The sequence below is a fragment of the Oryza brachyantha genome, chromosome 6 (genome assembly GCF_000231095.2).
Source record: "Oryza brachyantha chromosome 6, ObraRS2, whole genome shotgun sequence".
Classification (NCBI taxonomy): domain Eukaryota; kingdom Viridiplantae; phylum Streptophyta; class Magnoliopsida; order Poales; family Poaceae; genus Oryza; species Oryza brachyantha.
Window position 1 is genome coordinate 6,785,554 of NC_023168.2, and position 72,089 is coordinate 6,857,642.

Genomic DNA, 72,089 nt, shown 5'->3' on the forward strand with positions numbered 1-72,089 from the left:
ATAACATATATATTTGATACGCAGGGGTGGTTCCGATGGTCCCACGACCACCCAAAAAATTTGAGGTGAATCCTATATACATACATGGGAACGTATCAGGTGGAAACTAGGGAGCCTGTGCAACCATGGAAACTCTGTATCAAATCCATAGGATGAGCATCCGATGGCTAGGGACAGAGGTGGGCTAATTTTGCAAAAAACAGCCTGCTATTAGCCATACTAATCTTGCTTTTTTGCAAATCACCCCTCCCCCTAATCCCTAGCATGCACGCTGCCGGTTTGTTTCTCCCGTGCAGTCCCAAAGTCACGCCTCTTCGTTTCTCTCGTCCCGTTCGCGAGTCGTTGCCGCCGCCGTCCGTGAGTGGATGCTGTCGTCGTACACGAGGCGCCGCCGACCTGGCCCTCAAGTCCGCACGCCAGCGAGCCGGCATGGAGTCCTCTTCCGCGACGCCATGGACTCCTACACAAGGAAAGGACGTACTGCCCCACAAGGGTGACATGGATGATTTGATCAACTCCGGTAAGACTTTCATGTCGTCGTAATTTTCTCTTGTAAGACTTGCATCTTGACTTCGATAGAAATTAATCTGATCATTGCCGTGGACGGTAAACCTGTAGTCGCCGTTGATTCTGCCTACGGTGAGGCCGCCGCCATGGATCATGCCGTCATCACCGTTGATGCCATCGACGCCGGAGTTGTAGCCCACCTTGAACAACCAAGTACACCACAGCCAACATCTTCTCCGAGTATAGCAGAAAGTTGCAAAGAACATTTGAAGCCTATGGTTGGAATGATATTTGATACACTTACAGATGTGGAGAAATTTTACAAATCGTATGCACATGAAGCTGGTTTCTCTGTTCGTGTTGGTCAGCACAAGAAGCAAAATGAGGAAATATTATTCAAGCGGTATTACTGTTCAAGGGAAGGGTACAGAAAGGAGAGCATGAAAGATGTTACTGATGAATCTGGAAAAACAAAAAGAAAGACACCAAATGTGATGGAAACCAGATGTGGCTGTGAAGCACATATTGTTGTCAGGCTTGGCAGTGACAAGAAGTATCGAATATCTTCAATTGTTGAGGAGCACAGCCATGGTTTTGTGTCGCCAGATAAGAGGCACTTGCTAAGATCCAACCGTGCTGTTAGTGAGAGGGCAAAGAGTACTTTGTTCAGTTGTCATAAGGCTAGCATTGGCACGTCCCAGGCATTTCGACTTCTCCAAGTCAGTGACGGTGGATTTCATAATGTTGGGTGCACACTGAGGGATTTGCAGAACTATTACCGTGACCTGAGGGGCAAAATAAAGGATGCTGATGCACAAATGTTTGTAGGACAACTTGAGCGAAAGAAGGAAGTAAATCCTGCCTTCTTTTATGAGTTTATGGTGGATAAACAAGGACGACTTGTTCGTGTCTTTTGGGCAGATGCCATATGCAGGAAAAACTGTAGTGTTTTTGGTGATGTGATTTCGGTAGATTCAACATATACCACTAACCAATATAATATGAAGTTTATGCCATTTACTGGAGTCAATCATCACTTGCAAAGTGTTTTCCTTGGGGCAGCATTCTTGGCTGATGAAAAGATTGAGTCATTTGTATGGTTGTTTCAAACCTTTCTTAAGGCTACGGGGGGAGTAGTACCTCGTCTAATCATAACAGATGAAGATGCAAGCATGAAGGCTGCTATTGCTCAGATTCTACCAAATACAATTCATAGACTTTGCATGTGGCATATCATGGAAAAGGTACCTGAGAAGGTTGGGCCCTCCATAAGACAGGATGGTGAGTTCTGGGATAGATTACACAAGTGTGTTTGGGGCTCCGAGGATTCAGATGATTTTGAGTCTCAATGGAATTTTATCATGGCAAAATATGGGCTCATTGGAAATGAATGGTTTTCCACAAAGTTTGATATTCGGCAATCATGGATTCCGGCATACTTTATGGACATACCTCTAGCGGGAATCCTTAGGACTACATCACGATCGGAAAGTGAAAATTCTTTTTTTAACCATTTCATTCATCGAAAATTGACATTTGTTGAGTTTTGGCTAAGGTTTGACATAGCTTTGGAGTGCCAACGCCAAGAGGAGTTGAAAGCCGACAATACAAGTCTTCACACCAATCCAAAATTGATGACACCATGGGCCATGGAGAAGCAATGTAGTGATATATATACACATGAAGTTTTTAGTAAGTTTCAGGAACAACTCATAGTTGCAAGAGACCATTGCATTATTCAAGGAATTTCAGAGTTTGAAGATATGAAAACTGTCACCATCAGCAGCTTATCTGGAAAAGAACGAGTGGTTCAGATGAACAAGTCAAACATGTTTGGTACGTGTTCGTGTAAATTATATGAGTCCTATGGCATCCCGTGCCGTCATGTCATTCAAGTGCTTAGAGGCGAGAAGCAAAATGAGATACCATCGATTTATATTATGAAGAGATGGGAGAAAATATGTAAAAGGTGAGTTTGTATGACTATTTTGTTTTCTATGTGCAATAGTGTTGATCGGATCTTTAATTTCACAGAGAACTATTTTTTGACGACGAAGGTAACCTTCTGGATGAAAAGGCTAAAGATCCTATGGAGGTAGAAACGCGGAAAAAAATTTCAGATTCACGCAACAAGTTTGAAGATCTTATCCAAATGGCCAAGAACTCTGAACAAGGGATAGAGTTTTTATATTCTAGTTTATCCAACCTTGAAGAACCTCTCCAAAAGATTATTCCTGCTGCTACAGTTAATAAACAGGATGAGTTTGAATCATTCCTTGGCAGCAAAATTCTAGATGAAGTCAAGATACATCCACCAAATGATATCAAGTCCAAAGGGCGATGCAAAAGAATTAAGAAGAGCAAGGAGAAGACGGCACAAAAAAACGCAAGTGTGGAAAATGCAAGCAAGTAGTGGATCATGATGCACGGAATTGCCCAAACAATGTTGTTGGCTGATTGTAAACATTTTTTTATACCAGTGCTAATTTTCATGGTGTCAGTGAGTTATATAGCATGGATTTTTCAATGTTTCAGTGCTTGAAAAAATCAACATGAATGTTTCAGTGTTTTAGTGATTGTAAACACCTTGTAAAAATTCAGCATGAATTTGCAATGATATGACTATTCTGGTATGTTTCACTGTTTCAATCTCACACACAAGTTCATTACATATGAGGCACCATTGCTGAATCAGTAAAAAATCAGTATGAATTTTTAATGATATGAGCTTTCTGATATAAGCAACTGAGGTACAATTTTTCAATGAATTTCAGACACTGCTCCACACACAAGTTCATTACATAGGAGGCATAATTGCCATTGCAGAGCCTTTTGTTCATGCATTACAGTCCCAGACGAGGATGCCTTTTGTTCAGGACTTTCCTTGGGTGCCTGCTGCACATGTGTGACAAAATAGCATCCTGCTGCACATCGAGCCTGACCTGTAGGAACCTATCACGTTGCCTCTCACTGCTCATGAGTCCTAGTAATCGCTGGGAGTGAAGCCCCTTCTCATTTTTTGCCGGCGATGCGCAGCTGCCGGTGAAGCACTGCTGCTAATGATGCTCCATGCTGCTGCCCGTGGCTCCACCACCGCCGAGGACATCTCCCTGTCAACCGCCAGCAAGACCACCTCCGAACACCACCGCGTGGCTGGCGAAGCCCAATGTGAGGCTCATGAGGCGGCACGGCTAGATTGGAGACGGTGGCTGGATCTGAGGCAGCGCGGCGGATGGGAGGCGACGACTGGATTGCGAGTCGTGGTGAGATGATACAGGCACGGGGTACTTGGGCGCAAAAGTGATGGGAGGCGGATGGCACAGGGGGTGTTTTGCAAAACAGACAAAGGGGCTGGCGGGCTGTTTTTTGCAAAATTAGCCCACCTCTGTCCCTAGCCATCGGATGCTCATCCTATGGATGTGATACAGAGTTTCCAAGGTTGCACAGGCTCCCTAGTTTTCACCTGATACGTTCCCTACATATATATAATAAAAAATAGAAAAATACACTTTTAATTAACTTTATATTTTATTATATATATTTCTTATGATATATTTGTAATAATTAAAGAGTTATGGAAGTTAAACCACTCGTAATAAAAATCTTACGTACACCATTGAATGACTTGAGTAGTTGACACCCGTTGTTACCAAAATCCTTTACGGTGAGACCGACATTCCTACACACTTATAGACACCTAGGTTAATTTTATAGTTAGGCTGTAAAAAAATATCCACTTCTATAACAATATCGAGGGGGTCATATAACCCAAAAACCATCTACAAAAGCTTATCTTCATCAATGGTCACCCAAAGAGGACAACCTATGAAAACATGGTTACTTTCACAACCAACTTTCATCGGTGACTTTTTGTAAAAGTCATTTTATTTTAGTTAGTCACCCTAGGAGGGTCATTTCAAAAAAGGAAAAAATACATTATCTACCACCGACTTTAGACCAATTCCAAGATTTACCACTAACTTTGTTCATTTATATTTTTCAGCTATTTCCTCTTCCATTCATTTTGTACAAAGAAAGCAACTGCTTCTCCAACTAATCAGTTCATGGTCCGATATGGCCGTGTGCTACTTCAGGTTGCTAAAGAATGTGTTTTTTTTAAAAAAATCTATATAAAAGTTGCTTATAAAAATTATATGAATCCATTCTTCACGTTTTTTAAGCTAATAATTAATAATCATATGATGATTCACTGCTACGTTTTATAGGCCACCCAACAAAAAAAAGACCTCAGATTAACAAGCAGCCAAAATTGTTTATGGCATATCTAGCGGTAAATGGTAAACAACAGGAAGGAGAAGTAATATTAGAAAGACAGGCTGGAAAGATAAGTAAAATACTATTTGACAGTGCACTAAACACTCGTATCACTACCCACACTAATTGACACCTGTGAATAGCTATGCTGCTTCAGCACAAATAACAGCAAGTATTCATTCGTTTACGTCGGAGAAGGAAATGATTGTAATTTTCTTTAAATTGGTTGTCTGTGTTAAAGATAATGGATGATTATTTATCTCTTTACATTGCATATTTGTAGTACCTAATTCTAAACAAGTACATCAGTATTTCACACCCACTATTTTCTATGTCCATGAACAATAATAAATTGGGAAATTTTATTATCTTTGAGAAAATATCTTTAGATAAAAAATTTATATTAAAAATTTTATATATAAATATTGTTACTCTTGGTAATTTCTCGAGGATGGTCGGTTGGTTGCGGGCTTGCGGCTGCGGGTAAAAATGGGAAATAGACCCGCGAGGAGGCCAGAGGCTAAAGCTTTGTGCTCTGCCTGCCTGGCCGGCCAACCCACCATGACCAATGCAGCGGCATCACACGAGCCAGAGACGCAGAGCAGAGCTGCGGGTGTGGGAGCCCATCTACAGAGCAAGAGGGTTGAGGACACAGCGTGTGGAGCAGCATCTGCCTCTCTTGGTTCCATGGGAAATAGAAGCAGGAAGCAAGAGATTGATGGATGCATCGGGTGATTGGGCACGAGATTAAGGCCGCGATTGTTTCAAGGCTGGTAAGTTAACTTACTCTGGCGCGGAAAACGTAGCAATAGATTAGTACATGATTAATTATTAAAATAATATAAAATAGATTAATATGATTTTTTAAAAACAATTTTACTATAGAAAATTTTTGCAAAATATACACCGTTTAGCAGTTCGGGAAGCGTGCCCATGAAAAACGAGTGGATAAGTTAACTTATAGGGGTGGCCGAACGCAGCCTAAGAGGAGATTATATGTTTTCTTCTCCGTGCCAAAACTTTCCCGCCTTGCCAAAATTAAAATCCTATGACATCTAGAGGGACATTTTACTTGAGAAGAGTCACATCTTTATGTTTATCGTGATAAATTTATCCTTTTGCCATTTTATGAGGGTGAGTAATTGCAAAATTGTTGTCTAAACTAGCTCACTAAGCTAAGTCTTACTGGAGTCGACAGTGTTTTCCATGCTAGACGCGTCTAGAACGTTTTAGGCAGGCGTGGTATACAAACGCGAAAACGTCATGCTGCTGCCTCGACGTCAGCTGCTCCATCGCGGTGGGTAGTGGTCTGCCCAGCACCAATTATTTGCACTGCAGTGGAGCCATACCAACCTGACCATACCACCTCCAATAAGCCCATAGCCCGAGCTGATGCAAAGTCCTTTTCGACAACATCTATGGATACAATCACCATATAGAATAGGTCTCTCGTGTCTCACGGTGATGTGTTCTCCGATGCCTCCTAACCCTGGCCATACTATTTGTGCTAGTAGAGAGATTAACATCGAAGTGAGATGTCATCATCTCAGGGCTACTTCAGCAAAAAAAAAAAAGATGGCACACATTATACATGCCCCAATGTATATATACCTCTATGTGACTAATTATCATGTGAACTATTGCATGGTATGTTAGTTATTAACTAGGGCGTGGCAAAGATAAACACATATATATATATGCATATGTATCACCTCTTCAAACTGGCCTTGATCAAGTTTTGCTGGCCTTCTCAAATGAGCAAATGATATTCATCTTTGCTTCCTATTTATAAGGAGAGAAGTGGACAGTATATATAAAGATAAATTTTACGGTTCATGAGAAAGGCTACTATGTATTAAATTTCAGAGTAAACTTCATGAAACCCTACGTTTTGAGACATGTGTGAAACAAAAGCCCACGTATACTGATTTGTGTTAAAAAAATGTCATTTTTTTGGACTAAATATTTCAAGGAACCCAACCTTTAAGCTTATATTATCTACTTGGCTAATATATTTGTACAAAATAGTTTTAAAAAATAGTATGTGATATTTTTTAAGTATATATGCACATTAGCAACATTTTCAACATGTATTAGCTATCAATAGTATAATTTTTTTATATGAATTGGTAAATCTATCATAAGTATTAGTAGTGAGGATTGTGATAAGTTTTTAAAATCCTACATTGCGAGAATAAGGAAGAAGATAAATTAGGTGGGAAGGATGTGCATTTTAGGCCTAGTTATATGTGAATATATATTAAACATAACATATGTCATAATAGAAATAAGTATTTTGCCTAAACATGGGGTTCCTTGAAACATTTTTCCTTAAAATATGGGCTTTCTTTAAACAAATTACAGTAACAGGGTTCTACGTTACATATGCCCAAAAAACTAGGGTTCTGAAATTTACTAATAAGTTTTACACTAATTTTTTATTACCATTAGGCACACAATACCTATATAAATACAAAATTTTGCACTTGGAAAATTGATAACTCCCATTAAAATCTCAAGGATTATAAAAATACCCGATATATATATATATATATATATATATATATATATATATATATGCTTTGATGAGAACATGATTGGCTTTGATATGACTAAACTTACATTATTATACACATTGACAAATAGAAGTTGCATGATTTTTATATTAAATTTACATTTTATATATTTGAATACAGAATGATGCACCGCAAGTTATATGTATTATCTTTTGTAGAACTGTTGGAATGTGCAAAACGAACAAGAGAGAGCATATGCAATGGGTGGTTCATCGATCAAGTTCAGTTCACTGGAGACAAACCTGTGAACTTATTCAAGTGTGCTAACAAGATTTTGGTCCGTATAGACCAAGAAATAAAGATCAACACATTTTTTATTCTGGTTTAGGTCTCCTGGCGACATCAACTTCAAATAGACTTTGCTGCTGATCGATCGAGAAGGCAATAAGACTTGACCTTGGAACGTGGTTACTCAGATAAATTGCTGCTGCCCCACATTTACCGCAGGGATCATGGATGGAGCTATAGACCCAAAAAATTTCAGCCGAAGCCTATATACATATATATAATAAAAAATAGAAGAATATATCGTTAACCAACATGTGCAAAATGCACTTTCAATCAATTTTACTTTTTATTATATATATTTCTTATGTTATATTTGTAATAATAAAAAAGTATAAGTTAGATCACCCGTAATAAAAATCTTGTATACACCACTGAATAATTCGAGTAGTCAACTCCCGTTGTTACCAAAATCCTTTATACCCACACTGCTTTGTGGGACCAAGTCATAAGAAATATCCATTTCTCATAATAATGAGGGGTCGTATAATCCAAAAATCGTTTCTAAAAGCTTATCTTCACCGATGGTCACCCAAAGAGAACAACCTATAAAAACATAGTCATTATCTTCGCTAGCTGTCCTTGGTGACCTTTTGTGAAAATCATTATATTTTGGCCGGTCAGCCTACGAGAGCCATATGAAAGGTTAATTTGATCAATGTCATTCGCTGGCTGTCCTGCGTCTTGTCTCACCGGTCTTGCATACCGAGCTGTGTGGGAGAGTGACGGTTTCGGAGGTAGCAGTGGAGCGCGAGAACGCGAAAGGCACGGGGTCGACGTGCTGCTTCGGTCCGACCGCCGCATGCGTCTTGGCATGGCTGACCGCGTTGTGGAGATGGGCGGGCCGGTTCGGGAGGACGGCCAGACCGCTCAGTGGGAGGATTGAGGTTTTGCTTCACCGTGGATGGTTTGTGCATGTGGATGAATTGGAGCCCTTCGTCCTCACCGCCTCACTGTTCGTCTTGGCTGTGGAGGCGTCGTTCTCCCGGTCATCTCGATGCTGAAGGCGCAGGACATGGGTGAGAGGAAGAAGATAAATATGACAGGTGAGTCCCACGTGCAGACGGGGAAGAAGATGAAAAATATGATGGCGATGGCATGGTTCTAATTTCGTAAAATTTGAGTGGCATGATTATAAATAGACGAATTGTAATGACATTTGTCTGAATATACATATTTGCGATGGCACAGATCAAGTTAACCCATGAAAAAAATAGAAATATTTTCAAACAATCTTTCCTAGGCAGCCCATCCATTTCCATAACCTCGACTCTGCACTTCTCCCGACAGCTTTGCCTCAACTTGCCCTTCTCCAAACACCGACAATGCTACCTGTCGCCCACGCCTACGTTTTCCCCTCGCTAGAATGGTGCTGATCCTGATCGGGCACTACCTCCTCTGGATAATTATAGGGGCCGGTTTATACGAATGGACACGTATAAACAGGGGTGATAATGAGCCAAAACCTTTGGATTATTTTATAATCCTACTAAACCCTTAAATATTTTTTTAGTATAAAAGCCTATAAAGTTTTAATTACCCTATTTTAGTCCCATAACCCATAAATCTTGTATAGAAAAATTTGGGTCAATTATCATCCCTACATATGAGTCGCCACTTATTAGGAGTTTTATTTTAGTGACTTTTCCTCTTGTTATCGTTAAAAATTTATCACATATTTGATCATTCGTCTTATTAAATAAATTGTGCAAATATGTAATTAGTTAAGTTATAATTAAATTACATTTGATAATATCTTCAATTAAAAAAAACTAATTACATTATTTTTTTAATAAGCCAAATGATCAAATATGTGTGAAAAATTAATATTACCATCTATTAAAATAAAATACAGAGTTAGTAGTTGATTGTGGGTGGAGGACGAACTGTTGGTCGCCCGGCAAATGCAGAGGTTGCTAGAGACAGACTGACAGAGTATTTGCCGAGAAGGAAAAACTGTCATAATACAGAGTTTATGCGATGCTCAACTGCTGCGGCTTTTCAGGGTTTTCCTCTTCCATTCATTTAGCACAAAAAAAAAAACTGCTCCTCCAAAATTTTATAAGCCAAAATTTGAAAATTTTAACCTGAAATTTGGAATTTTTTTTGTGTTTTTTTACCGAAGTTTACTTTTCAGTATTGTCTTTTACATCGCTAAGATTATATATATAAAATTTTTATTCATAAAATATTTTTATTTGTGAATATACCGTTTGACATTTTTAATAAAAAAAATCAACTAATCACAACCCTCGACCTGAAAATCCGCTCACGGTCAGTAACAACTCTCAATGTGCACAACTATGATCGAAGCATAACCAAAACATTGTTCTATGAACAAAAACCAAATAACCACAACACTCGAACCCGAGAATCCGTGCATGTCCACTCTAAATTTGCACAACTATGACCGAAGTATAACCAAAACTTTATTCAATGAAAAAAAACACCAAAAAATGAATCAAAACACTAATACCGGCTTCCCATGCATGACAATACCAACACCGAATTTACTCTTACGTATGTGAGCGTTCAGTGATGAAATTTTTACTCACATGTCGTATGTGTTTGTGATAAATTTTTCACTTTATAGTGTGAAAATAATAGACCACAAGAAATAATATTTATTATGGCAAAAATGGCATGTTGTTTTTTTGCAACAATATGTCATTCTTAACTACAGTATATGTGGCAAAGGTAGTATGTATATCTGACGTCACATTTTCACAAATTAACTGATGCATTGGTGATGAAAATAGTGTATCACTGTGAGGGAGTCTTTTATCAGTACAAAATAAATTTCCGGATGTAAGAAGTATATATTAGTCTAAATTGTTGCCACAAACAATATATCTTTTATGCACCAATCGAACATTCTTTTGGTGGTACTCGTCACAATGAACGTGGTTTGTCAAGGATAAATCATCACAACATTCAGCATGTGAACAACGCTATATATATTGGAAAAGAATAATTATATTATATTATAGCAGTAGCTAGTTCAAATATTTAAAACTAGGGTCCTCTTTATTGATGAAAGATTAGAATATGCTCATAATTGAGCATTTAAAACCACCTAAACTGATAGTGACTCCTCACACTGATGAGAACCCTTTATTAATGAATAATGACAAAGTGCTCATTAAAATAGCATCTATAATAAGTTCATTATGTAATTAATAACTAAACACCTAAGGAACAAATGAAACTTGGACGCAGACTCCAGGATGCACGCGTAGATTGGACAGAACATTTCAGCAGCTCCACATTCCATTCCTTCAAATTGGAACATCCTACATAATTTTAAAAGATTAGTTGAATAACAGCGAGATTGAATTAGTAAGCATGTGTGACATAAGAAAAATCCTACCTAGTAGTTTGGGTTACTTGAGGATGAACCACCACCAGCAGAACCCATGGGACCACCTCAAGTTTCTGGTCCAATAAACGCTCCATGTGACCACCTTGTTCCTCAACGGTTCTTTTTTGAGGACCTGATGCTCGAGTAAACCATTTCACAAGTTATATGATTAATGGATGGAGATTCAACGCTGAGGAGCAGAGACATACTGATCCAATCACAAAACAGTGGAGTTTTTGTTAAAGGTGATCAAGTCAGTGGAGGTAAAGATTATTTTGGTGTCTTAATGGACATTATTAAGCTAACATATATATGGTACTTTTAGTGTCATATTGTTTAAATGTAAATGGTGGGATGTACACACTAAAGGAAGGGTAGTAAAAGAGGACAAGCATAGATTTACCTTAAGTGAGCTTATCACAACTGCATCGAATAGCATTACAGATCATGATGGTGATGACCATATAATTCTAAGCAAAAATGGAGCTGAATGTGAATCTGCCGAAGCAAAAATAGCAACTCGTTCTGAAGATGATATTTTTGAAGACGAAGAAGAGGAACAATCTGAAAGTGATGGTGCTGAGTATATCGACACAGACAATGAAACTGACATACAAAGTGATGAAGATGACAGTTAATTTATAAAGGTTACTGTAAATTTATGTTTTTACAATTCTTAATTTATAGTAAAGTAGGTGATGATGACAATTAATTTACGTCTGTTGGTCTCAAATATAATTCTTCGATATTGAGGATGTTAATTGCTTGGTGTTTAATACTATCTACTAAATAAAATATTTTCTTGAAAATTATGAAATGTAAATCTTAAACACTAGTACATACTAACCTGTGCTACCGAGTAATGCCGCTGTTGCAGCTGTAAGTCACACTGAGATCTATAATTCCTGCTCGTGGAGCAACTGCACTATGCTAGATCGTATATACTTTTAGAGACAGAGGTGACATATTGATCTGAGCATCTGAACATTGACGAACACTCTAATTCATCACTGTGCACTTGTCACTGTTGATATCAATAGTGATTAAAAGGTTGTTTATCACTAATCGTTAACAAAATAGTGACTATATCTAAATTTGTCATACATGAGCCTTCTCATTGTTGCCCTCATTATTTGCGTGTTCTGTGATTAAACAATATTTTGTCACTAGTAATACGATAAATAGTGATAAAAGAAAATTTATTCAGTAGATATGTATGCAATACTGACAACTAGATTAATTGTCACTATAGAACTGCTTACTAGTGAGGACTATGGGTTTCATCACTAAAGTTCATCACTAAAAGGCTAATTCCTGGTAATGACGGCAGACGGCAGCGTTTCTTCAGGCAGCCGTGCACCAACGTGACCAACATGTCATGCCGCCGCCGGCCGCGGCGTCACGTGCACCATGCCCTGCCCGCGTTGCCGCCGCTACAGCTGAGCCTTCAGGACGAGAGCATGCCATCTCCATTAAGCCCATAACCAGGGCTGATGTAAAGGTCCTTTCGACAGCATCCATGGACGCTATCGTCGTGCAGAAGAGGCCCCTCATGCCTCATGCCCCCGTGTTCTCCGGTGCCTCCTAACCCAGTCATTTTTAGGGCTTTCATTTTTACCCATGTTTTTTTAATTGAATCAACAGTCTGCCACTCTTTTGGATGGATAGACCTAACGGTGTTAACTTAGAGGTTAAAAATTCTCTTTTACGCTTTCTCAGTAATTTTATTTTTAGCCATGTTTTTTGTCATTTGCTTTTTTGCCCTGCTGTTGTATATATGTTGCTATGATTCACAACGGAGTGGCAAAAAGCAAGCGACAAGGCCAAAAATGAAATTTCCGAGAAAGGGTAAAGGAGTATTTTTAACCCCAAGTTAACACCGTTAGGTCTCTACATTCGAAAGAGAGACATACTCTTGGTTCAGTTTTAAAAAATAGAGGTAAAAATGAAAACCTTAAAAACAACGGGTAAATCAATATTAGAATCTGAAACAGAGGTAAGAACAAAATTACCCCTTATAAATTACTCCCTCTGTTTCGTAATGTAAGATGTTTGACTGTTTTGCTTATGACTTTCTTTATTTTGCTTGTGACTTCCTTTATTAAGAATAGAACTTTAAGCACAACTTATCATTTTTTATATTTATACTAAATTTTTAAATAAAATAAATGATCAAACGTTAAAAAAAATCAAACATCTCCTATTATGAAACATTATGAAACGGGGTAGTACAAGCCAATAGGCAACCGTGACTGACAGCAATGAAACATATTTTAATATGTAGAGCACATAGGGAAAAAAGTACTTATTAGGTACAACAGTGATGATGAATTCATGACTATAAGTAGAGATACGAATCACTCGTATACATCGAGATCTCAGATCAGTATAAAATGACTTAATTATTTGGTATATAGTTAATGGCCCGTCCAACCCAAAAAATCATACAGCATAATTCCAGGCTAAAGAGTATTTAATCTCGATCCAAGATCAACCTACATATACAATTGACAAATCAATTATAATCATCTAATATAAATAAATAAAACAATTATCTTACAAGCATCCTTGATGGTAGCGACACGCCTATTGCTAACAATGACCACCATCTGACTGTACTCCTATGGGCAGAAGGGAATATCACACGACTAAGTACTACCACGTTACTCAACGATTCCTACCAATTATATAATTAATTAGGACTACAAAGGGAAGAATATGTCATTTTGCACGAAACAACATTTATAAATATTTTGCTAGCAAACTGCTCATACAAAAATTTAGTAAAAATTCCTGAGTAGATTTGGTTAAGGAAATACGCAATCAGCCGATAGAAAACTTATCCAGAAGAGTCCGAATTTTTGAAGGAACCGTGAAATCATGGTATGTTAATTTAATTTTATCTATTAATTAGGCCCGAGTTTAGAAATTTTATTTTCTCTATAAAAGTCTCGTGTCTGATTAGGACTTTGTTTCCTTTTAAGTTTAGGATTAGAGATAGAGACCAAATAATACTTGCTATTTCATTTTGTCTATTAGAAAACATGTATCGTATCTAATAGGGATTAGAGTTAGAGTCCAATCAGGACTAGTTACGTCCTTTTATCTATTAGTGTTAGAGTTAGAGCCCAATCGGGACTAGATGTATCCAAAATGGATTAGTATCAACCCATCCGTATAAATTTGTACACCCAAGATCATTATAAATCATCTACATTTACATAATATAGATCAATTACTCCTGGCGCATCGTCACCATCCTCACCGATATTTCATCACCGGCGGAACTTGGCACCTGACTTAGGGCCGCATCGTTTCGATCTCTGGCGGAGGGGTAAGTACTACATTTTGCCGGCCCCACGATCATATTCGCTACATCACAACTGTCTTGGTTCAGTCCGATCTTCTGATCTGCTTGTACAGTTGCTAGTTATTGTATCAGATTCAGCTTAGCATACTTATGTATCTTGGGTTGATCTGATCACCCACTTTAGGTAATTTACATTAATTTGATATTTGGTATTTGCCATCTTCATTTTGATATTGTCTCGGTTCAGTCTGATCTATTAGCTAGATTGGGTTTATCAAATAATTTATATCATGTCGATGTATTTTACTCATTGTTTTATCAGAGTACCAGTCGATAAGTTATCAATCAACGGCTCATCAGCTTGATAGTGATCTAGATCTGTTTAGTACGTAATTTGACATTGCTCGACATAAACTCGAACTGTCTCGGTTTGGTTCGATCTTCTAAGATTTTTTCCAGTAAGTTAGGCTAGATATTTTATAAATCTTATTAAACCATGGGTTGGTTATAGCCGATGATCTTTGCCAATCGATATACTTCTTATATTTATATCAATAGAGTAGCCGATTTCTTACTGTATTGTTTCTACACCAATTGACTATTTATTTAGATCAGTTTTTATTTTGTGTTGCATCGGTTGGTTATAGCCGTTGGATCTTTTCACTTTTTGAAATGCAAACACTGGAAAAGACCTCTAAAAATTAACATATGTAATAAAATTAGCTAAGGATAAAAATGAATTAGGGAGGGAAGACAATTTGAGTTGAAATTAAAAAAGCAGTTCAGATAGTAGTAGACTGTTAAAATGTACCAGTCCACTATCACTTCTTTCAACATGGCAATGCGTTGATGCTTATATTTTTCAAGCCAAAATTTAAATTTAGAGTTAATTTTTTTCATTGTAGTTTATTTTACAACCTGTTTTCTAATCACTAAGAACACGTATATATGAGTTTTACGTAAAAATTATCTTTTAATCGTTATTAAGCCGTTTTGCTTATGTTTATAGGAAGAAAAAAATGAGGCATGCATGTCTAGCGTAGGCAACGTCACAAAGTCACTGTTCTACATATTACGACGACCTCGCCCAAATCCTCTAATGCTGTGTGCATGCCATTCGCCTCACCACCGTGTAGCCTGCCTTGCAGCTGGGCCATGACTTGAAGCTGAGCTCACCGTGGCGAGGGATGCCATGCTGTCGACAGCATTTTCCACTTTGTTTAATTTATGTTCGACTTTAGTTTAATTAAGTAAATTATATTTCAACTTAGAGTAAAATCTAGTTTATTTTATTTTGTTGAACTAGAACACAGATGATAAGTTACTCTCGAACGGACGTGCGCCTATCCCTATCTATTTATGTGACTGGTGGTCGATGGATCACATTACACCAGAGCAATCCTTGTTGTTTAACATGCCATAACAGTAATTGGTTGATGACAGTGTGCAGCTTGAATGACTTGCCCTAGCTGGAGGGGACATATTGGAAGATGCCGCGGCAAATAATGTGTTGCCAGCTTCTCCGAGTCCTCATAGTCCTAACATATGGTATACTACGTACGTATTTCGCGTTAGACGAAGTTATGCAATGCCTGTGAGAAGGTGGTCTGCACCATTCCATACCTATAACACATCAATCATTATGTGGCGCAGCATATCATTGACACATGTGTATTATATCTCTCAACTCCTACAAGAGGTCAATTAATTAAACTTCACTTCGCCCAGAATCTAGAGGCAGAGACATCGCATATATTGCTCCTCACCTCCTTCCCATCTATAATTATATTATAATTATATTAGTGCAAAAATGGTGTGGAGAAAGATTTGTAGATATATACCAGTAATCTACTTACACACTGTTATCGTTGTATTTTACGTCTCCGTTAGTACGTGTAAATTCTAAAAGTAAGATCAAACATATATATTGGCCTTATGAACAACCATCACAACACATGTAGTTATTAAAAATATATCCTTCAGATTAATTTGCTTTTACTATCTCCCCTGGCATAAGTATTAGGATATCACACCTACCCAGATCATGCCAATCACCACACCCTGCCACTAATTAAGTACGACATAATTTTACAATCTTACAAGACCAAGGTGGGGGCTGAATCCTATAACCAAGCGGCATTAGTAGAAGATACTCAGAAGTTCCTTGCAGCAATTGCGAAGAAATCTGAAGAAACTTTCATGCGTGGCAGAACATTCTTTTCTCTGGTGCCTCATACTCCTAGGTGGCCCCTGGTTGCCTATTTGGTGCTACTGCACAAAATTTTTGTCAATTTGACATATACCAACTATATACTGGATGGTGTCACTTGAGTGGTATTATATATGTTAGCATATGGTAGCTAGCTCCTCTTTGAGGCAGGTATATGGCCAATACGAGGCACACAGTGGTTTTTATTACTGCACTGGTGATGATCGACAGAATCATGTATAAGAAACCACACAGGAAAGATGTAAAAAACGAGAGCACACGCTATCTCAAATTTATGTGCCCACTGTTTTGCTAATATACATATGCAATTCAGACACTCACAAGTGTAAATATCAGCTTCCAATAGACATTTATCAATGACATTCACTACGCCAAAAAGGAGTTTTACATGTGGATGGGACCGGTTTTGTTAGGTGGGCATCCCAGCTGCATGCGATCAATCGCTTGCAAAAATCAATGGTTTTCGTAGGTGGTGACCCAACGGCCTGTAGAAATGATAGTGTGCCATCTACCATGATAAAGAGCACCACATGTAATAATAATTTTCTGTGACAAAAAGATCCAAAAAATCCCACAAATTCAAAAATAATCATGCTTCTCCACCTCCGTCAGATCCGGTCGCCGTTGTATTCCTAGCATCTGCTAGACCCTGTGTCGTTCGCCATCGTCATCGTCTCCACCTTCATTGGATTCGGTCTCCCCGTGGTCGTCCTGCGGCCGAATCCAGTAGCCATCACCGTTGCCGCCTCCGTTGGACCTCATGCTTCTTGTCGTTGTCATTAGCTCCACTGGATCTAACCTCCCTAGAGTCGCCGCAGTCGAATCTGACCACCGTCATCATGGCTGCCTCCATGGGTGCGCCGAGTTGTCGCATGCCGCTCATCGAGCGTCTACTGAATCCTTGTGCCACCGTCGCTATGCTAGACATGGGTGCGCCGAGTTGTTGCATGCCACACATTGCAGCATCTACCGAATCTATCCTTGTGCCACCGTCGTCGTGCTAGCTAGCCAGATCCTTGTGCCACGGTTGTCAAGCCGTCAGCACTACCCGTCACTGTCGTTGCATGTCCCCTAGCCATTATGCGACGCTGACAAGAGTAAGAGTGTGTGTGGAGGAGAGGTGAGAGGAGTATGTGGACAGGTGTGTAGGAGAGTGGACAGGATGGGGATGAAGAGATGAAAGACCATCTTATCTCTTGCTCACAAGTGGTAGATGTGCCGCTTTATACCCTGCATATAAAAATTATTTTTGCAAGCAGCTTATAAGAAGGCCCGACTACAAAAATTATTTTTGCAGGTGACCCATAAGAAGGCCAGCCTGCGAAATCAAATTTCTTTGTAGGAGGACCTCATCATAGGCCACTTGTGAAAATTATTTTGCTGGTGACACATAATCTAACACTCCCTTGGATGTTTTTTTGTAGGCGATCGATGATTCACTCGTCTGTAATTTTCATATCAAGTCTTCAGCAAAAATCATTTTTCTTGTACTGATTATGGCCTAAACATTCAAACAACGAGGGATGGAGCTATTGTACATTATCCCAACACCCCCCACCCCCCCCCCCCCCCCCCCCCCCCCCCAAAATGCTCGCTTACCATGCAGCTACATTCAGCAGAATTTGACGCGGGGTCATCACTCTCGGTTTTTTTATGACAAATCGAAATGGTATATATGCAAACGAATAATATTATATAAATAAAAATTTTACATATGTTGTTTTAGTTATCTAAAATCAAAGGATGAAACATAAAATACAATCAAAATAGCTCCAAATAATCATAAAAGCCAAATAATGAGACTCGCTCTTTTTTTTTTTTTGTCTTTTTTGTTGTGTGGCAAGGCTTGTCGGTGCTGAAGCTGTCCGGAATGGTTTCAGCTAGCCAACCCTGAAGACACGGTTTAGTCCAAACTTTTACATGTTCTTTCTTTGGGACTGTTTTGGAAAACTTTAGATTCTAATAAGCAGTTGTTTGGTAGCCAGCCTCTGAAAATCTAAAAAAGCTCTAAAAACCCAGCTTCTGGCTTCTTAGGCCCTGTTTCTTTTAGCTTGGGATTATTATAATCTAAAACATTAGGAGTAAGCTGAAAGAAACAAACAACTTATTAAAATAGCTCATTATAATTTGGAGCCCTATTTATTATAATCTGATAAGCTCGTTTAGGTGAGCTTTTTCTAGATTATAGGATGAAAAATTAGCTACCTCCCTCTTTAGACTTGCAAACCCAATAACCTAGAAAAGAAACAACTCACAGCTTATTCTAGCACAGACTATAACAAGCTAGCTTATAGTAATCCGATTCAATAATCTAGATTATAATAATCTTAAGTTGAAAGAAATAGGGTCTTAGTTTATTTTCCAGAATCTCTAATTAACTACAGATTCTCAGAAGTTATGGACCGTTTTAGGCAGCTTCTGGTAGAAGTAGTTTTTGAGATAAATTGCAGCTGGGAGAAGCTTCCCAAACAAAATGTTAATGTGCCGGTTTTTTTCTCCATCACACCACACCACACCACGGCATTAATCACCGATCTTCCATCTGAGCCAGACCGGCCTTTGCCAAGCTCCTCCGCTCCACCAGCAACGAGCACCCCACTCTTTGCGCTGCTAGGTATGCTTATAAGCTAAAATTTAATTTTTCAATTGTAAGTTTAAAGGTGATTTTGGTGTTTCTTTCACCGAACATTATTTTCTAGGCTCCAGCTAGATTGCTAAAAATACGCATAACAAATTTTATTTATAAATTATTTTTTATTTATAAATATATTATTCGACAACGACCACAAGTATACATGCTACTCTGCCCATTATTACATTTGGACAGAACCCTTGCCGTAGCTCACGCATCGGCTTGCATCAAACCACAAACTTAACCGGAAGGGCAGCATCAAGGCCCACTGGCATGACATTCAAGGGCTTCTGTTTGCACAATGCAAGAGACTCTGAGGAAAGTTTTGTCAGCATCACGCTCTTGTGTTTCTCCGATGTCTCCTATTTCTACTGTTTACACTGACAAGTGGTATATGATCGATGGTGCAGGTGAGGTGTCTAAGTGCCATTGCAAAAGATACTTATTTTCTCACTAGCTAGCTAGCATGTAAAATTTGGATGGTGTGGCATTATCAATAGCATGTTTTCTCTCTCCTGTCCAAGCTGCCCAGATGCTCTGAATTTATATGGGAGTGCCAGATGAGCTGTACTCTTTGATTAACAGAGTAATTCATGAGCATCAAACACAAGGATGATGAACAGAAGATACATGCTAATTTAATATGGAAATTTTGATTACTATAAACAAGAGGAGAGTAACAAATGCATATATTTTACATTGGTTCGATAATGTCACGCCGTGGACAAAACGTTTATATTAAACCGCGAATAAACAAATTGATGTTACAATTGGAAGCTGGTTGGTAGTACGATGGATTAGCATCTAAAGCAATGGCTTAAAAGTTTAATCTTGGACTGGAGCCATCCAAAACCTTTTAAATTAATGGGTGATGGGTCTCTTCATCCCAAGCGATGGTTATATATAGGGAACCTGTTTTGGGCACTCTTCGACATGATCAAAGTGTGACACGGTTGTGAGCCCAGCCCAATAAGGTTCAAAACCCAAAATTAATGCTGTCGTTCACAAATTTTAGGAGTATATATACGTGCTTTAGGTGTTTAATATCTCGCGCAATATACAAGAAGAGAATGTGCGTGCGCGCATGCACCTGTATGCATCTAATTTAATTTTTGTTGGTGCGGGCGTTCAAAATATCTCTATAAAAATAAATTAAAAATTGAAGGCATTACTACTCTGTCCTAAAATAAGTTGCTATTATTCCAATAATAATTATATGAACATAATTTAATTTTTGTTGGTGCGGACGTTCAAAATGTTTCTACAAAAAGAAATTAAAAGTTGAAGGTCTGACTTACTTTGTCCTAAAATAAGTTGCTATTAATCCAATAATAATTATATGAACATTTTTACCATTCTCAAAGAAAGTACCGGGATGTACTATATTTTCTAGTACAATTTTAATTAGTTTCTATAGTGGCCGTGTATCTTGAGATACCAAAATTTTTGAGTGTAAATTTCGATATCTCGAGGTAGTTTTCCAAGTATGGTAAAATTGCCCTGTTCATATTCATAGCAGCTAGACGTGTCACATCTATTACTTGGTTACTGTATTTTGAAATTGAGGGAGTATAATTTAGTAAAATATTTCTCGGAATTTCCATATTCAAATGAGGATTACTATGTGAAAAAGATAATTTTAAATCTACAAAGTCAAAAGTCTCTACATCTTGAATAGGAATTTTAAATTTTGTTTCCAAATCCCTATAGTTCAAATTTTAAAATTTGTTTCTAAAATCACAGTTGTGCGTGTGGCGTCAAGAAGAGAAGCTAGCTCTCAACCAGGCCACCTCGATTCTTAAGTGAAATCTTGTATACCAGTACATGCTCTCCTCAAAACTGGTCTTATGCCTGGAACGGTCATCCTTCTTTTATATATATATTACAAAAGAGGCAAGATGCCTCCTTCTATTGAAAATAGGAAACAGATAACACATGCTACATATAGAGTTAACAATTCTCTAACTGGATCAACACCCAATCTTGACATAACTATATATATTCAGATTGAAAGTTACTTATACTCTTGACCATGATGCGTCTGATCTTTAAGGTGTGCAGCTACTATTCTGCGGACGATGGTTCATAGTATGAGCCGAGAGCATAGATTGATCTAGGCACAAGTAACCAAGAGGGAATAGGCTCTATAGTCATCCAAAGTGACCTATCACCATCCTACAATCATGCCCTATAGCGACACACAGGGCTGGGTACATCATGTGCAAGAAACTAAAGATAGATCTAAAGCACAGAGCTGCAGAAGTACTCAAAGGCGTCTGCTGTATCCTCGGATGCCCCCCAGTCCCACATTTCTAAAGTTAAAAGTTTGGTTTGCAAAAACAAAAACTATGTGAATTATATTCGCATTTAGTCATGGGAGAGTTGGAAGCTACCTTTCGATCAACTCATATATGGTATGATGTTTGGCGATGCACTGACACATTATAAAAATAGTTGGAAATAAAAAATATATGTACTATATATCTCCTGTGCCTCCTATCTCCCCTTAAAATCTTGTCGAAGTTTTTGGTCAGGCCCTTTCAATCCCATTTATACATCATTGATTTTTGTTACATTCCTCCCCTTATAAAGGGTAACCAAACTTAAGAGGGTCATTTTTTTGGCTTTCCTATGGAAAAAGCCAAACGACATGTTTACAAACGACTTTTGTATATATGTTCATAGTGATATAAAGCCAATGCTGAAAAGAATAAAGTACGATGAAAAAACATCAAAATCAACTTCAAATTTGTTGTTTGAAAATTCAACTTTTTCTTGTAAATATAAACAAAAGCTAAAAGATGGGGTGTTACCATATTTTAAAATTTACATAAAAAGTCTAACATATACCTTCTCAATGACCGATAAATTCCTTCATAAAATAAATAAATTGTATTTATATTCAGGAACAATTGTTGGCCATGTTACTGCTCACGCGGATATATGTCAGTGCTGTTCACAGCGTCACTCTTCATTCCGTACTGTTTGCACTAGTTAGGAGCCTGAGCAACTCGACTTATGTGATTTAGATTACGTTGTTTCTCTATAGGATAATTTTACGCTTCTTCAAAAGGTTCAAAAGATACAAAGAGATATCAAAATTTTAGTGTAAAATTTTGTACCTCTTAATATTGAGATATCAAATTTTACATTATAATTTTGGTACCTCTCGGTACCTACTCAAGGACAGTAAAACTCATCAACCATATATTATTTTTAGTTTTTTTCTCGGTTATTTTAAACATGCGCCCTAAACTAAACTCTGTGTTTTTTTAAAAAAAGTTTCGATATAGAAGTTCGTCATCTCGTCTTTTTTTAAAGTAGATTTTCATCTTTGTGTTATGATGTTTTCAACGGTGATGTTCCACGATGCCTCCTATCCCTAGTAGTTATGATGTTTTCAGGCACCAGAAACAAGTGAGATTAGGTTGCTCGAATGGACCGTGAACAGCAACTAGAATGGTGTCAGTGGTGGGGCTACTGGATCAGCATATGTAGTCGCCCTTCGTTTTATTGCATAGGTTCTCCTCGCGTGTTGACAACCAACCACCCCAACTTATCCTTAATTCGCTCTGTTCGTGCTGGTACAAGGATCTTCCTGGGATTGGAGAAAACAAGGAAACAAATTTTGGTATAGTGTACTACTGTTGGTTTGGCGTGCATCTAACGGTTAATATGTGTATTACCCTGCAAAAGGTAAAATCTTATTATAAGGAATTAAAACTACATTTTGCATACTGGTAAAATCTTATATATCATTTTGCAGAAATATATTTAGAAACCAAAAAAATGTCTTCTCATAAAATTTCAAATTTGATACCAGAAGGAAATTCTCAAAATGCTAAAACCCATGCTTTCTTATTTAAAAACTACACTGCAAAGGTTGAAGAATTCATATATTGAAATCATGCATGTCATGAGTTTGATAATTCAAATTGACATGCAAAGCCTAAAGATAGACCAGATATGACTAAACCAGTTGCCTTAATTTCCGCCATGCATAATTATTTTTTGAAAGGCCATTCCTTGTGTGTTGGTCTATCCTAATTATTAATTAAAGCATATAAATATATTTTTTTCTTAGAAAGTATCATTAATAATCAATGGTCCAAAATTGTTGAAGCTCTTACCTTTATAAGATGGAGAACCTCAAAAGACCTCTCAAAAAGGAAATACATTGGTGCAAAAAAATTAATGCAAGAAGAGAGAAACAAATGTAGGGATTTTAATATGTCGACGAATTATATACATCGGACAATGGTATGTTTTATAGGGATCCATATGCAGTTGGTGGTATCAGGCTTGGATGGAGATCGGCCGAACAAAATATGCGTGTGCCCTATTCAAAAAACTGTAGCAATATACTGTAGCACATTTTACCACTGATAGAATTGCTGTAGCGACGATTGTGGGCTGTAGATAATCAAAATAAACGGGTAAATCTGCATGCAGTCGTTACAGTGCAGTCACAACTGCACCTAATCTCAATTTGTTTTATAGTAGCTCTCTCCCAAAAGTTTTAGTTTCTAGCTACTCTAAAGAATATGTATGTAGGTAGATTTTTCAACTTTTTACTCCATCCATTTTATTCCGTTATATTGTAAGACATTTTAGTCATGTCTAAATTTATCTATTGATCAAAATATATTGTTTGTATGTACATATAGATTCATTGGCATGTACTTGAATTTAATCTTGCACCGTAAAACAATAATAATAATGGTTAATTCTATTGTTTATACCAATAAATAGCTATAAATTTTTATCGTCCATCCTCATCTACAAAAACAACATAGCGTAGCTTAAGAAACACCTAAACAAGCTCTCAAAGGCGTGGTGCTGTTGTATTCTCCTCTCATGCCTCCTAGTCCCATTCGATCGAACTACTCTTGTGGTTACAAGACACAAAACTACATACATGAAAAATGATCGCATAACGCTTCAACTTAGCTTGTGTATATGCGGTGGAATAAGTTCATTTTTGGGTCCCTCCACTTATCACGAAAGTATCAAAATCGTCCCTCAGCCGCAATACCAGAAATGTTCGCTCTTGAAGTTACGAAAACCGTTCAAATTAGGTCCCTGGACAGTATTGGAGGACAGTTTTGCTGATGTGACATCCCAACCAGCTAAAAAGTATTAAAAATTCGTGGGACCTACCTGTCAGTTGCCCTGTCAGCCTGATAAGAAATAAAAATCCCCCTCTATCCCCTCTCCGGCCGCCGCAGGCGTGGGCGAAGGGTTGGAGCTCGTCGGCGTTTATGTGAGGCGAGCGCTCGTTTATCTGAGGTGAGCGCTGACGCCGACGTTGGACGCCTCGAAGCGGCGCGGCAAACGGGGCAGATGAGAAGGGATTGAGGGGAGGGCGCAAGGCGGGACGTCGACAGTGGAGGATCTCGGCTGCGGCGGTCGTCTCGCTGACACGGCTACGGGCGCGTCGTCGCCGATTCCGGTGAGGAGGGGGAAGGTTGTTCAGGCGTCGCGACGGAGGCCGAGCTCGCTGCCACCACCACCGCCCCAAGCCTGCGCCCGCCGCCGCCGCTGTCCCGCGCCCGAGCCGCCGCAAGTTCGACCAGACTCTCACCAGACTCGCAAGTTCTCGGTCGCGCCGCTGAACTTGACGTGGCTTCAACTTGCAGCGCGCCAACCGGTGGCTTCCACTCAGCAGGTGGCATGAGCTGGTCTCTGAAAGAGGAGTCCGAGCTCCCGGCGCAGGCAAGAGTCGACGTCGGCAGCGTCAGAAGCTTCGCGCTGGTGGTGGTCAACGACGGCGCTACCGCCATCTCTGTGCTAGATTTGAACGTAGCAGGCATCAGCGCCAGGGTCCCCGGCCGAGCTACCCGCGTACAGCCCAGACGACGAGGTGAGCAAAGGTTGCGCGCTCTGGCCGACGTCCGTGGCGGGCGCAACGGTGGCGTTGATCTGCTGCTCGGTGCTTCTTGACTTGTAGTTAGGAGAGACAACAATGACGCCGGAGAGCCGCATCAAGATCAAGACGATAGCAGGCGAAGAAGACATCCGGGACGAGAAGGAGGAAGTGGCGGACGAGGATAGAATGCACCACAGCTTTCCTAATGCTCTTTTGCATTGCATGCATGCAAATTAATCTCTCTTCAAATCAACCAGGTTCAAACAACATTGCTGGCATGCATGGATGATGGCGGGGCTGGCGTCTTCTTGGAAGGGGAGGCCACGCGCCGCTATAGTCGTAGAGGGGGCCTTTTTATTTTCTTATTAGGGACAGGTGGGCCCCATATTTTAGTAAGTAATTTTGTTCTGACTGGGCAACTGATAGGTAGGTCCCACTATTTTTTTAATATATTTTTTGCTGACTGGGATGCCATATCAATAAAACTACTCTCCAAAGAACTTGATTTGAACGGTTTTTGTAACTTCGAAGGCCAACATTTCCGGTATTATGGTTAAAGGACGATTTTGATACTTCGTGACAACTTGAGGAACCCAACGTGAACTTATTCCATATGCGATTATTTGATACACGCAGTTGAGTGCATATATAAATGAAACATCAAGAATATTCCTCTCTCTGTGTGTGTGACAAAAAAAATTGAAATCTTGAGAAAGAGGTGGGTTAAAAGAGGTACAGGAAATTACAACAGATTCTTCTTTACATAAAGAACATGGTACCAAATTTGTTTCTGAAATTGCTTTGGCAACATGCACGCTAGTCATATATAAAAAATGCATCAGTATAATTGTTGTGTACCATGAATTCATGAACCTATGTTTAAACAATATCCCAACACAAGCATGTCACGAGTCACCGTAGCATAGCCAGATAATCCAAGGAAAACTCTGCCACCCACTCCCCATGCATAGCCCTGTGCAGTGGATGGGTGTGGTCCGGACAGACACACCGGACTAGTCGGCTGGCCCGTCCCATAATGTTAACTCTGGATACGGCTGGCTCCATAGAAAAGATGAGCCCAATGGATAAAAGATCCAACCCACACTTTGTTAGGTCTCCATCATCTATCCATGTCATGGTCACGCCTCCACAGTTCTTTTAACTTTTTGTCACTAGTTATAAGTAGAGTTTATTGTGAGGGAAAGTAGTAAATTTGTTGTCAGTCACTCTTAAAAACGACGAAAAGTTAACCCACGTTAACATACGTGAATATGTGATAGCATCGTCCTTTAAAGGACCTCGACACAGCACCTACTCCCTCAAGCACAGGGATGTGCTGTCTCCGCGCAAGCCATGGGGCTCGTGCAGATCTATGGATGGGAATGGTTAGGAAATGGATTAACTTAAACCTTTTATTATTGACTTCATGAACGTATGGCTCAATAGGTCAATTCATGCTGAGCTTATTATGTGAAAAGGTTGTGCATGGATAATCTAATAGTAGGAGAGAGACATATGTGGCCCCACATATATAGAAGTGGATCAGTACAAAGTTGTTCTTTTGCATAATAAACTATCCCACCTGGTTTGAGTCAAATCTCATATTTTTTAGTGTGAACATGAGTTTAAAAAATTTAGATCCGAGTTTATGGTATGAATAAAATGGGAAAAATGAGTATAACAACTACATTTGGTCAATCAAATCCGTTGGAGGATATTATGGATAAGTTCAAGCGGATAAATGGATTGACCTTAGACATTCACACCCGGATCCTGAGCCTGTCCCAACGCCGGCGAGCAGGCACGCCGGTAGGATCATCGCGATGATCATTGTCACGACTATAAGACGCTCGTGACTGGGTTCTCAGAAGATGATCTCCACTTGTGCTGAGGAACTTTGTATAGAGATTGGTATTTAAATTCATCTAGTTTTGGTTATTGCTGAGAGATCAACGAAAAAAAAATAGAGATCTATGATTGTTTATTTGTATAGTTTTTGCTTCGGGTTGAGAGATCGATACATAGAAGTGTTTTTGGTGGTTTAATTTTTGAACATATAAATGGGTGGTTAATCAATCTGATGAAATGCTTGCAACAAGATTTATCAGCTTTTCATCTCAATTAATGCATCAAACTTATGAACATAGGCCCAACCCATTATCGTCGTTGCAGCCAAAGTGGTGCATGGTTCAAGTCTAGGTCGGACCACTAGCTCATGCCCTGTGCGTATGATTTCCAACGATGTGACATATATGGGGCCTTCGTTAGGTCTTGAGTTACCACGAAGAAGTTTGATGTGCAGCTTGTTGTGTTCTCTGATGCCTCCTAGCCCTAGTTTTGATTAATTTTTGCATTGGAGTATTTGCATTGGTAGTATTTGCAAAAAAAAAAAAAGAGAGAGAAGGTATGTCAAGCTGGTTAGGATATTTGATGGCACTACTACAAGTAAATCCTCTTCGAGCTGTTCTCAAGGTTGGCAGCCCATCTTTTAATTCTGGATGCAAGTATGACCAGATGGCTTACATGTTCGTGTCTCCCCATTTATAAAGAATGTTTGTATTTAGGCCTATTCATGCTTGGTTAGACCCGGTTTCGTCGGCCCAGCCCGACCATACATCAGGTCAGGCTCAGGTCTACATATTAAAGCATGAAAATTATGAGAAAAACAAAAAAAAAAAGCCTAAAAAAACCCAAAAAAAACCGAAAAGGCCAGGTCCGACCATCGGGCTTCGCTTTGGTTTTCCTAGAATTGTTATGTTCAGGTTAGGATTTTTTGACCGTGATTTTTCCAAGTTCCAATCTGAAGCCCACCTAGTTCGGGTTTTCAACGGGCCTATTTTGTATTACATCTGAAATTGATCACGCATGCTTCAACCACTGGCCACACCAGTTTTTTTTTTTCATTTGTTGTGTTGGTGCAACCATACACAGATCGATGTTCTTATAAGATGGGAAACAAAGTTAGAGGTAATTCTAAACAGTAATAAAGGCAATACAAGGTTTTAGTTAGGATGAACACGCAAGTGAGTTAATTTACTACATCGGGGAGAAAAGAAATACTATTTCTGAAATATTTGCACAGTAGTATAACACGTACGTTTCTCCCGGGAACAATCCATGATCCATCTAGAAAAAGGATAAAAAGGTAAATTACACCGAAGGTATAAAAATAGCTACAATAATTTACAAATTATTTAATTGTTGACGCCTTTTTTTCTTGATGCCAACAGGATCTATCACCTTAAGCTTTGCGGTGCACGCAGTCGCGAACCACTTGGATCCGAGGAAAATTCCTTGAACAGGAAGGGTTTTGTAGATTGAACCGGCTAGGGGAGCCGATTCTAATAGATTGGGAGATAAACACCCATTTCCTAGGTGAACCGGAAGGTTTACAAGCAAACCGACAAAGTGATTTTCAATAAAAGTGATTTTAGATGTTGTGTGCCAGAGAGATCCAATTGATCCGGCCTGGCCATATCCCTTAATTATAAAGGGGTTTGGTCATATGAATCCTACTTTTCCACTTCCTAAGCCATGTTCGGCCACCCCGATAACTAAACCCTCCGTTTTTCACGCGCACGCTTTTCGAATTGTTAAATGGTATATTTTTTGTGAAAATTTTCTATACAAAAGTTATTTTAAAAATCATATTAATCTATTTTATATTTTTAAATAATTAATAATTAATTAATCATGTACTAATCTATTACTGGGCTTTTCACACCGGATAACTAACCCCTCCTTTCATACTACCGAACGCGGCCATACAAGGTTCAGATAACCTTTAGGGGCTCGATCTCGGCTCCAAATCGAGCCCTGCCAAATTTAGGTTTTAAAACTATTGTTTAGGGTGCAACAATTTGTCTAGTCCGTAGAAACCAAAGCAAAAATGATCCCCACAAAATAGTTTGACACAGCTTTTATGGTGGAGATTTAATAGCAAATACTTATTTATTCATTTTTAAAACGCTTAGTAGAAGTCCATAAACAAGCAATTCCCATATGAAGCCACTATAACTAGGACGACTACAATATCAATCGTCGCAAATTGGGTACAAATAGAAGTCTCAGGTTGTTTGAGTTGTATATTTCCAAGTCAAACTGCCCACAGTGCAACTAATTAATAATTAGATCTGTACAAAGAAAACCAGTACAACTAGATAGGGATCAAAAGAAAATTTTGACAAGTTTCTGTAAGTTCCTTTATGTAGACTTAGGGTTAGAGCAATTTAATTAATTATGTGGAATACATGTAATATAGGTATCCATAGACTACATATATACATACAGTCATAGTGATATCGAATAGAAAGAAGATTATATCTTTATGGTATCAACTGGAGTTTAGTAACTGTAAGATTGCATGCCACAAGTACTAGATCGGAGTTATAACCGAATTAGGATAGATCTTAGTCTTATCAAATTAGGACTCTATTTTATCTATAAGCCCTATCCCCCACTATATAAGAGGGACAGGGGCACCCCACATGAGGACACGGCCAGACACATGGCATATTCAGATCGGCTAACTTCCACTTGATCTATCCACAATCCAATACAATCGTCAAGCAGGAGTAGAGTATTATCTCACTAGTTGAGAGTCTGAACCTGGGTAACCATGTGTCTTTATCCTAACCATATATCTTTACGCCTCGCTAGCCAACCTCATATATATTGCCGACATTTAAATCGTCGACAAATTCATATGCTCAAGTTTATGGAAAGAGCGTTCTTTGTTGTCATGCTGATGGAATAATATATCAAAACCAGTGAAACTTAATTCATATTGTCTTATGATCTATCCACCCTGTGAAACTTAATTAGCCTATTTAAAAAGAAAACGTTTTGCAAGTTATTGCACTTGCTCTACACCCACCAAACATGTTTATCCACTGGATGAAATTTAGTTACTCAAGGATAAATATATATACGAACTCCAGAAGCCACAAACGGTCGGTCTCCACACCCACCATGCCTGACAAGAATTCATGCTAACACTACCTACTTCGGGCTTGGAATCAATGTTCACCGTGGCACGGTAAAACTTAATTAATGTGCACCAATAACAACACGCTTTAATATAAAAGCTAATCCAAAATCTTGTCCAAAACTCGATAACAGCAGCCTTACTATTGAACTTGCTCTAAGTGCCTACTACTAGCTCCAAAATATTTTTATGTCATTATGAGTTAACATAGAGTCAATTTATACAATTGCTACACAAATATTTATTACAACATCAACATTGGTATACCTCTCATATACACTCACTATGTTCGTGTGTTGTAGCTGGTTGTAATGTATAGCTTGCTTTTCTTCTCTATCATTTTCTCTCTTCTCCATGTATACATCTGTGGCAATATTTAGAATCCGCTTACATCACTTATTGCACTTACTCTAAGAATAAGTACAATAAGATATAGATATAGGTGGGCTATAAAAACATATTATATTTGTACTTTGGTGGAGGAGACAATAAAGTAAAGAGAAAAGAGTAGGCTATCGGATTTATAGCTAGTTGTAACACAAATATTAATAAGTTGTGTGAGAGAAATATATGAGGTGAGTATTAATGTTTTAGTATTATAAGAGTTACCTATTATGGCCATAGATGATATGTCAATTTTAGAGTTATTACTTTATTATAGTCTTAACAAATGGTGCATATGCGAAAGCTGATGAAACCACTCTGCTAGGCACAGTATATACAGCACATTCAGCCCTATCTTTTCACTTCCACTTATAACCTATAAGCAAAATTTGAATTTTTAACCTTAAAATTTAAAGTAGATTTTAAGGTTTTTTACCGTTATTTATTTTCAGCCTAGCCTCTTAGACCAACAAGAACACGTATATAAAAATTTTATTTACAAAATATTTTTTATTTGTAAATATGTTGATTGGGTTTTTATGCAAAAGTCAAACAATAACCCATTGATACCCTTGTGGAAAAAACAAAATATTTCTGGTTCAGCACTTTGAGTTTCCATTTTGGCCCCTATATTGGTAGTAATTTGTTTTTGGGTCAAAACTTTTACATGGAGGACCTTATTTGAGAAAACAATATTTCGAAAACCTCCAATGCCCACCTATCAGGTCAATCATCACTAGCAACCTTGGTTATGTTCTTTTATTACTAAAAGATGAAGTATGAAAGATTATTTGATTTTTGTAATAATTATTTAATAGTATAAACGATAGAATTGATCACTAGAAAGTTGAAAATCTACTCTAGAATAGTAAGATGACAAACCTCTATATAGAAACTTTTATAAACAAAACACACAACTTAGTAGTTTGGAAAGTGTGTGCAAAAGCCTATGAAAATCTATGAATAATCTAGCACATGAACGAAGCCCTTATTCCCGTTCTATATCTTTGAGTTTCCTAACTCTTTCTTGCCCGATGTGTGGAGAGAAGCCACATACGATGCACGGCTCAAGGCGGCAAGTATTTCCTGCACGGTGGCTGATGAAGATTAGGGCAGTGTGAATCAACATGGAGGCGGCCATCAGAGTTCATATTAGCAGCTACTGGATCACGGGGTTGTGCAAATCGGGAACGGGCTCCTCTGACTTAACTCAGATTGGCTTAAATGTGGGCCCATAGACGGTGAGGCCCACAATCAGCCACCCATGTCCCTCTAACTTAAGTCAGAGGAACTGCGTCCGTGCAAATCGATGCGGTGACAGTGAGTGGAGCTTGGACCGACATGCTTGAATGATGCAAAACTCATCTAGACCACTGCTTTTCTAAATGGGCAAACTCATATGTTTTATTTATTTAATATAGTTTACATTTTATCACTCTTCCAACCAACTGTGATCCATTAATAGAGTGCATCTTTCTCTATTATCATCTCCTTGTTTTGAACATCTAAGAATAAACATAAAGTTATTTTACGATACAGAGAGTAGCTACTGTAACCCAAAACTACATGAACACACTGGGACAACGTTTGTAGATGGAATCCCCCAAGAACGGGGGAATAGGGGGGTAGAGTTCCGGGCAAGACTGTTTGGCTCTATGTTCAGGAAACGAATGCCCTCAGGGAAGAAAGAGGAAAGTAGCATAGTAGAGAAAAGAATCTATGTTCTCGGTCTAAGTAAGCCCGTCCTACCAATAGTGGCTGAAGCTGGTCTTGATCTCGAACTCAAACTGATGCCTAGCTGCCTCCATCTCCGCTTCCTTCTACTACCAGCGCACGCTGATCCCTTGCTTGTTCTTTACAAAACGTGAATTCTGCATCTGGTGAAAGCTAAAGTCACATAGGAAGGAAGTTTCTGCAGATGGAGAAAAGAGAGATACTCCCTCCGTTTCACAATGTAAGATGTTTGATTTTTTTGTTTGTAATGTTTGACCATTTGTCTTATTCAAAAAATTATAAAAATATAATTTATTTTGCTTGTGACTTATATTATTATCAAAAGAACTTTAAACACGACTGTGTGTGATAGGTTATTAGCTTTCCCTGCCTGGTGAGCCCGTTCACCTAGTCTTTCCATGCTTTCAATGGCATATGACTATCTGAATGCCATATACCAATCTCAATCCTCCAGCTCCTTGTTATTATTTCAATCAAGTTGGCATTAATCTTTATTTTGTCTATACATAACTAATAGTCTTTCTAAATAAAATTAATCTTTATTTCAAATCTCTTGTTATTATTTCAAGTTGATATTACATGCGTACTGCCTCACATGGAAAAATATATTTGTGGTATACAATAACAAAATATATATTGAGTTATATAGCACTAAACGTAAAAATAAAACAACTAATTAATTTGACTACCATGCATTTCATGGTGTGTATTTTCATATGCAGTGCACCCTACGACTTGTCTACAAAGTAGCACTCACCACATGTTGGGGAGAAATGAGCCTCATGTGAAAATGATCCTTGGAGGTAGCTCATAGGGTGCGCCGCTTGCCAAAGAGTGTTTTCGCAAGTGGCTGCCAAGCCACCTTCAGAGATATTCCCTCTTCGTTGGCAATCTACTTCATTTGGCTCTGATCCCCATCTATAAAGGCTTGTTTTGGGCGCTTGTAAAAACAGCTTTCGAAGTAGTGACAGTAACTGCATCAGTTACAGCAGAAAATTTGAATCAAAAGCGCTTTGAAGATTCGTCAGGATGTACATCCTCTCTTTCTCTCTTGCTCTGGTTAAAATCTTTAGGAACACGTTCCATTGTATCGGGCCCATTCAATCCCATTTTCATAACATTAATTTTAATTATCCTCAAAAAGAGCTAGCTAGTAACTTTTCCTACAAATCAAATTTATCTTTTATCATTGACAGCATGCCATTATCTATATAGATGCACTAAAGGCTAGTTGCTCATAGCCTCATAACACCATCGCTATATGTATGTATTCAAGCACATATAGGAGCAAATATTTTTGTTGTGGCTTAGTGTCAGCATATATGTACGTATCTCCCGTCAGGCTGCCATGTCAACTTGTCAAGGTTGCAGGCCTTCTTTATAATTTATTTTATATAGGTGCTTGATGGACCACATCCGGTTGAGAAGCACCAACCACTCCCCCGACAATGCACATTGTTGTTCACTATGTTAGTACAAGGATCTCTTTTTGGGATTAAGATGACCAATGGCAATTGAATTATGATCAAGAAAAAAAAGCAGGTCGATTTTGGTGAGTAAAGTACTTACATGGAGAAAAATAAAACACGGGCCAAGAATAATAAAAGACGAGGTAAAAAAAATGTAGGGTAAGACTGTATTAGCTAATCAAGGGCGGACATAGGATAAAAAATGATCGGGGCATGCATTTATAACTCAGAACATTTAGAAATTTAAGTGAAACTCACCTCATTGCAACTTATAAAAACTCTGAGATGTTATCATTTTTCCTATTAGAGTTAGGGTCCATAGGTCATACTACTATAAATATAACTAAGAGCATAAATTTTGACTAGGTCAGGCCCCCATCGGGCGTACAGTAAATCTGCTCTTGCAACTAATGACATGTTAGACCATATGTACATCATATAAAACAAACTTATATAATTAAGTGCAAACTGGACCCATGATCCATCATAACCCATCCCAGAACCCAAATTTCACTACAATGTTGTAGCACTAGGGACCGGTGACATGGTACAGAGACACATTGGATGAAACCAATGAGATTGTGAACACAACTCTATTTTCAGTTTGTTGTTATGTTCTCCGATGCCTCCTAATCCAAGTATTTGCAATAGAAGATATCTCATGGTTGTGAGATGTCAGGTGCCATTGCAAAATGATACTTCATGCTCACTAGCATGAGCATGTATATCACCTGTCCAAGCTCCCTACAGTGTTGGTTAGCTAGTGTTACCCAGAAGCAGGAATGATGCATTCATGCATGCTCTCCCAATTTATAGTGGGGATTCCAGCTGAAATATTATACGATATATTAATGTAGGGTTCAACCACAGTGAAATTGTAAAGCATAAAATGATTGTGAGAACAAATAGAGCTGCACTGAGTCTTCTAAATCATGAACATGCATGCCTACTAGTATAAACAAAAGCTCAATCAATATTGCAGTACTAAGCTTTTCTCATAGTACAAATTCAGACACATGAGGTAACACTACTACAAAATCGGTTTTTGCAAACGGACGAAGACGATTTTCGCATGCGGTTGGGCCAGCCGCATGCGAGAAATCGTATCGCCATCTTTCTATGCGGCCAGGGCACCAGCATGCAAAAATCTGATTTTTGAAAAAAACCACGAAAAAAAATAAAATTCCAAAAAAAAACAAACCGTAAAAGCCCGCCGCGACCTGCCCTAGCTCCCGCCGCCGCCAGCTCCCGCCCGCCGTTCCCGCCGCCCCCGATCCCGCTGGCCGCTCCCGCCTCCGGATCTGGGCGGGACGAGGCTCTCCGCCACCGAATCCTTGTCGTCGGGGTTGCCGCCGTCGCCACCACCCGCGTCGTCGTCGTCACCCACTCGTCGTCATCGTCGGGGGCACTGTCGTCGTCGTCATCATCAGGTGCGCTGCCGCCGGTTGCTCGCTCCTGCCGTCGTCGCTCGCTCCCATCATGGGAGGGCCCCCTGCATCGGATCCGCACCACTCGACCGTCGACCGCCGCCATCCGCCACCGTCGCTCGCTCCCGCCGCCGCCGCCAGATCCGCGCGAGGGAGGCCCCCTGCGCCGGATCCACGCCGCAAGGCCATCGCCCACCGCCATCCACCGCCATCGCTCGCTCCCGCCGCCTCCTTCTCTTCGCGGTCCCCGCCGCTCGCTGCTCGGCTGCGGCGCCTGCAGCCCGCTCCCGACGCCGGCTCCTCGGCCGTGCCGTCCGGTCCCGCCGCCTCCTCCTCGATCTGGCGCCGATCGAGGAGAGAAAGAGAGAGAAGAGGAAGAGAGTGAGAGAGAGAAGGGAAGAGAAAGAAAAAAGATAGGGTGAGTATCAGAGAAAAGAGCTTTGAGGAGATGATATGAAAATTTTTCAGGTGTCGAGGAGGGAAAAAATTACATACGATTCACTTAAAGGAGCCGCATGCAAAAATAGATTTTTACATGCGGCTCCTTAGGTGGAACGTGTGCGAAAATAGTTATTAAAAAATTAATTTAAAAATTTGAGAACTTCAAATCAAATTTTATGATATTAAATAAACTTGTATGAAAAGTTGTCAAAAACAGAGTTGTAGAACTCGTTGAGATCTATCAATTTTCTTTTGTTCATTTCTTCATCCGAGTGATTGAATTATATAAAATTTGAATTTTAAAATATAAAAAATTCAAATAATTTTTTAGGAAGTAAATGATTTTAAATGGAAAAATTGCAACAAGAAAAGTTTTATAACTTATCAAGATCTATAACTTTTGTATTGGTAATTTTCTATATGACTTTGTTTGATCAATTTGAATATGAATTTCAAATTATGACAACTTCAAATAATATTTTCAAATACTAAATAATTTCATCTGAAAAAGTCATTAATAACAAAGTTGTATAACTCATCAAGATCTATAACTTTTATTTTGGTCATTTCTTTATCCGACAAAATGATTTATAAGTTTATTCACAAAAATGTACCTCTCTTGTACATCTCTTATATTGTTTTATAAAAAATATACATTTTGTGAATAATTTTATAAATCACTTTGTCGGATGAAGAAATGACCAAAATAGAATTTATAGATCTTGATGAGTTATACAAATTTGTTATTGATGACTTTTTTGGTTGAAATCATTTACTGGTTCAAAATATTATTTGAAGTTTTAAAATTCAAAATTTTTATTGATAAAACAAAGTCACAAGAAAAAATAGCCAATATAATACCAGTGAGAACACAATAATATGATAGAGCATGATTTTATAAACATTTAGGAAAAAAAATCATCCAGTTTGGCGTTCATATGAGTAAGATACACTAGTTTTAAATTTTTAAATTTTTATTTTCGCATACGGTTGCTTAAGTGACCTGTATGGAAAATTCGATTTTTCCATGCGGACGCGTAAGTGAGCCGCATGCAAAAATGAGCTCATTTTTGCATGCGGCCCTCTAAAGAGGCCCGTATCGGAAAAATCGATTTTTCCATACAGGCCACTTAAGCAGCCGCATGAGAAAATGACTCTCGATTTTTGCCGACGCCACTAGTTATCGTCCGTTTGCAAAAATCATGGGGTCTCGTATAGGAAAACCACTTTTGTAGTAGTGTAAGTTAGGAAATGTAAAGATACCATGTGAGGTTAGGGCCATGGGGTAGAATGGGATGAGTAGGAAAGGAAATTTCCTGAAATTAACTCTAAGCTGACCCCACAAATAAATTTGGCAGTAGAGGAAATTAAGCACGAAAAATATGAGAAACTCGAAGGGAGCTCCTAATTTTAGTTATATCTCAGTAAAATTATTCTCCCAGTTGGCCTTCTTCAAAAGATGGGTAATGAAAATTGTTTGGTTTCAAAAAAGAACAAGATACTCTCCATGGTTTTATCCGGTCTAAACAATGATAAAGAAAAACACATGCTATTATAGAATTTGACATATCTGTAACAGGTCAATGCGGACCGTCATGGATAACATAGCTTGTAACAGCTCATATGAAATTCCGGCACAAATATGGCCACATTGTTCAGTTGGTGACCGATAGGGAATCATCTATCTGATATCTGGGACATTGAACAATACCAGTGACAATACATCAGTAATGGTCCGCAGCAAGGAGCCGTTACCGATATTACTATATCCATAATGGCAACGTGCATACAACCATTACTGATATTACACAATATTCTTCATGTTCTTACTTTTAATAACCGTGACCAATATTGTAATGTCGGTAACTGTTCTAGAAAAGAAAGCCGTGAGAGATTTTTTACCAATATCTCAAATGGTTTATATCTAAGAAACTATTACCAATATGGCGGCTCTCTATATACCCGTAGAAAGCCAAATTTTGGCTATCTCAGACCATTTGATTGTTCACATTTTGAGTGTGAGAGGCAAGGGTAGATTTTTGCCAAAATATTTGAAGCCTAAATTGAGGTACTGTAAACTATAATTGTTCATCATAATTTTATTAATAACCATTAATTAAGCAAATGTTTTAATCGATCGTAAGCTATTGTTTTTAATCGATCTTAGATGGATTTAAATTAGGTGTATAACATGAATCGGTTGAGCAAATAGTACATGACATGACTTGGGGAGTTTTTAAAGATCACTGAGGATGACAAGCGTGACCAAAATTCTTAGTATATGTGCTGCCCATGTATATTGTACTATGGAGAAAATGTGGGCTTACATGCACGTCCAAATGCAACTTTCATGGTACCAAAGGAAGAATAGTTCAATAGAAAGCAAGAGGTCCAAAAAGAGTATTGCAGAAAAAGTTGTGTGGTGTCTTTCTATTGTAGATCATGTGAAGCAAGTTTTTGTCAATCCTAAGGTAGCATGGTTAGTTCATTACCATGACACCGAGAGGAAGAAGGATGATATGCTTAGACCCCACAAATTTGATGCAATTGAGGAATATTGATATATATCCTGGTCGTATTGAAAATCAAAACATACAGTTTGGTTTGATCCTGTTTGGGAATATGAGCAGTCGTCACATCACTATTTTGCTAGTTAACTATGACCTAGCCCCTTGGTTGTGTTTCAAATGAAAGCACATCATGTTGGTCTTGCTTGTTTAAGAACCAAAACAACCTAGGAACGACATTGATGTACTCTTACAACCGTTCGTCGATGATCTTCATTCTTCAAGTTCTTTAGAGTGGTGTTGAAACTTGGGATGCATATGGGTATGGAGAGGATAACTTCCAAGTACATGCTATGTTGTTTAACACCTTCAAGGACTTGTCGACTCTTAGAAACCTATCAGGCCCAAACTGTTAAACAAAAGTGTGCTTACTCAGAATGCGTGTAAGAAAAACACATCAAGTGGCTGAAACACTCCTGCGAGATGGTGTACATGGGTCATAGAAGATTCCTTAGGCAGAATCACCTATAGGGATTTATGGCGAAACCATTCAATGGTAAAAGGAGCTTGTTGAGGCTCCTCGTTCATTATCAGGATTAGAAGTTTTTAATAAGGTGAAGGACATCGAACATGTGTTCATGGAGAAGATTAAAGCTCCTTGTAATAAGGAAAAATCTATATTATGGGAGCTAGATTTCTAAAAGCATCTCGAGGCCCATCATTGAATAGACCTTATGCATATAGAGAAGAATCTGACTGATAGTGTTATAGGGTTGTTGTTGAACATTAAAGAAAAACAAAGGACATGATCAATGCTAGGTAGAGTGGTCAATGAGCACACATGAAAATTTTATCAACCGCTTGCTTGCCACACCCTACCAAATAATGAGAGACAATTTTTGCTATATAGCATAGCCAGTATTAAGGTACCTACAGGATACACATCACATATCGATAAGTTTTTCTCTGATGGCGACTTCAAGTTGGGGAGTATAACGTCGCACGATTGTCATGTGATGATTATGCAATTTCTACATGTTACCATTAGAACATGTTTCCAATAAAAGTCTAACACATATAGACGAAGCACACCATATAACCGTTTAATCATGGATTGACATTTTGTAATAGCTTTAGGCCTTCGGGTTGCCTTGTAATTTCACTCTCTTATTAATTAAAATTATACCGTTGGGGCCTCCCTCACTGTCTTTTGATAAAAAAAAGTCTGACATAATTATGTAGTTGTGTTTCTTCTTCAATTTCATTGGCTAGAAGTTTATATATCTCGATATTCTAGATGGGTTACACAAAGATATTATCAAAACACTATGCCATCTACAAATCATGGTTCTTGACATTCTAGATGGGTTACAGAGAGAAATTATCAAAACACTATGCCATCTACAAATCATGGTTCTTGATATTCTAGATGGGTTACAGAAAGATATTACCTTCATTGTTTAATATCATGGTTCAGGGCTTGGTTAATCGTAGGCATCCATAACCAGTACACACGAACAATTGATGGAGAAAAATATATAACAGATCAATCCAAGATATGACAGAGTAACATGCATAAACGATATGTAGGTAGAGCACACGGATAACTCAAATCCATATGTCATCATCTCCTCCATGGATTAGATGCATTCATCCTCCTTTATAAAATGTTTGTTCGTTAAAACATCATACAAGGTCAGGGGTCCTGTAGTAGCTTCAGCTAATATATCTAACTTCTATTTTATTTTTTTCCTCACAGCCATACACAGCGGTACGTAAGGACAGCCTGACCTCGCCAGCATCATCAACATCGACGCAAAACCCTTCAAAGACAACAACGGCAAGGATGAAATAAAGGAATAATTTATTATCTTTATATTGAAGTAAAGTTAGGATTTATTGTATAACATTCAGACTGAAATATAGGGTAATAAAATTTAGTTGTTTTTTAAATTTTCATTGATGAAATTATGTATTCAGAAAATGCTTACTAGTTCAATGCAGTGCTGAACTTTTATGCATTAGCAGGCAGCAAGCACATATTCAGCATACATTACAGGACATGAAACTCACAAATCATATTAAATCCTATGTTTCTGCCCTCCACTAAGAGCATCCCCAACAGTTCATCTAAATTTGGTCATCCATATCTTTATTTGGATGATCATCTAAAACAATTTCATCCTTCATATTCCTCTGTATTCCAGCAGATCATCTATTTATGGCATCCTCTATATCTATTTGGAGGATTGGAGAGAGAACATCTAAATATAGAGTTTCTCTCCTAATATGGATGACATCGAAAAATAGATGATGGGATAGATGTTTTGCTGGAGTTTAATTTTTACTCTGCATCCTTTATTTCTAGGATGGAGGATGGGATGGATGAGCTGTTGGATGCTCTAACTCAGCCACTGTGCACTGTTCACGTTTTTACGGCTCCACGTCACTCGCAAATCGTGACCGTTCGTTTCGGTTATTGTAAAATCTTACAACAGGCACGTTGAACAGCCAACACCAACCAAAAAAACAGGCCCACGCTATCAGGGCGTTACTACGCCTAAGAGCCAACGGGAAGGAAAAAAACAGGCCCACGTCATTGGTAGATTAGTATGCCGAACTTTTTGTTCTTAAAAAAATCAGCATAGAGTAGAGTAGATAGCTACGACGAATTTTTCCATACCATATTGAGCTTTTGAAGACCAATTGTTTGACACTTAGAAGTAAGTGATGATCCTTCGGAAATGCAAAACATCACTTAGCTGAAGGTGAAAGAAAAAATATCTAATTTTTTAATAGCTATTTAATAATATAAACAATGGAATTAACTACTGCAAAGTTAAAAATATATTTTAGAAAGAACAGAAAACTTTTTGTGCAAAAAGGCATCGTTTAACGGTTTGGAAATCGTGCATGCAAAAGCTGAGAAAAATATTAAGAATATATGAAGAAAATAACACGACATTATATCTGGTTTTATTATAAAACTCCATATATCCGGTTTTATGATGCCATGTGGTGTATAATAGTCTATTTATTTAACTGAGATCATACCGGCCTCTCTGTAGTTTTAGTTTCTAACTGTAATATCACATAAGCGACATTTGGCATCACGTAGGAGCTAAGATGGAGAAAACCATCATCCAAATTTCACACATAGGGAGACAAAACCGAACCAAATTTGTTAGCTGAGCGAGCCATTATATATAGTTTTGAAGTTGAGGAACACAAATCAATTGGCTGATAGTTTTTTTTACAAGGATATCACTCAGACACTCACACCACAACATATGCATATACACGCGTACGTGTCCCTACCACACGTTAGAATTTTGGATAGGCATAGACTACTCGCACACCCGCGCAGCAAGCCACCCGAGCAACGTTTTTCTTGGCCGATAGTTCAAGTAAGTTAAATTGGTCTTTCTCCCGAAGTTAATAGGCAGCATTCCGCCAGACCCACAACTGTGCGCATCTATGGGCTACAGCCCAGTGGCCCATATATATAGGCTGGTCATCAGTACTCAATCAGGGTTGTTCACTTCGATGCCTAAACTATTAATTAATCCTACTAAATTTTGGCATTGTCAAAATTTGTTAATATTAAATTATTAATGTGTGCAGATTGTAGTTGTTTGGTTACTGTTGCAATTATTCTAGAATTGTTAAATCTGGGTATTGTTTGGGTTGTTACCTTCCAAAGCCAAAATCAGTAAGGTTTATTTTAGCAACAAAGTGAATAGCGCCTAAAGGCCTGATTTAGATCGGGCTGTCATCGATAGACAACTATATACTAGCTACCTCACTCTAAAATGAACTAAGCCGAAAATTTAGTTGAGAGGGAAAAACAAAAATACCTTTCGTTAGCAGCATAATAAAATGAATGGGTAGCTAAAATAGAATATATATATATATATATATTCAAATTAGTGTCCAAACATCCGATGTGACTAGAGACTAAACATAAGTCCCTACAAATAAACACCTACAAATAAACACTCCCTGAATCGTGCACGAGGACTGTAACGTACGTACTACTACCTGCATGTTGTTAAATATTCCTTTTTATTTAATTTCATTGACTTTTGGACTGTTTAATCATCCATTATATCAAAAATTTGTGCAATATAGAAATATAAGTCATGGCTAAATTGTCTTTGATAATAAATTAAATCATAATAAAAATATTTTTTTAATTATACTAATTTTTAAATAAAAAGAATAATCAAACATAGACCAAAATTTAACGGTGTCAAATAAAAAATTGGAGGGACGATATACTCACATGTACTCCATGAAAGAAATATGATTAAGGCCTTGTTTAGTTCCTAAATTTTTTTCCAAAAACATCACGTCGAATTTTTGGACACCTAAATAAAGCATTAAACATAGATGAACCAAAAAACTAATTGCGCAGTTATGGAAGAAATCTTGAGAGACGAATCTTTTGAGTCTAATTAGTCCATGATTAGCCATAAGTGCTAAAGTAATCAACATGTGCTAATGACGGATTAATTAGACTCAAAAGATTCGTCTCGCGGTTTCTAAGCTAGCTGTGAAATTCGTTTTTTCATTCGTGTCCGAAAACCCTTCCGACATCCGGTCAAACGTTCGATGTGATGTTTTTGCTAAAAAAAATTTTGCAACTAAAGACAATCTAAATCGTCGCTGCATTGACAGTTGTACGTGAAGCGGCATCACATCGAGTGACATTGCACTATGAGATTCATTGCCGTGCATTCGGCTTTTCAAGAAAAGTTAATTTGGATTTTGCATTTGTGTCCATATGCATGAATGCATTATAAAATCTTCTCTCCTTAATAATGAATGCATTAATTTCTGCTGACCCACAGCTGGGAACTAATTAATAGCCTTCATCCTAAAATAAGAACATGAAGGATGAACTTATTTTGTAATGAGCAAGTAATTAATAACGGTCACATTGGATCGACCATACATAATATTATGTTTTCCGGGTGTCTGTTGAGGGAGCTAATATGAAGATATCTGTGATGGCAGTAGGAGAATATAAACACATGAATAAACCCTATAGAGTCGAAATTATGTTCTAGCTAGTTAGAAATATAGAAGCGGCGCGGGCTGCGCGGCCGCTGGCCTATGCCACGTAGGAAATGAATAGTTCACTTTTTGGTCTTTTGCTCCTTCAGTCTGGCTCGCTGTGCTCTGCGCCTCTGCTGAGAGCATGCACTATGCATGGATGAAACTATCCTTAAGATACTGTGTCCACAGTGCAAGCAATTTTCACGAGGGCTTCAAGTGGGACCAGTTTCCATTTTTTATTTCGTACTTTCACCTCTCTCCCCAGTCGCTCACGCCATCTCCTCTCTCCCGTCGCTCTCGTCTACCTCGACTGGTGGGCGGCGGACGAGCGCGGCGGCGGCAGATCGAGGCCGGCGGGCGACGGATCGAGCCCGTGGCGGCAGATCGAGGGCGGCCGCGGCGGACGAGCGCGGGGACGGCGGATCGAGGCCGGTAGCGGCGGATCAAGTGCGGCCGCGGCGGACGAGCACGGTGGCGGCGGATCGAGGGCGGCCGCGGCGGACGAGCACGGTGGCGGCGGATCGAGGGCGGCCGCGGCGGATGAGCGCGGGGCGGCGAATCGAGGCCGGCGGGTGGCGGATCGAGTGCGGCCGCGGCGGACGAGCACGGTGGCGGCGGATTGAGGCCGGTGGGCGGCGGATCGAGCCCACGGCGGCGGATCGAGGGCGGCCGCGGTGGACGAGCACAGGGGCGGCGGATCGAGGCCGATGGGCGGTGGATCGAGCGCCGCGGCGACGGACTGAGCCGGCGGCGGCGAACGGCGCGGCGGCGGCGGATCGAGGCCGGTGGGCAGCGGATCGAGGCCAGCGGGCGGCGGATCGAGTGCGGCCGCGACGGAATATATATATTTTTTAGTGAGCTATTGATTTTAGTTTCATCTCACAATAACTATTCTCTTTCTATAGCTTCATTACAAAATTTGAAAATGGATGTTTTCGACTTTTGTAGATGGATATTATCTATTAGTAATAGTATTAGTAGGGTGACCTAGGCAGGGTAATCACACGCAGGGCCCTCTGTCGCGGCGACGGATGCACAACCCTCTGCTAGGATGGCCCCTGCCTCGATCTAGGCCTGCTAATGGTTTGAAATCCAACCCGTAACCAGTCCAAACCAAATCAATGAGTTATTGTAGCCCGAACCACTCCAGTCCACTAGCCATATGTTAGAATCCAACCCATTTCCCACCTCAGACCAAACCAAACCAATCCATTTCTTTCTTATGGGTTCAATCCACTTGCCAATCCATTTCTGCCCAATTTGAATCCAACACAACACTTGCTTGGAATCGAACACCCTATTCACCAGCCCCATCTCCTTGGCCTCCATGGCATTGATCATGCGGCTGGTGAGCGCAATGTCAGCGGTGTTCCCGTACCCGACGATCCGCGGTAGCTGCTGCAGCGCACCGAGGTCAGCGATGATGGCCATGTCCACCTTCTTGAGCACAAACATGGCGTCCTTGGAGCAGCACTGTATGTCGCAGGCGGCCACGACCTCGACGCCGCCGCCGACGCAGGCGTCGTGCACCGCCGTGACGACCAGCTTCCGGCACTGCTCGATGGCCGTGAGCGCCGCCTGCATCTCCAGGATGGTGCGGCGCAGCCCCTCAGTCGCCGCGGCAGGTCGGCGCGGGAGGGGCCAGTCGTGACGGGGTCCCCGAGGGAGCCGAGGTCGAGGCCGATGCAGAAGTGCGGGCCGGCGGCGGAGAGCAGGACGGCGCGCGCGAAGGGGAGGCGGTAAAGGAGCGCCATGGCGCGCGGGATCTCCGCGAAGGCATCCGGGCCGAGGACGTTGAGCTGGGCGTGGCGGTCGAGGTGGACCTCGTAGACCGCCGTGGACAGGTCCAGCCGCGCCACGGAGAGCGTCTTGAACCCCGCCGCAGCTCCGCCTTGTGCAAGCCTTTGCCATCGGTGGCTATGGCGGTGAGTTGTCGAGACGTGGGGGATTCAATCCACTTGCGACTTGCCAAGGATGTTAGACACCCTGGAGGAAGGGTGGAGCAGATGAAGGCCACAACCTATCGCGTTGAACCACGGTGCGTCATTGAGACTTGGGGAATGGGTGTGATCCATGGTTTAAATCCATGGACTAAATCCATTTGAACCCGAAAGTTCTTCACCATTTCCAACCCCACCTAATCCACTTCCCAGTAAAACCAATCAAATCCAACCCAATAATGGCTGGAATCCATTCCAATCCAACCAAATCAAACCGAACAGGGAATCCAATCCATAAAATCCACTTCAACCCAACCCATCTGCAGGACTACCTCCATCACATAGACCACATGTCTGCTCACGTGACATGCCAACTTGCATGATGCATGTGCCGACCGAGAACTGCCAATCCCAACACCTAAAGCAAAGAATTACATATCAGCATCCATGGACACTAAAATAACACAGAGAGAGACCCCTTGTGACTGTTTAGGGTGATCGTGAAGGAACTTCCATCACCAGCCTACTGATACATGTTCCACGATACCTCCTAGCCCTATCCTTGTTGTGATGTTTGCAATAGTAAAGAAATTCGACGCCATAGGTGAAATTTGTCAAGCTGTCTGGAATGGAACAATTATAAAGATGTAGTTGTCTATATCTATACTCCTGTAAACGGTAGTGGTGGTGGGTAGGTGGTAGATTCACCGCCACCCACCACCAACTCCCTCCTATTTTTTGAAAGGAAAAATAAGTAAGTCATATATATTAAACCATTTTATTAATTTTACTTTAATAACATGCTAATGATATTTTTAAATAAAATTCTATTCCAACGCATCGGCAATATGCTAGTACAGCAATAAGTTAAGTTAAACTCGATCACTTCACTGTGGAACCATCAATATTGAAGGACAGATTTTATGGTCTTTGGTAGGTATAAAGAGGACCCGGTAGCTGAGATACTATGATAAAATATTTATATTGGCAATATGGTACCCCTTGGTATACTGTGACCAAAAAATTAATTTTATGTGAAAGGACAAATAGATATTAGCACACCATGAAACGGTCTTCATAATCATCATGTCTCACATGAACTTCAACTAAGCAAGCCTAGTTCACACGATGAGTCAGAGCTTAACCTCGGCACGAAGAAGATCATATATTGATAACAACACACTAGTAGTAAAACCTGTTATGCATGAAATATTATCTAAAATTCAAGTGTCAAGACAAGATTCATAGTTTTTGTTCACTTGAGCTTGAGTTAAACAACAAGACAAGAACACCGCAGTCTTACAAAACACTATTGAAGCTCAAGGCCCTTGTGCTCTTTGAGCTTGATTAGTCTAGGCTTGACTTACATTCAAAGCTCTAGTTGTTCTTCCTATAAGCGCAAACCGAATCAAGCTTAGATTGAATCAGGCTATGAAGCAGCCCACATGCCACAGGACAGTTTGCTCTACAGCCTGCCCACTGCCCAAGCTCCTTCCCAACATTGGTGGCACACATGGGTAGAGACATGCTCGATAGGAACTTACCGCTAACTCCGCGGCACACACCTAGAGAAGCGCTCCAAGATGTGGTTCTGCTGCATTCTCGGATGCCTCCAAGTCCTACTCCTAACACCTACTGACAAGTGCTGGTTGCAAGGCCAAAAACTGAGTGGCAGTCTCTAAACTGAATCTTTGCTAGAATCAGGCATGAGGCATCCATACATCCACTGTATAGCTCCCAGTTTATAGTAGGAAATCCAGCTGAAATATGTGATTGATTTGATCTGGTGTTCAGCCACAATGCACACCTATTTGCTTAAATTTTTATGTACTGTCAGTACGAGCATCAAATGATTCTCAGTGCTACCAATGGGCAGCTCTAAGCCTTCTGAATCATGGAGGTGTCTTCTCTAAAGCTTAATGGTTACTATATATCTAGACATTGTTCGTTTACGATTCAAGATTTAAATCACACGAGGTGGATAAGAAAGAAAAATTTCTGAAAATAATTTGACAGAACAACCCAATTGGGTAAATACAAAGAAAGAACCACAAAAAATAAAAAAAAATTACAAGGGGCATGGGATTTTACTTATAGCTCTTGGGCTGCTTTCGGTAAGGGTATGGGTAAGTTAACTTATCTGGCGCGGAAAATATTTATATAGATTAGTATATGATTAATTAATTAATAATTATTAAAAAATATAAAATAGATTAATATGATATTTTAAAACAACTTTTCTATAGAAATTTTTTTAAAAAAATACACCGTTTAGCAGTTCGGTAAGCATACGCATGGAAAACGAGATGATTTAGTTACCTTGTCGCCCCGGCGAATGCGGCCGTAGTAAGACTTCTCTCCCTGGTTTTATCACGTTCAGCAAGTGATAGAAACTTCATTTTATAAATAACTTATAATTGTGTATCATCCATTTTTGTCAACTTTTCAAAAACATTTGAAAAATGTCCTATATACAGTAATTTATTGTCATAAAGAACTTGTGACAAATTTACACGGCTAATTTATTTTTTGAAGCTGAAATTTAAAACTAAAATTTATATCATGGCTTTTATCTACATACAAGCTACAATATAAATTGAATGGTGCACAATTCTTATTTCAATATGCAAGAATATCGAATGTCACAGGCGTTGAGCAGGCCTGCCTAACATTTTCTTGTGAATATAAGTTCTTTTGCTGGAACGAGCACATTTCCTCGATTACCATGATTACAGAGTTCACTGTACATGAAGCTATCAGCTGAATTTAAAATCAATGAATCTGGCTCAAATAGACTAAGAGAGGTTAAGACCCCTTTTTCCCCTTTTGTTTATGCTTATAAGCCAAAATTTAAATTTCTAGCCTCAAATTTGGAGTTGATATTAAAGTTTTTCCATCATAGTATTTTCCAACCTTGGCTTATAGATCTCTAAGAACATGTATATAAAATTTTTATTCTTAAATTATTTTTGTTTGCAAATATGTTTTTTTGCTTTTTCACCGTCACCCCCTAATTCCCTACGGAAATCATGTACTAAAATACATCATGTACTAAAATACAACACGCAAGTCGATTGAAGGACAAGGCAATTAATGCCATAAAGGACAAGAAATAGCAACTTCTTTTCCCTTTCACGACGATGCTTTATATTTCACTTGAACATGTAATATTAGGGTGAGTTCGGCAGGAAGTGGAAGGGTGAAAAAGTCCCTCATTTGAAGCGTGAAAAAGCCCCTCGTTTTGTATTACCATGTTTTATGAAATGCTAAACAATGTATTTTTATGAGTGTAATTGTCATTAACTTGCTCAAATTTCTTAAAATAACTTTCTTATAGAAAATTTATTCAAAAGCACACACTGTTTAGTGTGTTGGAAATATCTCTAGGCATGAGATATTTACACATAAGCACATTCCATCCTTACGCCCACTACTGGGAAAAGCATTATCGCAAGCGGCCAAAAATGGTCTTTGCAGGCGGGACGGCCGCCCACCTGTACGAAAACGATAGTGAAGATCGCCGATCTTCGCAGGCGGGGTGGCCGTCCGCCTGTGTCCGCCTGTGATAATAATTTTCGCAGGCGGACGTTGGCTAGTCTGGTCCGCCTGCAAAAATAGAAAATTGTCGCGTGCAAAAATAAAGAAATTCGCCTGTGAAGATAGGTAGAAATTTTGAAATTTAATAATGATTTGCCCGTAAATGTAATAATAATTTGCCCGTTAATAGAAATTCTTGTAGGTAGATTATTATGTAAATATATTGGAAGATTATCAAGCATTTGGTACTGAGAAATTTACATATATTGCATAACTCAAAAGTATTGCTAAATATATATATATTACAATATTTTTGTACACTGTGACTTCAAATACGAACATACCATCCCAATTTCATTCACATATCTCCCACATTTCACAAATCACATTCACAATTAACATATAACCCCCACATGCACATATATAACCCCCAATTTCATTCACATATCACCCTCGTTCCCAAATTCACATTCACAATTAACATCACATATTACCCACCCCTCATCCCCATTCACACCAACCTGCACATACATATAAAAAACAAACACCCACATGCACACACGTCCGTGGACGACGACCGGCCGATGACATCTTCGCTCGTGCACACACACCAGCCAATGAAGTGTGGCCTTGGAGGGGCCGGCGACAGGGGAGGGGCAGCGGCGCGGTGGAGCTGGCGGCGGTGATGTGGCCTGCGGCGGTGGAGGCCGGCGACGGTGGCGGGGATGGCGGTGGAGACCGACGGCAGTGGATGGGCCAATTGCGCGGTGGAGCTGGCAGCGGCGATGTGGCTAGTGGCGGTGGAGACGGGGCCAGCGTTGGAGCTCACGTGCGTGCGGTGAAGCGATCGGCAAAGGCGGCAGTGGAGGGGCCGGCGTTCGAGGCCGGCGATGGTGACGGGGACGGCAGTGGACGCCGGCGACGGTGGCGGGGACAGCGGTGGAGACCGACCGCAGTGGATGGGCTAGCCGCGCGATGGAGCTAGCGGCAGCGATGTGGCCAGTGGCGGCGAAAGACGAGGCTGGCGTTGGAGCTCACGTGCATGCAGTGGAGCAGCCGGCAGAGGCGGCGGTGGATGGGCTGGCGGCGGTGACCGGAGGTCGAACGTCGGCGTGCGCGGAGGACGGCGGAGGACGACGGTCGGAGGGCGATGGTGCAGGCGGGTGGCGGTGAAAAAATTTGGCAACTTGACTGCGCCAAAATTTTTAGGGTAGGTTAATTCACGGATCATCCCCTACTTTTTAGGGAAATTCGTTTACCGCTTGAACTTAGAAATTTTGGGGCCGCAGGCGGGGCCTTATATAGGAAAACTATCGTTACAGGTGGGTGGTCCGCCTGCGAAGATACCGTTTTTACTATCTTCGCAAGCGGTCCGTCCGTCTGCGAAGATGTAACCCCTATACGGGCATAACTATTTTCACAAACGGTTCGTCCGCCTGTGAAGATTCTTATAGATGTGAATATATTTATTTCAAAATCTTTGTAATTTGATAATGTCTACAATAGTTGTAATAAAAATAGTAATTGTACGTACAAATATACAAACCTTAATATTATTATTTTTGTAATTTGATATGTCTACAGAAGGAGGTAGATGTGATAGCAAAATAAAAAAATTGAGAATTCATGTTACTACATTAAACCACTGTAACAAGAGGCATCAAGTATTACACATACATCTAACATCAACATATCAAAAGAAAGTAAATTAAAAAACATGGAGCTTTTCCTTCACAATTTTGCATGCATAAATCCATCAGAAATTGAGGTCTAAAAGCTTAAAAATTGCATACCTAGTGTGGAAATGAGTAGATCTGAGCACCGTAGAAAAATCCTCCGAAGATTTAAAGTTCAAAACATCCCCCCTATATTTAAGTCACTTTAGAAGAGAGAAACTTCAAGGAGAATGAACCTGGCTTGGGGAGGAAGAAGACTATATAGGGGCATCTTTGTAGGCGGGCCATATAAGCGGCGCATGCGAAGATCGATCTTCACAGGCGCACGACGCCTACCGCCTACGAAGATCGATCTTCGCAGGCGCCGCTTATATGGCCCGCCTGCAAAGATTGATCTTCGTAGGCGGACCGTCTTCTCCACCCTGGGTACATTTTTTGCCGGCGAGGTTTTGGCTCTGAAGGACATGCCCGCCTGTGAAAATCGAACCCCTACGATGCCGAAAATAAGTTTTTTAGTAGTGGCCTATGGGTAATTAACGGGATTAGTTTCCTACATGGGCACAATGATTGGTAGCGCTAATTACTTTCCATGTTTAGTCTACTCTCGTCCCTCGATCTCCTCGGCGCAATATCAAACGGAGAGGCCGGCCTGTGAGAATGACTCTCTCTGTCTCTCACGTCTTCCACCTCTCCCAAACCGTTTGAACCCCAATCTCGAGAAGCACCAAAGGGCTGCCCTTGGACCGTGCAGGTGGCGACCTGAAGGCCACTGCCAGCCTTCTGAACACCGGTGATCCCTTTGGGATATCAACCGGTGAATACGACTACACCACCCGAACGACTACTTCGTCTACACCGATCAAAACAGAGGAAATCACGCTCATTGTGATGAACATCAATACCAGTCAGTGCTCTTAACACTTCAATGGTGATCTTTAGACCAAGTATTAAATAAGTAGATTATATAATCTACATAGCATTTCGGAAAGATCCCGGTCACGCAACCTCTGTTCGCTGTTTTGTTATCTCCAATGAGGAATTCTTCAATTCCATGCATCTACACCATCCGTACCACATAACTCACATTAGGTGTTGTGCATGCATGCTGAGCCCTAGGTATAGATCGATCGAGCCACCCCCGTTCGATTGTTGTTCCCTTGCCAAGATCTATGATGCCTGCTATGGACTCGCAGATGCATCCCTTCAGTGCACAGCCGGTGCAGGAGCTGGCTTCCTTGCAGAGCAATGACTCCCATACCTGGAGTCCTGGAGCCTAACCAGATTGAGGGTGAATGTGAGGAGCGAACCAGCAGCAGCGGGGCTTTTGGGGGTATTTGCAAATCTGCCACCGGTCTTTTTCTATGTTACAAGAATGTCATTCGAAAGATAGTACGTAATTTTGCAACTACGTTTTAAACTTGTAGTAAATTTGGAACTGCATAGCTTGTTTGACAGTGTTGATGATGGAATAAAAATCAGATATATAGTTCAGGGCGAAAAATGTTTTGGGTCCTAGTTGTATTTACTGTTTTAGTGGGAGGATGTTCTTAGAATTGAGAAGAGCGAATTATCTGTCAGATTCAGGTAGAATGTGTCGACTAATGACTTGTAGACAGGAATTTTTTAATAGCTCTTTTCCAAAAATATAGCACACTTTCTTTGTTAATTATAGTCATTCCAAGACATGTAAGTCGATCTATCGGTATTAAAGAACATATATAATTGGAGTCAAAATCAAATAGCAACCCAGTACTGTGGCCTCTTAAGACTCGCCCAACATGAATACACTTTCTCCTTAGGGCTTGTCCTGCATAATTAGCTATGAATGATGAGACAGAGAAATGAAAACCAAATGAGAGTAAGCTGGAATGGGATGGAAAACATGCATGGTTAGGATTTAAAGGTATAGCCTTTCCTGCAGGGGAAATGATTTCCCTAAAGCCAAACATGCCCTGAATTTTTGTTACACTGGTATTTGAATCTAGCACCAGAAAGTTTTTCAGGTTGCCATGAGTTTCCCTACAAAGCACATGTTCCTTGTCATGATGGTATATATGTACGCCACATGTTCGTATTGCCATCACTGAAGAACGCCGCAGCAATGAGCAGTGACAGCCTGATATAAAGTCCAACTGCCCCATGCTAAGTAATGAAGCCGATGAATTTACATCAGCAGCATCAAGCGCTAGTGACATGGTACATATGAGCCTCATTTGGAAACGGCAGTGAAACCCAGAAGAAATCGTGGTGAGAGGCATTGTGCTATGTTCTCCGATACCTCCAAGTCCAAATATTTGCAGTAGAAAGGTATAGGATGGTTGAGGGATGCCAAGTGCTATGGCAAAAATATGCTTCATATATACTTCATTAGCACATGTAACATTTAGGTGGTGAGGCTCAACTGGATGCACGTATATATATATATATATCCTTCCCAAGCTCCCAACACGGTCGATCAGCTAGCGTTCTCCTGAATTGGTCTAGCAACCATACCTACTTATTTTTATGGGTAAAGTCCTTTTTTAAGCCTTCAAATTGTTTTTACTTGAAGTGTATTTTTTCACTTTAACTACAAACCAGATATTTTTTTCAACCTCAACTGACACTTTTATTTTATGTTGATGGTGAAAAAGAAAATGGTTCTGTAGTTTAGGGTGAAAATGGGCTTTGTCCTGGTTTATTTGTTGTCTCTTGAATTATGAAGACCAAAGGAAATTGTGACCAAGAACAATCAATATTGTTATGTGGGCTGCAGTCAGGGACAGAATGTGTCAACTAATTAATGACTTCCAGACATATAGGATTTTTTTTTTATAGCTATGTACCCAAAAACATGCCACACTTTTAGTGTGAATTTATAATCATTATTAATTGTATGTACTACCATATTGGTATAAAACAACTTATACAATTACAACCAGATCGAGTTGCATAGCAATCAATATTAAGGCCCAAAATACTACTGGAGCAAGCATCTTCAAGAGGTGTCTAAAATTGATTTGTAAAAATAAACTTTGGGGATTAGGCTAGAACCAAACTTTTCAATAGATTCTCCAATATTTTCCTAATATTTAAGCATGCCTAAAATCAACTCTATTGTATTCTAGATTTTCGGTAGAGATATGCATTCCCAATATAAGTTAATCAGGTTTAGACTTCTGTTGAAGAAGAGTGTAATTTTTATGGTGAATAATTTTTTTAATAGACCCAATACATAATTTGGAAATTAAAATATTAGTATTCTGTTAGAGAAGCTCTAATAACAAGGCTCAACTTGGAATCAAAGAGGTGGTTGATCTTGCTCTAAGTGCAAACAGAAGCAGCCCAATGGCCATGGATAACTCTAGCTACAGTCTGCCCACTTCCCAAACTCATTCCCAGCAGCGGTGCCACATATGAGTAGAGACATACTCCATAAGAGAGTAATGCTAACTCCACAGCACACACCCAAAGAATCTCTGAAAGACGTGGTGCTGCTACCTTCTCGGATGCCTCCAAGTCCTACTCCTACCACCAGCAGTGCTACTGACAAGTGTTGTTTGCAAGGCAAAAAATTGAGTGGCGTCTCCAAGCAGGCATGGCTGTAGTGTTCCCTGAATCTTGATAGAATCAGGCATGAGGCATCCATATATCCATTCTAGCTCCCAGTTTATATATAGTAGGAAATCCATCTGAAATATGTGATTGATTTGATCTGGTTTAGCCACAATGCGCACCTATTTGCTTAAATTTTTTGTCTGCTGTCAGTACGAGCATCAAATGATCCTCAGTGCTAACAATGGTCGAGCAGCTCTAAGCCTTCTGAATTATGGAAGTTTCTTCTCTAAAGCTTAAGGCATGGTAACTATATATCTAGACATTGCTCGCTTACGATTCAAGATTTCAAGCACACGAGGTGGATATATATGGAAACCAAGCAAGCAGTAGGGGTAGGAAAGGAAATTTTCTGAAATTCATTTGACTGTACAATCCAATTGGGTAAATATACAAAGAAAGAACCACAACAAATAAAAATTACCATGATTATAGAATTCATTGTGCTTTTTTTGTGAATATAAGTTCTTTTGCTGCAACGAGCACATTGCCTCAATTACCCTGATTATATAATTCATTGTGTATCAAGTTATCAGATGAATTTAAAGTCAACGAATCTGGTTCAAGTAGACTAAGAGGGGTTAACAGCCCCATCTTTTCGGTTTTGTTTATGCTTATAAGTCAAATTTTAAATTTTTAATCATAAATTTGGAGTTTTTTCATCGTAGTATTTTTCAACATTGGTTTTTATATCGCTACGAATATGTATATAAAATAAATTATTTTTTATTTGCAAATATATCGTTTAGCTTTTTCGCTTTCACCCCATAATTGCCTACAGAAATCAAGTACTAAAATACAAGAAGCAGTGTTTGGCAAATAGGATGATGGAACGGTAGGAAGGGAACGGTGGAAAAGTCACTCGTTTTGTGTTAGCATGTTTGTTGAACGGGTAAACAGTGTGTTTTTTTGAGTATAATTATCATTAACTTGTTTAAACTTCTGAAAACAACCTTCTTATACAAACATATTGTTAAGCGGTTTAGAAAGATCACGGTCACGCAACCTCTGTTCACTATTTCACTGTCTCCTATGAGGCGTTCTTCGATTCCTTGCATCTACGCCATCGGTAGCACGTAATTAACTCACATGTAGCGTGTGCATGCATGCTAAGCCCAAGGCTGAATTCACCGCTGTTCGACTGTTGTTCGATGCCAGCACGATCGAGGAGGATCCTGAATTCACCGCTGCTGTTGAGACAACATCGATCGCAACCCAAGCGAGCACTGGTCCATGGACAATGCTCTCCCTTGCCCAGATCTGTGGTGCCTGCTAGCTAGGAACTCGCAGATGCGTCCCTTGAGTGCACGTACAGCCGGTGGCCTCTGCCTCGCAGAGCAATGACTCCCATACATGGAGCCTGACCAGATTGGGGGTGAAGGTGAGGAGCGAAGCCGCAGCGGCAGTGGGGCCTTGGGTGGGTATTTGTAAATCTGTCACTGGTTCGTTCGTATCTATTTTATAAGGATAAGGATGTCGTTCGAACGATTGTTCTAAAGGTGTTTTTGTAATTTTTTAATAGTAGTTTTGCAGCAAATATTTAAAACTTGTAGTAACTTTAAAATTGCCATGTTTGAAATTGAAGGATGAAAAAAAATACCGGATTTATAATTTAGGGCGAAAAATGGTCGGAGTCCTAATTTTATTTACTATTTTAGGAGGATGTTCTTAGAATTGAGAACATCGATTTTATTGCAGACATACGGATATTTTTTAATAGCTCTCTACCAAAAATATAGCGCACTTTCGTTGTTAATTTATAAACACTCTAAGATATGTATGTCTATCAGTATTAGAAAACTTATATAACTGGAGTGAAAATCGTATAGCAATCCGATACTATGTCCCCTTAAGACTCACCCAACATGATCCACTTTCTCCTTAGGGCATGTTTGGATAATTAGCTATGAATGATGAGACTCAGATTTAGAAACCGAATGAGCGTAAGATAGACTGGCACCATCAAGCGTCAGTGACATGGTATAGATGAGCCTTATTTGGGAACGGCAGTAAAACCCATAAGAAATCTTGGTGAGATGCAGGGTGCTACGTTCTCTGATACCTCAAGTCCAAATATTTGCAGTAGAAAGGTATAGGATGGTTGCGAGATGCCAAGTGCTTTGGCAAAAAGATATACTCACTCCATCCCTAAATATTTGACGCCGTTGACTTTTTTATACACGTTTGACCGTTCGTCTTATTCAAAAAATTTACATAATTATTAATTATTTTTATATCATTTCATGTATTGTTAAATATATTTTTGTGCATATATAGTTTTACATATTTGACAAATTTTTTTAATAAGACGAATAGTCAAATACGTATAAAAAAGTCAACGACGTTAAACATTTAGTGACGGAGGCAGTATGTTTCATACTTCACTAGCACTTGTAACATTTAGGTGGTGTGGCTCAATAGGATGGATGTATATATATCCTCTCCAGGCTCCCAACAAGGTCGATCAGCTAGTATTCTCCTGAATTGGTCCAGCGAACCACACCCTATTTTTGAGCCTTCAATTTGTTTTTTTTTACTTAAAGTGTATTTTTCACTTTAACTAACTATAATCCAGATTTTTTTTTCTCGCTGAACTTTTGAAACTGGAAAAACAACACCATGGCAGTTTTCTTTTATGTTGATGGTGAAAAAGGAAAAACGGTAGTTTAGGGTGAAAATGGACTTTATCCTACTTTTATTTGCTGTCCTGGTAAGGCTGCGTTCGAAACAGCTTCTAATTTGAGTTGTTACACCATTTCCAGTGAGCACACTTTTTAAACTATTAAACAACGTATTTGGTGCAAAAACCTTTTATATAAAAATTGATCTGAAAATAAAATAAATTTATTTTTTAAGTTTATAATTTTTAATACTTAATTAAATATATACTAATAATATTTTTCATTTTGCGCGCCAGAAAAAAGCTACAGCCTGTTTCGACGGCAGCCTAAAAGAACTTCTTAGAATTATATATGGAGACCAAAGGCAATTGTGATCAAGAATTAGGCAATCAATTCTACTGTATGAACTGCAGCAGGCAGGGACAGAATGTGTCAACCAAATAACTGACTCTAGACATATAGGGTTTTTTTATAGCTTTGTACCAAAAACATGGCACACCTTTTAATATATATGTTGGTATAAAATAACTTATATAATTACATTCGGAGTTGCATAGCAAGCACTATTACGCCCTTAACTGCTGCCGGAGCTAGTGCACTGAAACGCTCAAACTGCATCCACTTTGCCCTGAATTTGTATCATATTTTTGTTAGATAGATAGGCATATATGTAACAGAATTAAGATAGAATAGCGTGAAGATAGAAAAGATTGTTGTATATATATCTGTATATCTCCTTCTCAATTTTAACAAACTCGGTGTAATCTATAAGCTGCGGTTTGACAACTATATAACAAAGGTACGCAGAGAGAATGCTGTGTCAAATTGGAACTTTCTATTTCAATCAGCCCTAGAAGTTTCCTCCCAAGCATATACGTCTTGTCAAGTTGTCATGACAGTGTAAGATATGTCATTACATTTTCAGTTTGCCTATCCTGAAGGACAAGACCTCAACACCCAACAAAGACAGTTGAATTGTTCTCCGACGTCTCCTACTCTCAATATTTGCACTAGAATAGATACAGTGTGAGATATATATATATAAGTGCCATTGCGAAAGATGATTCTTGGTTACTCGCTAGCACATGTACGTACTGCGTGGATGGTGTGGTACGTATGTTCATCAACATGCGTATCACCTGAATTATTATATATACATGCTGGAATGCCTGAGGCATCCATATATTATGCTCGCAATTTATAGGAGGAGATCCGGCTGAACTAAAATGAATTTGTTTGTTAACATTATCTGCTCTAAAATCTGAATAGTTATTATTCAGCTTTACTCACTGTATAAATTGAACACACATGAGGTGGTGGACAGGGAATTAATGTAAACATGCCTTCGAAAGGTCAGGGAGCTTTTTTATCATTTCAAAAAGTATCTCAAGGTATTATATTTTTTAGTGTAAAAGTTTAGTATCTCGAGATACACTGTACGTAACGTACCAAAATTTTACACTAAAATTTTTAACACCCCAAAGTACCTCTCAAATATGGTTATAGTTGATGCAAGCAGAAAAAGGAGTACGTGCTCTCTCTGTTGGCCATAACCATAGGATGGCAGTCTAATCCAAATACAGGTAATCAAACAACTTATCCACAGTCAGATATAAATAAAGCAAATACAATGTGCATGCCAAACGTGTAAAAGATGCATGTTTGAACAAACCTCAGTTCGGCCAAGTTTCAATGATTCGGGCTAGGCCAGACAATATACACACTATTTGTGTTCCTGACCATGAGGAACACCTCTACGATTCGTGTTTCCAGTAAGCCAAGGCCATGCCTAACAAGTACGGCAGCTTCACGAACGCCATTACAAGATTCATATCTGAGCAGACTTTTTTTACTATAATTTTAGGCTTGTCCGTCATAAATATTGGGTTATATTATAAGAAAATTGTTCCTTGTGTAGCATAAAGATATATCAGAGCAAAACTGACTTGGTGATCGTAAGGCTTTAGCTTACATTTCGTAACCACAGATTAATTGGGTTAGATTATCAACATAAACAAAAGGAATCAAGCAGACCAGCAAAAGGGGGACGAATTGGCTTCTTCCTCCTTGAGGTCCTATGCTCTTCATCATTTTTATTTTTTTCCTTCCTTCCTCTCTTTTATTTTTTTTGGATCCAACAGGTAGCCTAGCTTCCTCTCTGAATTCCCCGTATGCCATTGAAATTATAGCTAGTTTTTTCTATGCCATGCAAAAAATCAAACTTTCCAATGGGCTATTCACTTAATTTTTTCTTCCTTACGTGCCATTGCCGTTAACTTTTTCATCCATCTCCATTAACTTATTTTGCTTACGTTCCTTCTATGCCACTGCATGCCAAATGACCCGAAACATAGCATTGGAAATTGATATTTTCAAATAAAATTTGAAATTAAGACAGCAGAATTGAAAATTGATATTTTTGAATAAAATTTGAAAATTAATATTTTCAGATAAATTTGAAATGAACCATAACATAGAATTGAAAATTTGAAAAATATCAAATTTTAAACTATCCAACAACCATAATTATTCTTGGGATGCGTGGGTTTGAATTATTTTACGACAGATGGCGTAATTATCTCGGTGTCCGATGCACGTAGCAGCCATCTTGACTGCAAAATCAGTTGATTAATTTCATGTCCATTTGACTACGCTTTTTAAGTTTCGCCATGCCCATGTGTTTCCACGCTACGATGATGTTTCAAACATAATTGTTCAGTTTTGACCACTAATTTAAACACTAAACAGTGGTCTGCACGGCTGCTATCTCATGTCCTCCGGTTCGATTTATCTGAGCATCCCAACAGCTCATCTAAATTTGGTTATCCATATCTTTATTTAGATGATCATCTAAAACACTTTCATTCTTCATAGCGTTTTGTACTCCAGCAGATCATCTATATATAACATACTCTATATCTATCTAGAGGATTGGAGAGAGAACATCCAAATATAGAGGTTCTCTCTCCTAATATGGATGATATCCAAAGATAGATGAAGAGATAGATGTTCTACTGAAGCTCAACTTTTACTCTTCATCCTCTAGTTCTAAGATAAAGATGGGATGGATAGCTATTAGGGATGCTCTCAGAGGGGATACCAATTCAAACTCCAAATACTACATTCATGCTCCCTCCGTTTCATAATATAAGATGTTTGGCTTTTCTGTTTATAATGTTTGATTATTTATCTTATTCAAAAAATTATAAAAATATCATTTATTTTGTTCGTGACTTATTTTATTATAAAAATGCTTTTATATTTATACTAAATTTTTAATAAGACAACTGGTCAAACGTTGCAATAAAAAGGTAGTATTTATTTATTTTTCCGCCCGTCTTTTTTGCCCATCCCTACGTGATGAACAGCATCTTACCGCCGGTTACCATCCGTCTTTTATAGTTGGACGTTGCATGTTAAATCCCATAACTCATATTAACTCGTAATCGCTCACGTCAGGCAGTTTATCAGATAACAGGAGCTAACACAAAATTCAGAGAAATACAGAACAGAATCGGCAGCTAGAACAAATCAGCAGTTGATATTCTGAAACGAATCAATCAGACGATTGTTCCCTTTTTTTTTCATTATTTGCTACTTTGACCCAACAGCTACAGAGAAAGGTATACATTTGCGAGCAAACAAAATTTGTGGTCAACGCATGCTGCATTGTGACGACTTCAGCAGCCTGAGATCACTTCAGACCGCAAGAAAGCAAAAGAAATCTATGGGGTATATTCTAGTGTGTTTTATGTGCTCTATACAACTGCAGAAAATGTTGAACAGAATAATGAAAAATGAAGAGTGATGGAGGCTATTATCATGGCCATATGTCAGCTCTTGTTCAAAATGGAGATTCCTGTGGTTGTACCAAGAGAGGAGGCATACATGAAGGCACTTGTTGACGAGCTACCATGTGACACCCGGATCCCTTGGCTCTCATCAGAAACAATAACGGACCATGCATGGATTGACAGTTTGGCGCACAGAGCAAACAAATATCGACTTCTCAAAGCTTGCCCCTGATAAATGATGAATTTCGTAGATGTTTATAAAGGCAATGCTCTTTACTGTTTGTCGGCAGTGTGCAAGAAAATGTATGGATTTCTGAACAAATGCGCAGCTAATGCCATTCAAGTGGTTCTTCAGCTTTTCTGGATCTTCCCTTAGGACGACCAAACTTTGTCACATTTTTGCCCTTCAAGAGCTTCACTGCACGTTCAAGGGTAATCTTCTTTGGATCTGCACTCTGTGATATACAATTTTCAAGAAATTCTCAAATTTAGCAAACAAGGTGTATGCGCACAAACCCAGTGGTAATCAAATGTGTCCCATTGGTAGTAACTTTTTCAACCGTAATTTATTGAAAACTGAAACCACTGTTTGTTTGTATGTTCATAATATTATTATTGTGTCTGACATCAACATTCAACAGATACCCATGTCAATATAGTTAGCATTTTTTACCAAAGAGCAGATAAGAAGACAAATCATTTTTCGGAAAAAAAAAACTTGGATAAAAATGAACCTACAAATGCAGTACAGCATTAGAACACTTACCTTTGGCAATGGAGCAAGAGTTCTCCTATGTCTGATACTAAATCCAGCTTTAGAATGTGCTATAAGCACAGGATGATCATCATCAGGGTGTTTCCCCTGTTAGATCACAATATCATCATGGAACAACTTATCAACATATCTATACTCTATACTATTATAAAAGTAGGTAATGGAGGTGGCAGCGAATCTGCCATCCACCAACTATATAATATATTGTCTTACCAACTACTTTATGTGTATAAAATATTTCAAATGGTCCTATATATTGTTCTATTTTTCATCTCCAAAATACAAGTTCCAAACAGTACTAACATGCGTATAATTCATATTTATCCGTAGCAAAACAGAGGTATTTAGCTAGTACTATAAAAACTAACATGTGACGCATACCAGAGTTATGGGATACTGCAATATCTCGATTGCATCTTCTAAAGTGATAGAGTCAATATCTTTCACCTGAAATAAAGGTGAATCATAGATAAGGTTGGGTTCATGAAAAAGATGCATCAGAAATTGCTAACCGCAGGCTTGCTCTGCCATTTGAAAACAAGGATAATATGGGAGTTACCTCAGAAAGAGGAGCTCTTTTCGGAGATAATCCCTTCCTATCCTCTCCAACCTGGACATAGTAACCATAAGGACCTTGTTTCAGAAACACCTGTAAAATAAGCAACAAAAATATGTCATAATCATTTGATAGATGAAAAGTTACAAGGCAGGATGACCGTAAGACTAGAATATACCTTATCACCAGAATTAGGTAGAACTCCAAGTAACCTAGGTTTAGAAGACTTGTGAGTTTCTTCAGATGCTTCAGTTTCATCATCTTCATCAGTCAACGTGCGAGCAATGTACCTACAAGTTTGATTACTCTAATTATAATCCAGAAATGCTGGAATTATAGTTTATAAACATTGCTAACATGGATAAATTTGATATTTTCCAGGACAGGAACATATGGCCATACTTGCATTTCGGATGTCCATCACAGCCTATAAAATAGCCCTCGCCATACCTACTAACTTTGAATCGCAGGGTTCCTTGAGAACAACTGCAGATATTGCAATCATTTTTAGCACATGCTATGCGATAAGGATGACATTGTAGGTTAGTGATACAAAATTAATATGTAGTGTATACTATCAACATGTAGATTTCATAATACAATAAATATGAACTTTCTATACACTAGAAAATAGCTTCTTACAAATAATGTCATGAATTACCTAGGGCATATCCTATTATCTTTGTCAAGGTCTGCAAAGAGGATGGAACTGAATTTTTCTTCAAGCATTCTCTCTACCTGCAACAAAGTGAATAGCTCAAATATTGCTTTCAATACCCAAGCGATTCCAGATTTATATGGAAAATGTTTCATTTGCTAATAACTAGCATAAAGATTCATCAAAATGATAATTCCAGGCTGAAAATCATGTCTGTGAGTGGTCGGTCAGGAGGAAATATTTGCAGCCCAATATTTCTCACTTCATAATCCAAAGAAGAAATGTGGGATTTGCAAGTTTCAAACAACCTAGGGAAATTGATGAAAAGTTTCAAAACTTGCCCGCAGAAACCAGAAACGTTATATTTAATAAATACAAAGAGTAAAGACAATGCATTTGAGATTTGATGAGATCAACACTGGAACTGCAGATGCAGGGAAACATCACTATTATGATCTTGTTACTGTGGGCAACATGCAAAAAATGGCGCATTTGTGTCTTCGCGAACAGGTGTTTGTCCATGCAGGAGGCCCTTGCAACAGCACTGCACGAGCTTCAGGCATGGAGACAACACAGGATCCCCAGGTTTAAAACCTTTCTGAGAAATAACCACTTCTAGCTCTTCCTGGGCATGCCCAGTTACCACCCCTTCCTGGGTGGCTTTCTCGTGTAAGATGATGATAAAAAAACAACTTTTCCATCTCTAATGCCAAGCTTATACATGTTCCCCAAAAAATAAATGGCTCGGACATCTTTCGTTGCTAAGTATTGACAAAAGTCAATGTAATTGTGACAAACATAAACTTATATGTGCATCGTCTGATAACTAAACCCAATTGGCATACAGTTGCTCTAGGATGATGCAGTTTCAGGTTGACTTGATAAATTTCTCAAAAAATTATAATACAAGATAAAGATCATATGAAAGTAATTTGAAATATGAATCTAATGACACAACTTTTGTCTCGGTAAACCTATAGTAAGAATGATTGTCACTTCAAATGACAAAATTTAAATATTTAAAGGCAACTGCAGCTTATGAAAAAGTTAGGAGTAGTTTTCTTTCTACCCAGAAGAGTAACTAAAATTAAACTAGGTATCTAATGAATAAAGCAGTACCTTTGAATATTTAAAGTTAATTGCACCTTATGAAAAAGTTGGGAGCAATTCTTTTTCTCGCAAGGGTAAATAAAACTATACTAGGTATCTAATGAATAAAGTAGTACCTTTCTGGTGTCAAGGCGACTAGCATCGCCACAATATTTATTGAATCGTTCCCAAAAATCTTTCAGAAGGCCTTTCCATTCAGTTGATCCAGCAGAGACATTGTCCAGCTATTAAAGCAACAGGAAATGAAAATTAACATGATTATACTAACAACAGAATCATATTGGATCATATTGGGATTAATGAAGAGGGCAATCTGTTCACAAGAAAAATATAACACTGCTTAATGTTGCTCCAACAGAATAATAGAAAGCCAAATGGTAAGTGAAATGGGCATCAGCAAATAACATCTTGGTATCAAAAACTTAATAAAAAATTGTCAAGGGATGCACATCAGCGCATGACCAACATCACAAAGTAGAGGGGTTTAAATAATAAATTTATTGTCAGTTATTTTCTGTAAAAGGCTTTTCCATGACACGCACAGCAGCCAAAACTTTGCAGCCATGCTCTAGTCTCAAATTCAGATAAAAGATTGTCGAACAAGTCAAACTTTCGTATTTAGAGCCATTTAAATATTTCTATATAACACCATCCATGTCTCAAATGCAATAGCAATTACAAACAAGCAACAAACTTTTTTTTTTTTGAAATGGATCAAGTACATGGGTTTAAAGTTCTATTCTGAAACAAGTGACTCGACTTTCATACTGATATCAAACTCAAGTCTGCAAATTTACTGTATTCATATTGACCACATCTGTTGCAGTACTTAACATCTTGTTCTGGTTTCTGAACTAGAGTAAAAATAAGTACGAAAGAGATGAAGATATAATATACAAAATGAGAATTGTTTATTACCTCAGTCTCCATGTTAGCAGTAAAGCTGAGATCTGCAACTTCAGAGAAATGATGCATAAGAAATGCTGAGACCTGAGGAAGATATGGTACTTAACATTCATCAAAAATAGGAGTAAAATAATTTAATTAAACAAAGTTATAATGAACAATGATGTGGGAATGGAAAGAATGGAACAAGCATACAAAAGAAAAACATAAACTGTGTCCATGTAGTTGGGCATTAGCAAAACCATGAACCATTTACCTTAAAATATCAGGAAATTTAAAATTCAGTGTTCAGGTGATTGTGAGAAACATAACAGGAAGAGAAAATAGAGAAAACATTGATATGGCAATTGCATCCCTGAATTACAAAACAGCTTATTTTGCACCATTGGTTGATCAAAATAGAGAAAATTTCACCTACAACCTAATTCACCCAAGGTGTTCGAAATGGCACTGCTTTTGAGATTGAGATGGTGTGCTGGTGAGCATGTTTCATCAAGTGCGACATGCAAATCATTCTTCACTTGTCTGACCAACCATGTTAAGAAAAATGAAGCAGTGAAATTGGGGAAGTAAAGGGACAAAGGGAGGACAAGAGCCAGGTGGCATCAAAGAGCTCACAGCATAGTTGCAGCCAGACAACGCAGAAGACTCCTGAGTCTAGGATACTGCTGCAGGTGGTTAAAAGGAAGTCTCCATGGATGTCCTGGCTAGCACCAATGCTTTATTGCACATAAGCACAGCTCTCACACAGGCTATTACTAGCAGTCCTACACATCCATGGGAGGCTCATGAAGCAAAGGATAGCTGGGACGGTGTAAGTGGTGATTGACCAGGATGAAGCGGAAGACACATGGGTGAGAACTGGCATTGAAAATGTGCTAATATGGCAGTCCTGTGGACAGAGACGAAGGAAGAGTAGAAGCAGAAAGACACTGTAAGGTGACATTGGGTCCCAGTACACTTAATTTGATGGCTGATCATCAATGGATCATTGCCTACTTAAGATGCAATATGATTGAGGATTGAACTTTGAACAATTTAAGTATTGAAGTTCAGACAACTTGAAGGGATTAAGGGTCAATATGTAATATCTTTACAAAAATTATGCTTTGGGCATAACAAATGTAAGCATTTGTGGGATTAAAATTTTGTACCACGGTATAATTATTTCTGCACTGATTCCTATTATTTCAATCATTAGAATGATTCCAGGGCCAATCAAATGCTTAGAAAGGGAATCTAATCAAATTAAAAATTAAAAAATTGATCACTGAAGTGACTAAAAGGTAATCTTTTGACATCTCAGTCTATGCTAAACAAATGATTATATTTTGGAACAGAGTATGATGTAAGCAACACATATAGCTGGAGGTATTATCTTTATGTGATCAGGATTATAGGAATTTTGCCAAATAACACCCTTCAAAAAGGAAGGAGACATCAGCAAAAAAAAAAAACGTACCATTCGACCACGGAATTCGGGGTGTAGAACTCGACTTTTTATTGTCACATAGTTACGATCCTGAATAGCAAAAGGTAAACACTGTTATTCATGTGGCTTGACAATGATAATGCAAACTCCTAAAACTGCACAGCTCTTTGTTTCGTCCACATTTTCTATTGAAAAACAATAATTTTCATAACCATACAAATTGGGGTGTAGACCCGCTTAAGGCATTGCCAACATTGTGATTGACCCCGATAAAAACAAACATTTCTGAATGTATAGTTGACAAAATCTGTATGCTGTGCTATTTTGGACAGGGATGGGATGGGAGCCTACTGGGGCCCATCCAAGTTTGGGCCCTCGGGCTGAGATGTTTCCTTAGCCTTTTTCCTTATTTACGGTCATATATTAGATGACCTAGCATCCAATGGCGAGCAAACACCTTAGCCACAGTATATCATTGATTTCTAGATTTAGATCTTGTGTCACAATGAACTCTACAGCCAGATCAACAGTTTATATGGCAGTGAACTACAATTGTCACCAACATTCCTGTCATGAAGCTCGATACCCAGGCTGACCAACATACAAACTGACCAAAATACCCCACGCTAACCACAACTCAACTTCCACTGGATCCGAAAGGCCCAGGGTGATGTCCATCCATTAAAGTACAACGGTTACCAGATGGCTCGTGTGGCACTTCATGGCGTATGCAGCATTACAGGCAGCTACATGAGAAACCCAGCATAAACATGCTGTACTGTGTATTATTGTGTTTATAAGATCCAACTTAAATCAGGAGATATGCTCAAATGAGAAAAATCCAATGAGATGTTGTGACATCCTGGCCTAGTATGGCATGTGTGTGTATGTTTGGCACCACCTTGCTAGTTTAACAAAAGTGGAACCAACTTATAAGGCCCCCTCACCCCTCCAACCATATCACTCATAAGTTGACCCTTTTACACAAATGACGAAAGTGTAAGTGGGGTGGTATGTGTAAGTGGCCTGCCCGTTCGTTGGGCTAGGCTATGCGGTTCTGGAGAGCGGGTTGTTACAAATGGTATCAGAGCGGACTCTCGCGGTTGCACATACGAGTCATTGTGTGGGCATATAGCGCATGGCGCATATGGGCTCTGTGTGGCACATGGCATGACATATTGTGCCTGCATTGAACGTATGGACGTGCACTAAAAGAGGGTGTGTCCTGGACATTTGCTTATGTATACCTGTTTGGCTAGGTGGGTAAGTTGGACTGACGGGGACGTCTGACATCCTAGCCCAGTATGGCCTATGTGGCCCATGGGAGTTGTGTGCACATGTTTAGTACATCTTGCTAGTTTAGTAAGAGTGGAACCAACTTATAATACCTCACCCTCCAACCATAACACTCACGAGTTGACCCTTTACACAAAACGAGGATGAAAGTTTAAGTGGGGTGGCATCTGTAAGTGGGCCGGCCCGTTGGTTGGGCTAGGCTACACGGTTCTAGAGGGTGGACTGTTACAGATGTATTCTAGGGCATAAGAGAGTGGGTCTTTAGCAATATGGCACCTGCAATACTTTCATTATAGATGCGTACGTGGATGGCCTTCCAATTCCAAGTTCTTCTAGCTTTTTGATCTGCCAATAACAAGAGAAAATCTCATAAAAAAAGAGATACATTTCTATAGCAGGCATGGAAATTACCAGAATGAACCAAAAAGAAACAACATATAGGTTATTACGGACCAATGCACTCTCAGAATAACGTAGTGGAGGTTTAGTAAAGTGTTGTGCAAGATGAACGCTAACCGGAGACACCAAGTCCTTCACCTGAGAAAAAGAAATGCAACAATAACATGCTTAGATAGTTGAACAGACAGCAACGCAAAATAGCTTTAAAATTAGGTTATGTAAGAAGTGCATAGTTGAGGTAGTTTAACAGCTGCTGACCTCTAATTTGGACAAGGCCTCAATGTTATCCGGGTGAACAGCATCAACCTCAGAACTGTGACTGGAAGGACTTGCTTCAGTGTCCTAAAAGGGTTGCATTTTCCCATTACTGAGTTAGCAAAGTACATCGAACAGTAGGAAGTGTTCTTAATACAAACTTAAGTCCTGACCATTAGATCTCCACAGGTAACATATTTTCTTAATAGAAGCTTAAAGATAAATCAGGACACATTCATGCATCTCAGTGAAGGTACAATGGATAAATAGAGGTTTTCTAGATAATTAAAATGGAGGTAGCACCGTAGAACAACCGCATATGCTCTACAAAATTTGCAATTTCATGTATAAATTACATCAGTAACAAAAATTTGGCAGTCATAAGAAACTACAGGATTGCCTAGTCAGATACTCAGATTTGCCAACCCTAGTTTAGGCTGAATATCAAGACACAAATCCAGTCAACTGGATATGTACATAAAGTACAGGCATGCAGCAGCACATATGATAGATAACATCTTGCTCGAATTCAAAAGAAAAAAACAAAAAAAAAATTGGGTCTACATCAGTGTCCATATACACGTAGACAAACAATACAGCAAATGTGGTAAAGCCATCTAGTGATAATGTAATCATCCTTGAACAAACAACACAATATGGTTAATGTAACATTCAATAGATGAAACATATCATGAAGCCACTAGAGCACTGAGAGATAGCTCAAAAGAGTGGAAAAGGCCACAGTAGAAGAAATTCAACATATTTTCTTATAAAGTTGAAGCAGGATAAAGCAAAACTTAGGCAAAGATAGGTGAACTATACAGGATTTTCTTAATGCGTAAAGACAAAAGAAGCATGGATAGATAAAATCTGTAAAGCATGGATAGATAAAATCTGTAACTTACATCATATACAGCTTGGTATCCCTTGAACTCAAGCCTTGATGCAGATGAATGGAAAATCATGTCTCCTTCAGAATTACCAATATCAACTTGAATCTACATTACAGTTACAAAAGGACATACTCTAATCATGAAATTCAATTGAATTCTTTATATACTGGAAAACAGCACACACAAAAGAAAAACAGAAAAAATCGCAGAATAAATGTTAGAGATAATGGATGCCACTAAATTCTCTAATACAACACCAGCATATTAAATATATTTAACACAATGGAAAGAGCAAGTCCTGCAATCCAGCTTCTTCAAAGTGCTTATCAGCCGTTCATAAAGCAAATTGGTAACTATAGAAGAATAAAGTAATTTTCAACTACGCTTCTATCCATCACTGTAGGACTTGGGTTCAAGGTTTATCCAGTCTCTTTTCAACAATGGATTCCTGACGTCTATGAAGGATGTCCAGAAGAAGTATGGATCCATTCAGACACAATTATGCAAAGCTGTTATAGACTTATAGTCACAGAAATGAGACATTCAGAAAAGAACCTAAAAGAATAATCCATACATTGAGACAAATACTTGACACTTTTTTACAACTTTATATGGTCACAGAAGCTTACAGCATTCCCATTCAACTGTTTCTTTGGTAAAATTTCATAGAGTAACCCTATTAACTATATATAGTACCATCTAATCTAATTAAGTAATTTACTGTGATGTGTTATTGTTCTTGAGGTATCATTAGAGGATTGAATGCATTTGGTCCCATCAATCTACAGTCTAAACCCTGCTTTCCATAGTAAGAAACACTCCACAATCCGAAAGGCGACAGGTAACAGGAACAGCACCAGTAAATAACCATAGATAAAATACAAGGCAGAAGAAAAATAGCTAACCATCTCAGTTCTAGAAGCTTCCATTTGGCAGGCCATAGTTCTTTTCCATATTAGAGAATACAATTTCAAAGAATCATCATCAAGTTTTCCAACCAAAGATGCTGCAAGAGATTTTGACAGAACAATATCAAAAGAGAGAAATTTATACGAAGAACTAAATAGGATGTAGAAATTAAGCAAAACCAAATTCTATAATCCTACAGCAGGATGTGACCTCAGGTGAAAATATATTCAACAGAAAATGCAAAACATTTCTCCGTAAATAATGCAACTATGGTCAAAAGTGCAATATCTAGAAAACAAATTGTATATAAGTCTGTTTGTGAAACAAGCAAGGATATGATAGATGTTGAATAGTGAGAGGCAGAGTAGGTACTACAGAGAACAGTTCTATTGTGAACTAAATTATAATAAAGTATAGATTTCAACAGATAACAATTAAAACATGCATACACCACATATACCAAGGACAATATTGGTTATGTTGATATGCAAGTGGGGTATGCAGAAAAAAATATATAAGCTTTTACTTCCAACTATACCATCCAATATACCATTTTAACAGATAATCATTAAAACATGTATGTACCATGTATGTAAAACAAAACATTAGTTTGCCGATCTTTTAAGTCTCATGTGCCCTAATTTATATATGTTCTATTCGTATCTCTAAGTTTTCAAAAGGGTTACTAATATGATCTATATAGTACGGTAGCACTAGCAGGCATTTGATCCCTCGCCAAAAGTGCACCAAAATATTGTGAACAACTGCAAGTCATTCAAACAATTAAGAAAACGAGAACAAATAAGGAAGGCAAAATACTTGCTACTAACATTTGGTGTGATATTCAAAGGCTGCTAACTTGCTATATGTTCATAAGTCACAAAATATTGGACATTATACTTTTATAACCATGTTGGTATACAAAAAAATTGGTCATGTATATACAATAATTAAATATTTAAATTGTGATATCCACAAAGCAAATAGGTATACTAAATTAAGTCTGAAACCACATAAAGTTGCTAGATGTAATGCAGCATCTGTAATCAACAAAACAATAATTTACACAACTAAAGGTAGATTTCATTACATGGCAACCTCCTTATGCTGGTCGGTCTTATGGCTTCATGTGCTTCTTGAGCATTTTTCACCTTCTTGAAGAATTTTCTAATGCTCTCTGAAGCATATTCCTCACCATACCTAAAAAAATGCTTATTAAAAACAAGAATGTAGGTTGCAAGTGACACGCTGGAAGCCTAGAAGGCTGGAACACAAAGTTCAAATGGTAAACTATCAAAATAATGATCGTCCGAGACTAGCTCATTCAGCATTGACCATCCAATGTCCAGTTCAAAAAATCTCAGATCTTTTTTTTTATTATGTACCACCAAAAGGCCATAAAATTTAGATAAATACCACTCTATCCCATTTAGTTAAAAACCTAATTGTGACAAATTAAGCCCCTACCTCACACACGTCAATTTTCAATCACAAAATACCAGCCATCAATTCCACATGGTGCATCCCATGGTTCAATAGTTACTCACTAGCCCATTCATATCAGTTATCCAAGGCTTATACATCTCAGGCCTTTCTACTCATTAATCATTTCCCACTTGATTGAGCGAGGCTACAGTAGTAACAGAATGGAATATTTTCTATAGAGTGGGAGTGGCAGGGTGTTCCATTGTCAAATATTTGCCAAGCATGTATACCCCCCCCCCCCCCCAAAATTTTTGGATGTTTCTGCTTCTACTTGCATATCAATATGGTTGAAGTTAATCTCTTACATGTATTTTGGTAGATATAGCAGCCTTCATGACAATCACCATTGGAATGCGTATCTATCTCTTGGATCTAATTTTGCCAGTAAACTTAACGCATCAGTATGCAACGGAGTGAAGTATCTAGTTCAAGAATTGTTCGTTTTAAGCTCATTCCCTTTCCGCGTCCAAATGGTACAGGAAAATAATAGATGGTGATAGATTGGTAGTTGTCAAAAGATGCAGTGGTATTTTTCAAAAGATGCAATGGTATTTTTTCCTCTGATAGTATGATGAATTGCATAACCAAAAATTTCCAAACAAGAAACAGCAAGCAGAGAACAAGAACTTCTCTGACTATGTAATTAAATGTATCTTTGCAACAATCAATTGGGTTTTCAAATTAATTTGATTTGAATTGAAATAAAGTGGTTCAAGATATACCCCATCACATAGGTCCTGAACTGTTATGTTCACAGCAAAAAAAACGAAGAAACTTATTGCTATTAAAAGAATAACGAATAACCATGAGAAATGAACTCATTTCCACTCGTGAATTGAGAAGTTAGGAATTCAGATTACTGGCTACAGCTAAAAATTAGGAGTGAAAAATGTATATATTAGCAGACCTACACAAGAAACAAAAGATCACTTGATTAGATGTTCCAGTAGATTATACCTTTGCTTTACTAATGAAAGAATATCTTGTGCGGCTCCATCAGATATCTTCAAGGGAAAACACAGCAATTTCAGAGTATTAAAACAAGTACAGCATCATGCATACCAGATCCTCGAGAAATTCTTGAATCGATAACTGGATGAAAATTCTGATATAAAGGGATAGTGTACGCATGTCATAGATTCATGACTCAATGCATCGGATAATTGTAATTAGTTGGTATGCATACGGTCATGATATA

General features: G+C 38.8%; 2 protein-coding genes and 1 pseudogene across 2 annotated transcripts in view; 1 reads left to right on the forward strand and 2 right to left on the reverse strand.

The window, feature by feature from the left end:
* The first annotated feature begins 429 nt into the window (after window positions 1–429).
* On the forward strand, window positions 430–2,920 carry LOC102706717 (protein FAR1-RELATED SEQUENCE 5-like). Its single transcript, XM_040524917.1, has 3 exons — window positions 430–520; window positions 619–1,924; window positions 2,542–2,920. Exons 1-3 carry the CDS (start codon window positions 430–432, stop codon window positions 2,918–2,920), a joined length of 1,776 nt encoding a protein of 591 aa, XP_040380851.1.
* Window positions 2,921–43,626: 40,706 nt separating this feature from the next.
* LOC102707782 lies at window positions 43,627–45,597 on the reverse strand (annotated as a pseudogene).
* A 14,334-nt stretch (window positions 45,598–59,931) lies between these two features.
* Window positions 59,932–72,089, reverse strand: part of LOC102708068 (DNA topoisomerase 1) — a 17,181-nt gene continuing 5,023 nt past the window's right edge. Inside the window, exons 5-21 of the mRNA XM_006656818.3 lie at window positions 71,849–71,895; window positions 70,497–70,606; window positions 69,403–69,503; window positions 68,510–68,602; window positions 67,608–67,691; window positions 67,404–67,487; window positions 67,227–67,295; window positions 65,685–65,744; window positions 64,235–64,306; window positions 63,433–63,540; window positions 62,210–62,286; window positions 61,951–62,034; window positions 61,727–61,838; window positions 61,552–61,641; window positions 61,374–61,439; window positions 60,984–61,079; window positions 59,932–60,672 (exon numbers count right to left, since the gene is read on the reverse strand). Of these exons, the coding sequence (XP_006656881.1) occupies window positions 60,547–60,672; window positions 60,984–61,079; window positions 61,374–61,439; window positions 61,552–61,641; window positions 61,727–61,838; window positions 61,951–62,034; window positions 62,210–62,286; window positions 63,433–63,540; window positions 64,235–64,306; window positions 65,685–65,744; window positions 67,227–67,295; window positions 67,404–67,487; window positions 67,608–67,691; window positions 68,510–68,602; window positions 69,403–69,503; window positions 70,497–70,606; window positions 71,849–71,895 (1,479 nt within the window). The 3' untranslated portion in view covers window positions 59,932–60,546. The remainder of the gene's footprint in view (window positions 60,673–60,983; window positions 61,080–61,373; window positions 61,440–61,551; window positions 61,642–61,726; window positions 61,839–61,950; window positions 62,035–62,209; window positions 62,287–63,432; window positions 63,541–64,234; window positions 64,307–65,684; window positions 65,745–67,226; window positions 67,296–67,403; window positions 67,488–67,607; window positions 67,692–68,509; window positions 68,603–69,402; window positions 69,504–70,496; window positions 70,607–71,848; window positions 71,896–72,089) is intronic.

Bases quoted from the DNA above. Each gene is read 5' to 3' on its own strand.
- LOC102706717 (XM_040524917.1), top strand. From the start codon at position 430: ATGGAGTCCTCTTCCGCGACGCCATGGACTCCTACACAAGGAAAGGAC. The intron at 521-618 runs GTAAGACTTTCA...GTAAACCTGTAG, and splicing joins GGATGATTTGATCAACTCCG to TCGCCGTTGATTCTGCCTAC. The intron at 1,925-2,541 runs GCAATCATGGAT...TTAATTTCACAG, and splicing joins TCCACAAAGTTTGATATTCG to AGAACTATTTTTTGACGACG.